The 71,855-nt window shown below is 43.7% G+C and overlaps 1 protein-coding gene and 2 non-coding genes across 3 annotated transcripts; all 3 read right to left on the bottom strand.

Moving 5' to 3' along the window:
* Positions 1-1,901: 1,901 nt before the first annotated feature.
* Positions 1,902-1,974, bottom strand: Trnak-uuu. The gene has a single exon. It is a non-coding gene; the product is annotated as a tRNA-Lys (tRNA).
* A 4,458-nt stretch (positions 1,975-6,432) lies between these two features.
* Positions 6,433-6,505, bottom strand: Trnaf-gaa. Its single transcript has one exon. It is a non-coding gene; the product is annotated as a tRNA-Phe (tRNA).
* A 10,503-nt stretch (positions 6,506-17,008) lies between these two features.
* On the bottom strand, positions 17,009-50,573 carry LOC114703395 (oxysterol binding protein). The gene is made up of 14 exons (XM_028884213.2): positions 50,115-50,573; positions 45,274-45,482; positions 42,650-42,900; positions 37,320-37,518; positions 36,975-37,077; positions 36,636-36,690; positions 36,317-36,448; positions 30,360-30,605; positions 30,000-30,120; positions 22,596-22,699; positions 21,620-21,715; positions 20,370-20,551; positions 19,286-19,506; positions 17,009-19,202 (listed from the first exon to the last, which is right to left on the bottom strand). The coding sequence occupies exons 1-14, from the start codon at positions 50,468-50,470 to the stop codon at positions 19,060-19,062; spliced, it is 2,418 nt and encodes an 805-aa protein (XP_028740046.1). The 5' UTR covers positions 50,471-50,573; the 3' UTR covers positions 17,009-19,059.
* Positions 50,574-71,855: the final 21,282 nt, after the last annotated feature.

Genomic DNA, 71,855 nt, shown 5'->3' with positions numbered 1-71,855 from the left:
ACAATGAGAAACTTAATTCCTAATTATTAATACCATCGCATTTAGTTCATACGGTTTCTCTACCCCTATTCGGGTCCCAAAGAGATAGGGAGTACCTGATGTGTAGGGCATGGCCTGAAGGTCCCATTCAACCCTCGCGTCTGCTGGAAGGTCCATGCGATCATAATTCTTAAACGGAGTAACCATTTGTCCTCCATCATCCAGATCTGCCCGAGGTCTGAAAGGTCAGGGTCGAAACAGACTTCAGTGTTTAGTCTGTCGCCTTTTGTCAAAGGGTGGTGCATGCAAAAACTATAGCCGAAAGCAAACAGCAGGAGGCAGTGTTCTGCACCAGTCTGGCTTGAAAATGACGGGAGCGGAGAGCGCAGAGTTCCGGTTGCCCCGAATGGACTGGTTTGCGCATTCCAAGGGTGTCCTGTGGAACAGGAGTCTGGGTACTTGCTACAGGCATTTGTTGTTTCTCTCCTTTGGATGCCTTCTCAGTCTCAAGATTCCGGTTCCGGCGATGATGACTTTGAATAACTTTTGTCGGATATGTGCTTTGACAACTTCATGCATACACGAACTGCGTTCTAATTACTGTAACCCCTACCCTGTCTAGTCTCCCCGGCAGCCCTACTATTAGGCTCTAGCCCACGTTCATGTCTTCTGGATTTGCTGTTTGTGTCTTGGCTGGGTTTCGGTTTTTGAGACCTACTGACCTTAACCAAGGCCATCTGTGTGACCATGGATGTGGAACAATCCTTCACAGCTTAGTGGGCGCCTTGGTGGGTACACAACTGAAGAAAATGAAGGCCCCTTCCCCAGAATCCGGATAATGGTGATTTTCCAAAAGCCGAATCTCCCCCTGCTGTCCATTCTTCTTTGGATGAGTGACCCCTGCGGTTCTTTCAATACCAACCAAGCCTCGCGGCTACGGGCCTATGACTTTAGGTATATTGTGTACATGTTTCTTACCCGTTTCAACATATGTTTTTTTATTTCATCATTGGATTCAAAGTTCTTCGTAATTATCACATACACCTGCTTGCCTTTAGACTCTGCTAAGCCTGTGAGTGCATTCTGGTCTCCTTTAATCATCAAGGGTTTATGAGATGGAAGCCAAGATAATTATTCCTTTACTTCTGAGAAGGCTGCTTTGAGTGAGGGAGAGGAGGTCGTCGTGAGGTCGGTGTGGACCCTACGTGAAGCATCCCTGTAAGGAGGGTGAAGACCCTGCCTCACACCCGCATTGCATCTCCGTCTTTGTCCTTCCTTGCTCATCAGGACATTCTAGGCTTTTCGAGGGCGACTGGCTTAACATTTACTCCCCATCCAGAAAGGAGGTCGGCTTCATGCGGTGGCCCGCCTGAGTCAAGGAGAACTCAATCCGTGTTCAGCAAGGGGTGTCTTCTCCTCCCAGGGAAAAATGCTTCACCTTTTTCAAAAATTCAGCCAATTTCTTAAAAATCTTGCAAGAATATGAATGAGAGTGTATGAATTTGTTGTGGATGTGAGCTGACTTTTTTTTTTTTTTTTTTTTTTTTTTTTGGTCCCAGCCCTTGAATGCCCCCTTTCTCCCACTAACAGACATCTCTACCTCGGTTTCAGCATCTCGCGGTAATCATGCGCACACTTCAGGGCAGGGGAAATTTGACCTGGTGTGAAGAGGGAAGCGGCTCTATGTCGGGTTTCAGTTCCGGGAAATGCATCTTTTCCCGAGAGAAAGGTAGGGCGGTGCAGGGAAACCCGAGTCAGCCGCTTTGGAGAAAGCAGTTGCTGGCGTTTCTCCCAAACCTTAGAACTCCTTCCCAAGGTGTCGTGAGGCTTCTGGTGTGCTCGCCAGTATTTTAATAAAATGGGATGATGTCCAATACCTTAAAAACCAGCAGCCCGAGTAACTTTTTGAAGTAAAAGAGTAGCGCCCGAACAGGGACTTGAACCCTGGACCCTCAGATTAAAAGTCTGATGCTCTACCGACTGAGCTATCCGGGCTCACGAGGAGTGAGTTCAGTTTAGTATATGAAGACTCTTACTTCTTTTTTCTGAACTGCACTATTCTATAAAAGATTACTAGATTCTTTCTTTGTGTTTAATACAATTTCCGAACAGCGATCACGTGAGATTGGAGGAAAGCAAAATGGATTATGAAGTGTAATGGTGCGGTTGCTTACCATCTGGATACAGAGTTCTTAAATCAAACAAGCCCCCTTTCACTTAGAGCCTTGTTCCCTTAACCGTGAACCCTGAGTTCTGCAAAAGTGTGTGGAGAGAGCAGAAGCCGACCGCTAACAATTGCCACACCACGTGTTTCTTCCCCTAAACCCAGAGCGAACAGGCTGAAAGTGGTTACTGCCGTCAGGCTGCCCTTTCTTCAACAACGCACGACTTTCATTTCCTCCCCATCCCGGGTGCCCGGATCAAAAAAGACAAGCAAGAAGCACAATAGCCGAAGAGAGCCGCCCTGGCATACCAGGAGTCAGAGTAAACCCTCCCAACCTGCCCTCATCCCAGGGCCGGCCTTGCGCACGCGCTGTTCCAAACACCGGCATGCTGCACCCACCCCATCTTCTCTGATACTACAGTATTTTATTTTTATAGCAGACCCTGCCACAACCTATCAGTCCTCTGGGCCTTTGCTGGTGGGTGATCTTCCCTCCCTTTGCACATCCCTTCCTGTTGGTTTCCTATCTCCAAGCACCTGGGAAGGAGGAAGAATAATCCCTGTTTTGCTGAGTTCTCAGATGACGTTCTTCTAAGAAAAAGAAAAAGCAAGGGAAAATAAGCAAGTGTATAAACACGTGCATTTCACAGAGACACCAGAGAGGTACATACTCAGGGAATGGGTGATTCTTCAGGAAGTGGCCCAAAGTTTCAGTTTATATACCACCTTCAACAAGAAAAAAATAATAATTTCGGATGAGTGATAAGATAAAGGAAAAGGACCTTGTGTCTCCAGAGCAACAAATTGTGAGAAAATAAATATATAGGAAATTAACAGCAGATAAAGAGTTACGGAAGTCTGCTGTGTAGATTCCTCTGTGCCATCTGCAAGCTGATAAGAACGTAAAACTGTCTTTAGTTGACCAACCTTTGTCCTTCGAGATAAAGAAGGGAGGAGGGAGATCTTTGTACACGTATGTCCTGTTTGCATGCGATTAGAGACAAGGTAGAGAGTTTTCCATTGTATTGGCTTCTTAATTTCCTATGACTCAAACTTTACACCCAAGTGGCATGTTTGGGCGTGGGATAGACTCCTCCCTCGCACACACTGGAGAATGGAGTGCCATCTTCTCTGGGGTGCCCCCTGAAACCAGCTGGCAAAGCATCATCCTGTAGAGTGGGTGGATAAAGGCATCTGAACTATGCCTTCCAAGTTGAGTAAAGTTATTCAGCTGTCTTCTCTACACTTCTTGCTTGGGTCACGAGTGCTTCTCACGGATGCCCTCCCTCTGCTTCTGGCTGAAACCTGAACAGGGCGAAAGCGCAATATTTCCTAGACATGTGTGATTCCCATTTTTATTAAAGATCTCAACCTTCCCCTTACCTGTGTACAAGAGATGCTGAAGCAAGCTGTCAGGTTGCTCCAGAGAACAGAACTGATGGATACAGTTAGAGACAGATTTGAAAATAGAAGTGGAGACAGACAGTTTAAGGACTCAGTTCAAACGGTTGTGAGAGTTGTAAGTTCAAAACCTGTAGGAGCTCAAACTTTCTCAGTCGCTGGGCCGTGGTGGTGCACGCCTTTAATCCCAGCACTCGGGAGGCAGAGACAGACGGATCTCTGTGAGTTCGAGGCCAGCCTGGTCTACAGAATGAGATCCAGGACATGCACAGAAGAACCCTGTCTTGGGGGGGGGGGGGAGACTTTCTCAGTCGCCCAGCTAGGAGCTACCTGGTGTTGACAGACCTGGGCTACCCTCAACCTTGGTCAGAGAAGCTTCTTTTTGCAGTGGACAGCAGTCAATGCATAGCTGGTCACACAGCTGAGAATAAGAGACTGTGACTCCTCAGCTAAACAGGACACCTACAGCAGCCCCACTACCAACACTCAGAGAACATTGCAAAAGAGGAGCCAGAAAGAATGTAAGAGTTGCAGGTTGAGGAGGCTCGCTGTGGAATGCTGTCTTTTGAACCTGGCCTGGCTATCAAATTCATGAATTCACTGCAGCTGTGGTTACCTACTCACGGCCTGCACCAAATCAAGCCAGCCCAAATCCCTTAATAGATAGGTGATGGTCTGCAGGACCTACACCATACTGAGGCCCTTGGCAGTAGATCGTTGCTGGAGGAGAGAGCATCAAACTTCACTGAGGATGTGACCACTGGGAAGTTTGCCATGCTCCAGCGCATGGCCCCCACACCCACGAACTAACCTACTGGCCATTGTGGGAAAGAAAAAGACAGGAAGGAAAGAAAGAAGTGGAAAGGTGGAAGAGGTGTGCTAGAGGGATATGGAGTTGGAGGTAGAAAGCGGAGCGGGGGGATAGATATGATTATATTTCATTGTATGCATATATGATATCCTCAAAAATTAAAAAAAATTAACCTGTAGGGCAGGCTGACAGACTAAATATCTCTGAGAACTTTGATGTGATGAAGAGTCTCAATTCCAAACAAACACAGCAGGGCAGCCAGCCAGAGAGTCAGGCAGGTATTCTATGTCCAAGGTTTTAGAATTCCTTTCTCATTAGAAATTCATCTTTGCTCTTAAGGGCTTCAAATGATTGCATGGAGCAAACCACATTATGGAGAAAAATTGGCCTTGCTCAAAGTCTGCTGATTTGAATATTACTTATAGCCTTTTTAAAAAAAGGTTACATTTATTTATCTATGTATGGGGGGGGGCGTGCACACTGGGAAGGTCAAAAGACTCTTTTCAAGAATCAGTTCTCTCCTTCCACCAAGTGGATCCTGGGGAATGAATTCAGATCATCAGGCTTGGCCATAACTACCTTTACCCACACAGCGCACAGACTCTATCTATCTATCTATCTATCTATCTATCTATCTATCTATCTATCTATATCTATATCTCTATCTCCACAATAACAAATAAACAAATAACCAAGCACTGTTGTCCAACTTGACACATAAAATTACTCACAGCTCATTGACATCCATCGTTCAAAGTTTGAACTGTCCAGTTTATTAGATGGCCATTTCGGTTTGTTCTGGTCATCATTGGAGTTTGAAGAGTCTCTGACCAAAACACATCTTTCCTCCCAGGAACCTAATGATTTGGTGGATGAAGCCCCGTATCATCTAGCCTCTTGGCGACTAACGGAAGGAGAAGCTCAAGAGTCGGCTTGCAGAAAGCTGCTGGGTTTACTGCTGTGGGAACTGCTGTTGTTCTCACCATGGTGCGTGTTCTCAGAATGTGAGACTTGGGTCTTTTCTGCCCGTGGTTCAGCCTGGCACCTGGCTTCATGGAAGGCTCTGTTTACTCCACTGAGCATTGCTCCATTGCGTTCTCTCGTGGCTGACTCATCACCCTAGAACGTTTCTGGGTTTGTTTGTTGTTTTGTATTAGAATCCAATCCAAAGCCTTCAGAATCTCCTGTTTTCACCACAGCTCAGAACTGTGGTCAGCTTCTGGAGGCCTAGACACATGTGGGGTATGTGGGGAGGGGGATGAAGCGGGGTATTTGGAGGTGTGAATCAGTCAGCTCAAAGATGCAGATATGCCTGTAAAAACTGTGAAGCAGTGAGGCTCAGTATAGTTCTCTCTCTTAAATTCAGTTGAGTGATTGGGGTCTGGGTACCTTTGCTGGGTGGGACTCATGGTAAATGAGCATTGAAGTCGGAGGGCAGGAGGCTGTGTAATAGTGGTTTTCAATGTAGCAAATGAAAATACAGTGCATTTAGTTACACCGGAATTCCACGGAAACAACGACATTTGCTTTATATGTTCCCTGCAAAATTTGGGACAATGATTATTCTAAAGGGTTATGTCTCTGAAATTCACATTTATTTAGGTGTGCTGTATTTGCCCTGATAACGCTAGTGTAGGCCGAAACCGGACAAGGGTTCCTTCATTCCCCCGCACTCCATTCACCGGCAGTCTGCGGATCCTAGTTATTGTCACCCCACATGGACAAACCCCGTGAGCCATACTCTTTCCAGAAGGGGTCAGGCAGGCAGAGACCTGGGCTTCAGAAGCCTCGGGCTGTAGGATCCAGCTCAGCCACACCCCACCCCAGCCTGAGCCGGAGCCGGAAATCTCAGCTGGCAGGCACAGTATAGGAAACCCGAAAGAAAGGTGAGGTCATCAAGAAGTGAGCTGTGCTCAGTAGAGTACCAGTCAAGGGACACTAACTCTTTACTATTCAAAAATGACGACAGGAACACATGGTGAGGAAGTAAGAGACACGGGATGACATCAGGGAGTAAAGTAACTACTATATTCCTGCTAACGTCAGTGGCAGTCCAGGTAGTGCTGTATAAAATCACTGCCGAAACCCGGGATTGAACCAGGGACCTTTAGATCTTCAGTCTAACGCTCTCCCAACTGAGCTATTTCGGCCACGCTGGTGAGCTCCTTTTAACCTGTATAATTATAATGAGGAAATATTGTTTCGTGGTACTATGTCAGATAAGTTTGGCTAAAGACTTTCACAAATGTTACAAAGGCGATGGATGACACAAGGACCTTGTTTACTACCTGGGATCGATTACGTCTCAAGCGATTTTTTTTTTTTTTCAATTGTCGTGCAATTTGCTTCTCTGCATTAAAAATACTTAATGATTTGTTGTTGTGGTTGTAGTTGTTTTGAGACAGGATTTCTCTATGGAGCCCTGGCTGTCCTGGAACTCACTTTTTGAACCAGGCTCACGTGAAACTCAGAGATCTGCCTGCTTAATGATTATTTTTTTTTTCAGTTAAATTCAAAAAATATTTTAAAGTAATGAGGATTGAACCTAGGCCTCATGCATGCTAGGCAATCCAATTCATGAATTTTTGAGATAGTAATTCATGATAGTTACAATTGCATGCTTTATTAATGCACAACATTGATTGTATGGGCACAACACAAATTAATTAGGGATCACCTATGCCCCAGATTTCATGATGTAAAACAGCATTGCAATGATTATATACACATATACTAATATTTGGAGGGAAGCAATTTTTTTCTTTATTAAGAAATTTTCAAAAAAAAAATAAAAATAAAAGAAATTTTCTACTCACTCCACATACCAACCACAGATCCTTCCTCCTCCCTCCTCCCACCCCCCAGCCCTCTCTCCCAAGCCACCCCGCATCCCCACATCCCCCATATCAAGGTCTCCCATGGGGAGTCAGCAGAGCCCGGCACAATGAGCCTAGGCAGGTCCAAGCCCCTGAGGGAAGCAAATTTTATAATCAAGATATGACCTTTATTTTATTTTAGTTTTGTTTTGTGAGCGTCAAAGTTACATTTTAAGTTTAAATTAATATGACTAAGAGATCCATGAAACAAAAATACCTCTGATCTGCAAGCCCCTTGTCCAAGAACAGATCGGTCCTAAAATGCTGGAGGCTATTTTTGTTGTTGTTGTTTTGGTTTTTTCGAGAGAGGCTCTTGCACTGTAGACCAGACTGGCCTCGAACTCACAGAGGTCCGCCTAGCCCTCCTGGCTCTGCCTCCACGGATTAAAGGCGTGCACCACCGCCACCTAGCCTGCTAGGCGATGTTTTTTATGGGAGATAACAAGCCACATGTTTTCACTCCCCTAAACAAGTTTGTTTGACCCATCGGCATTGACCCATTGGCACTGATGTGCTTGATCCCATGTGAGCGGGAGTTTCACAGGTAGAAAATACATCAGATGTACACTTGCCGCTGATTGGATGTAGGCTAGAGGTACATCAGGATATATGTTTGCCGCTGGAGGAAAAGGCAATGGATTATGGGTTTTCCTTCTTAAACCACTACAAACCGTGATTCTGGGCCATTTCCCAGGAACCTGGGTATGGACCTGGCCAGAGCCCACCCACCTGGCCAGTATTTAATTAAAGCTTGCTTCAAAGTTGGTTTTAAAGTGTAGTAACGATCTTATTCTCTGATGGCAAGATTAATAATTTCTCTTGTTGAGTTTTCATAGATGCCATCAATTTGAATGTCAGAAATATTTACAAAATGTCTGGAAAAGGATGACAGGGCCTAGAATGTGAACTACCCTGAATTTGATTCCCAGTAATCACACACACACACACACACACACACGCACACGCACACGCACACGCACACACAAAACATTTGCAAACTCTTCACATAATGTAGACTTTCCATGTTACTTCAGTAGGAGTTACAGAAACTTGACTTGGTTCTGGCCCCTTTCAAACTCTAAGAAGTCAGCTATGGATTAATGATATCCCTAATATGCTCTTTCTACCCCACCTGTCTCCCAGTTCACAGCCGTACATTTTTGCATGCATTTAATTTAAAAGTACCATAAGGCTAGTGAGAATAACCCAGTGTTTCAAACTAAGTTGATTTATAAGAAGGAGAAACATGGGCTTATTGTAACTTAAAATGAAAAGATAACCTTGGCTTAGGATTTACGTACTGTGGTGGTATTGTGTTCCCCAAAATATTGTGCACCTTAATAAACTTATCTGGGGTCAGAGAACAGAACAGCCACTAGATACAGAGGCTAGAAAATGGTGGCACACATGCCTTTAATCCTAGCATTCCAGAGGCAGGAATCGTCTGGATCTCTGAGTTCAAGACCACACTGGAAACAGCCGGGCATGGTGACACACGCCTTTAATCCCAGGAAGTGATGGCAGGAAGCAGAAAGGTATATAAGGCATGAAAACCAGGAACTAGGCTGGTTAAGCTTTTAGGCTTTTGAGCAACAGTTCAGCTGAGATTCATTCTGGATGAGGACGCAGAGGCTTCCAATCTGAGGAAACAGGGTCAACTGAGGAATTGGCAAGGTGATGTGGCTGTGGCTTGTTCTACTTCTCTGATCTTCCAGCATTCACCCCAATAACTGGCACCGGGTTTGATTTTATTAATAAGACCATTTAAGATTCCTGCTACAATGTACAAAGACAAAGTAGAGAGTGATTCCAGACTGCCTTTTTCAAGAGACTGAGAGAAGAACACATTTGTGGTATGAAGCTGCCATACCTCAACTAGATTTTGTCAAGGTTTTTGCAGACCCAGCAGTCTTGTTTAAACATCACCATTTTGCTTTTTCTAGGTAAAATAATGCCTACCTAACTACCCTCCAGACACCATCCCCAGCAAAGAAAACTACAAAATCAATTGGACCGTTAATATGATAGGATTTGCCTTTTATGGTTACATTAGTCTACACAGCACATCTGACTCTAAAATATGCGATTATCTATTAGTCATATTGGGTTTTGTGATGGTTAGCTTGATGGTTAGCTTGCTTCCATTGAAAGATGCCTACAGGGTTAGTAAGCACACTTCTGAGGAAGTCCATGAGGCTGTTTTCTAGAAGAGATGAGATCGTGGGGGCTTTGACTTAATCACTGGTGTAAGCAATTGAAAGATTCAATATTTAAATAAGTAATTAGGTGGTGGTAAATTATGAAAGTTGTGCCTAGTTGGAAGAAGTGGGTCACTTGGGGGCGGGAGAAGGGGGCATTTCTTAGCCCTGGTCCTTCCTGTTACTCCGATACAATTCCCGGTTACCTTGTTCCATCCTATTCCTTTGGCAGTGATGTTCTGCCTTGCACCTGGCCCAAAGTCAAGGAACCAGCTAACCATGGACTGAAGCCATGGACCAAAAGAAACCCTTCTTTACCTTACTATTTCTGGTATTAGCCACAGCAACAGGATGTCTGGCCAGCATACATAGGGTCCTTCGGCCACTCAGAGAAGAAGGTCAAGTTAAATATGCAAGGAGGGTGTGAGGTTCCCTGGGCTTGAAGCTAGAGACGCCAAGGTAAGGAGTGCAGCTAGCCCCTGGGACGAGAGTGGCTCCTGGGGGCAATCGAGGAGGAAACCGGTTCTTTCCCAACCCGACACCGAAGGCGGCCAGCAAGGGTAAGTCTGGAAGGAGACTTCCCTGAAGTGCCTCCAGACAAGAGCTCAACCATGTCTTCTAAACAAAGAATTCAGCCATGTGGTGTGGCTCCTCAGCTCCAGGTTTGAGCTCATACACAGGCCTGGCTTTATGCCACCAGTGGAGGGCCATTATCAGCTCTATAGACTTGGTGTATGCGTGACAAAAGATGACTTAAATCCTACCCTGGCCAAGTGCTTGTCTGGGATTCAGAGCAACTCAATTCCTTCACAGTCATATTTTAGATAGAATGGCACTAACTATATAGTATAATTATTACATATATAATATACTAGTCTAACCCCAGTTCCTCAGTTGAATCCAAATCTCTGCAGATATAGATATAGAAATAGGCATAGATATTGCTTGTTTGTTTTTTAGAATTGGCCAAATATTTAATCTGTGGTTTTGTTTCCCTCGGTCTCCCATTCTTAGTTCTCAGACTACACGGAAGGACCATATTTAAAATTATTTCTCAAAACAGGTCACCAGGGCACATGCCTATAATCCCAGCATTTGGAAGGTAGAGGAGGAAGAATCAGGAGTTCAAGGTTATTGTTGGCTATATAGTGAATTTGAAGGCAGTCTGGGCTATGTAGAAAATTGGAAGCTAGTCTGGGCCACAGTAGACCTTACCTCAAAAAAAATAATCTCTTTTGGTATTTCCACAGGTTACTCCAACAAAGCATACCCCAAAATGAATTGTTTCTCTTTCAAAGTCCTTCGTTCCTTCCTTTCTTCCTTCCTTCTTTTTTTAAATTTTATGTGCATTGGTGTTTTGCCTATATGTATGTTTGTGTGAGGGTGCCAGATCCCCTGGAACTGGAGTTACAGGCAGCCAAGAGCTGCCATGTGGGTGTTGGGAACCAAATCTGGGTCCCCTGAAGAGCAGCCAGTGCTCTTAACTGCTGAGCCATCTCCCAGCCCCTCCTCCTTCTTTTTTATTTTATTTTGGAGTTCCAGCTGGCCGGGAACTCACTATGTAGCCAAGGATGACCTTGAACTTCTGATCCTCTTTGTCTTCCTAGTGCTAAGATGAAGGGTGTGAGTTGTAATGTCCCAAATTATTTTAGTTATGTATACATGTTTATAGCTGTGTGTGGGTGTGTTCACGCTAGGGCTGGTCCTCTAGAGATCAGAGAGCATCAGATTCACTGAGCTGGAGTCTAGGCACTGAGCTAGGAATAGAATTTTGGTCCTCTGCAAGAGCAGTACAGACTCTTAACCACTGAGCCATTTATTTCTCCAGTCTTGAAATTTATATTATCACTTGCCTCAGTTAGTGTTTCTATTACTGTGATGAGGCATCATGACCAAAAGCAAGTTAGGAAGGAAAGGGTTTATTTGGCTTACACTTCAACATTGTAGTTGAATTTTTATGTGGCCGTGCTGTGTTATTCATTAAGTGGCGCTGTTACCATGTGAGAAAAGCCAAGAAGTAGACAAAACTCACTATAAAGGTTTATTAGAGGAAGGAGAGACAAAAGACATGTGCAAGGAGAGAGTGGGGGGGAGAAAGAAGGGATGAGTCTAGTGACCCACTTTTTATGGATTCCCCTGCACATGCACATATGGGCTTATGGAGCTATCTATGTCAAGCATGCCCACAGATTGCGTGATCACGATCACGCTGCGCCCAAATTACGTGATCACGCAGCACATGGATTACATAGGACATAAAGCCCCAGAATGACTAATCATTTTTTTGCCTTCATATGTGTGGTCATGTAGCTGGGGGAGTGGCCAGGAATTCCAACACTGCCATTGAAGGAAGTTGGACAGGAACTCAAACAGGGAAGGAACCTGGAGGCAGGAGTTGATGCAGAGGCCATGGAGGAGTGCTGTTTACTGGCTTGCTCCTCATGGCTTACTTAGCTCACTTTCTTATAGAGCCCAGGATCACCAGCCTAGGGATGGAACAACCCACCATGGGTTGGGTCTTCCCCATCAATCACTAATTAAGAAAAATGCCTTACAGCTGCATCTGATGGAGGCATTTTCTCAACTGAGGTTCCCTCCTTTAAGATGGCTCTAGTTTCTGTCAAGTTGACATAAAACTAGCCAGGACACCTGATTTCCCATCTAAGTTTCCCAGGTCAGAGAATTGCAAAACCTTCCCCGCTCTGTCTTCTAGTCATCATACCACATGCTGTGCATACCACTGGAAATTTCTCTGCTGCCCATCTCTCCTCTCCAGCCTCTTAACTGGTCTTACTTATAAATTGTTTTCTACCTGAAATTCAGTATCCTGCTTTTCACTAGTTAAAAACAAAAGCCAAGGCTTCTTCTAACAGCACATGAAGCATTTTGGGCAGGGAGGGCATACCCTTCTCCAGCATCCTTCTTAGTATTCTCTCTCTCTCTCTCTCTCTTAAGCTTGACAATTTTACTAGAGTTTAAGAGAAAAATAGTATAGGTTAGTTGAAAATACTAGCAGCTGCCACAAGGCTCCCAGCACTTGGGAGGCAGAGGCAAAATAATCTCTATGAGTTTGAGGCCATCTGGTCTATATAGAGAGCTCCAGGATAGTCAGAACTACACAGGGAGACCCTGTCTCAAAAACAAACAGCTGGGAGGTGGTGGAGCAAGCCTTTAATTCCAGCACTTGGAAGGCAGAGGCAGGCAGATCTCTAGGAGTTCAAAGCCAGCCTGGTCTGGTCTACAGAGTTGAGTTCCAGGATAGCTAGGGCTGTTATACAGAGAAACCTTGTCTCGGAAAAGAAAAGAAAAAAAAAAAAAAATAGACATGATCACAGTATAGAAATAGAGATAGCTTGTTAGGAAAGGAAAAAACACTCCCAGGAATGGAACTGGGCTAGTGAGCTGAGCAAAGAGCCCCCAAGGCTAGTGAATTCTTGATCTTAAACTAACAATGCATGTAGTCGATGCCAGCATGCTTGTTTGGACCTTGTTCTTCCTCTTGGTCTATGCAACACATTTACATAACCCTTTCCCTAATGCCTACTTAACTTGCAACTCACAGCTCAAGTTCTTCTAGTTCTAGATGCCTTCTTTGACATACCTCTATCCACTTTCTCCCAACTCCCTACAGGCTACAGTGCCTCACACCACTGGCCAAACTTGATTGCAATTGGCTGTTTACCTAATCTTTTTTTTGCTATTTGTGTCCCCAGTCGGTTAGATAACAGGCTGGGGGAAATGCACAGAGAATGAGGGTGAGTGAGTCAATGAATGAATGGATGGCTGAAAACATTCCTAACTATAACCTAAAATGAGCTTGTTTTTAGTAACCTCTAAAATCACCTGATGAAGTTCAGAGGCTATAACTTCTACAGGTTATTTATGAAAGAGTCTAGGGTTGGGGATTTAGCTCAGTGCTAGAGCGCTTGCCTAGCAAGCGCAAGGCCCTGGGTTCAATCTGCAGCTCTGAAAAAAAAAAGAGTCTGAGTAATTTATCATGGTGCTGAGATCCAACCCCAGGCCTTGCACATACTCAGTGGCACTCTAGAACTTCACATACAGCCCTTGAGCTCTTCAGGTTCTCCCCTTTAAAGACCCTTTATTTGGCCACTTGTGGGGGGCCCCAAAACAGCTTGACCACACAGCTGCCATGATATGCTTAGAGGCCCAGACACAGCTTCTGGCAGGCAACACCTGGACCCAGGAAAAGCCATTAGCTGACCCCACACAGGGAAACCTGCATCTAAGGGTAAATTCCTAACATTCTAAATACCCCTAGATAAATGACAGCCAATCAGGGTCCTGGACCATAGAAATCCCCTCACCCCAACCTCTGCTATGAGCAAAACCCCACTCTGCCTGGGCTCTGGGCTCTCTGCTCTCACCACTATATGGGACAGACAGAGAGATCAAGCTCTGGAGCTTGAAAGTAAAGGATTTGGTCTCCATGGTGGTCTTTTGGGGGTCCCCATGATCTGGGATTAACATATTCAGCTCCTTTCCTGAAGGAACAATAGACCAGAGCAGCAGCAGTTTGAAAGGGGAGTGGAGCTAGTTATCATAGGCACTCCAGAAACCATACAAGGCTCCAAATGCTTTCAGTGGGTAAGGACGAGTGTGGACAAAAGTTGTGTGCTTTACTATTTATTTGACTGGGTCTCACGAGACCCAAGCTGGCCTCAAACTCTGTTGTTAAGAATGAACCTGAGCTATCCTCCTACCTCCAGGATTCACAGGTGTGTACCACCACACCTGGAGGTTCTGAATTTGTTTCATAAATTTTGTTTTGTTCATCTTTAATGAGCAAAATCTGAAGATTTTTCTATGCCACTTTTTGAGGCTTTGTTTTACTGACTCGGTAGAGCAAATCCTTGAAGTGTATGGATTGAACAAGTTTGTGGGATCTATGTATGTATGTGTGAATGCAATGACTTTAATAAACAAGGGAGAAGTGCCTAGGTTATCATGTCAAGACTGTCCTCTCTGCTACAGGCTGTAGAAATGAGCCTCCTTCAAGATCTGGTTAATGTGGATGGACCTTGACCTTGGCACAGTCCTTGTGGGAGAACTCTGGGATATCGGAGTAAAGTTCAGCAGTGTTCTGGTGTAAGCTGCTCTCTGTTCCTTTCATTATCACTGCACAGCTTGGAGTCCTAATTCTTTGTGGGGTGGGGAACAGTGGTTGTCTTCCTCTTCAGTGTCATCTCTTCCCCCAGGATGGCTATGTCCTCTGCTGCTTTTTTTTTTTTTTTTTTTTGGTTTTTCGAGACAGGGTTTCTCTGTGTAGCTTTGCACCTTTCCTGGAACTCGCTTTGGAGACCAGGCTGGCCTTGAACTCACAGAGATCCACCTGCCTCTGCCTCCCGAGTGCTGGGATTAAAGGCGTGCGCCACCACTGCCCGGATTCTCTGCTGCTTTTTAACTGTGTAGGAAATGAAGGCTGGGAAGGCGAACATAATGATAAACACCAGTCATTCTTACTTGCCTAAAACAGCATGGTGAACTGAATTGTGAACTTAAAAAATGGTTACAATTGCAAATGTTATGTTCATTTAAAAAAATAATGTGGAATGTAACCACCATGTATCATATGTGTGTATGAGATTGAAGACAGCAATGTTCTAAAATAGAAAGTGGTGATGGTGTCATGGGCCTATGAGGATGCTGGACGAAAGTCTATCAAATTCTGCAAACAGGCAAATTGTATACTATGTGAACTATTTGTCAATATTTTATAAAATGTAAAACAAAAACAAAAAGCAGCATGGTGAATCACCTGTGATGAAAGCCTGTATTTCCCTAAATTTGTGGGACTTTAAAGGTCTGTGAATGCAATGGTTTGAAATTTTGCTGAGTCATAATGTTGAATCATGTTGGACTATGACCCTCAGGCTCCACATCCCAACTCATCATGTCACATTATTAGATCAAAGAGGGATCATTACATACTGTGGCTGTTTGATTGCCCCTAATGTAGTAATTAAATTATGTAAAGTTGCTCAAGATCTCGGCATAGGGCTGTTATGCCTCATACCTACTGCTGTGGTTTTCACCTTGCCAGAAAACAAAAGAACAAAACTTTACAGCAATTTAACATTCAATCTTGTAATAGTAATCAATCAAACTGAAGAGATAAGTGGTTTCTCCAAGAATCTGGTACAAAAACAATTGCTGACACACAGCGTTTTGTTGACATGAATCTGAAAAATCTGGAGTCCTGGAGGCTGAATTTCTGGGATGTTCCTTGGAGAGGAGTCTTGAAAGAAATGGCACCAGCCTTATGAGCCTGTGCAGACAGCCAGGCACTTCAGTGGCAGTAAGTGACACAGCCAGAAAAGGTCAGGAGACCACTTCCAAGCCAGTTACTCCCTAGGCAAAGGGTAGCTAATAGAGGTCAAAAAACCAGGTTAACCACACCCAGCTTTGAATTCCAACCCTGACTAACCAATCAGCCAGGTGTGCCTGAACAAATTTATTTTTCTAAGAGCCTAACAGTTTACTCTTAAAAGTTATATGACATAGAGAATGAGTTCCTCTGGGCCCTCTGTACTCTAGACTCAGGGCTCATGGGCAGGATCCTTTGCGGCATAATTTGACAGGACTACTTTCTAGGCCCATACCCTACTATGCCCATCCTCTTCCAGAGCCTGGACTTTGCAGAGCAAAAAGTAAATTGTTGTCATTGCTTGTAAAAGGTCTTTTTGCTTTCAAGGCAGGACCTATGTGTCTCCGGTTTGTCTGGAGCTTGTAATCTTCCTGCTTCCCCTGTGATGGCCTACACCACTACTCCTGGGCTTTTATTTATTTGAGATTTATTTGTTTGAGATAGGCTCAGGAAATTTGTCCCAGCCTCCTGTGTGCTGGAAGACAGGTGTTCCCCTTCATTTTGAAGGTCTTCCAAGTACAACTGCTTATGGTTCCAAAGGCTGGATTTGAACCCATACATCAAAGAGCTAAGAATTTTGAGACTTCAACTTTTACTAGTGTCCCCCCTCCCTCCCAGGGCTGGGTCTTAAATCCAGGCCAGGCAGAGATATGCTAAGTAAGCCCTCTAACCCCTAAGCTATATCCTCCATCCCTACATTTTTGAGGGAGCAGACCCAGAATCAGAAATACTAGTTATGTTTCTCTATGTTAAGACAGTGACAAATGTCAGATTACAAGGTGTTAAGGCTATTCTTCTGCTCATGAGTCTGGACTGATGTTGAAGAACTGAAATCAAGGAGCTTGAGAGATGGCTCAGCTGTTACGAGCACTTACTGTTCTTGCAAGAAGCCCTCAGTTTGGTTCCCAGACCCTACATGGTGGTTCACAATCTATCCACACATTCTTCTGGTCTCTGTGGCCAACAGGCATGCACACAGCACACATACATACACGTAGGCAAAACACTCATACACATACAATAAAATTCCCAAACAGAACAAATCACCAATGGCCAGGTCTCCCTCTGTTCACCACTATTTCCTGCCTAGTAGGGGTAGAAGCAAATCAGACAATATAGCTTTTTAAAAATTATTTAATTTAGTAGGTTTTGTTTTTTTTTTTTTTTTGAAAAAAAGCAATAAGGCAAAAAAACTGAAAATATATATAGTCTTGTTTTACTTTCATGTGACTTTATTCCATCTTCAGGACTTCTAGGCTTCTTCCGTTAGCAGGGATCTGGGAATCAAGCTAGAAATGTAGTGCAGATATATGGGGGAAGGGGCTAAAGCAACGAGGTTCCTTGGGAAATTTCCATACTATCCCAGTTTCCAGAGATGGTGCCCATTTTATGGGTGTCCCCGGAGTAACCCTTGTGCTGGGGAAAGCCTTCTTAGGAGGAAATTCCCCAGTGATCAATCTTTGATGTGTTTGATCTGGGGAAGGAGAGCCGGTGGGGGGTGGGAGGATGACTAAAAGTACTAATTTACCCAGTAAGATCCAATTTCCCTGGAGGGGTAGCTTCCTCTGGAATGGTATTTTTCCCCAAGGACCCACACTGGCTGAGGCTCAATAGTTAAGGAACAAAAACAAAAACACTAACAAAAAGTACATAAGGAAGGCACCTCAATTTATGACCCTCAACCAAGGGTGGGTTGCACAAGGGTTATGTTTCGGAACAGGAAACTAAAATTAATACAGAGAAAAATGAAAGAAGGAAGCCAGGGCCCAGCAGGAGCAGTTCCCACAGAGCATGAGGGCTCTTAGCTCACATCCTTGGAAGCAAACTTTTTTGGGATTTAGCCTGAGCTGGCTAGAACAGAAGGAAGCCAGAAACCACCCTCCTGACTTTCTACCCGTACTCCTGAAGAAGGAAACTGAGGTGGGGAAAAAGACTAGGACTTCCTTTCCAAGAGCCAGGTGATCAGAAAAGCAGAGCTGAGGCAGCAGTGAGTCACTGTGACAAACCCTCCTCCTTGTCCCTGTCCAGTAACTGCTACACGTGACCCTGCTTAGGGTTGCAATGCCCCTCAAAGATGGAAAGCAGAGGAGCATCAACCCATATTAACATGCGTCCGAGAGTCCCAGGGAAACAGGTGATATAAAAAAAAAAACACAAGATTCTTCATGGGAAAGAGGAAAACAAACAAAAAAAAAATTAGATTTTTCTCTACATATATATATATATATAATATACAGATGATTTAACACATTATTCCAGAGGTGGCTCCATTCCATGGGACTTTCAAGATGATGAAAACGTTTGTTGCAGAGAAACTTCTCTCAGATTCTGAAGTGTACAGAATGGGTCAGGCAATGTTTTGCTCCAGACTGTGGCACACACTCAAATTGGTACTGTGCCAGCAGAGAAGCCAGAAAGGCAATGAAGACGGGATGAGGAGGGACTGGGAAGGTACAAGTGGCTAGTAGTCTTCTTCCACCCTGCCTGTGTTCTCAGAGGTTCTCCACCTGAGGAAGACCATAAAACCCCTTTATAAAGATAGTGTGGCCCTCTTATCAACTGCCAAAGAGGCCTCTGGTTGCTGTCAAAGTAAACAGAAAACAGCAGAGGGGTGTTGTATGCAAGTGAAGAAAAAATCTCCAAGAATGTAACTCAATATTCCAGCCCTAGAGAACAATCTCTCCTGTAGATGCTCCAAAACCTTAGTTATCTACATACGACGCCTTGTTAAACCAACTCCACGCGTGAGCACATTTCCTAACATGAGACCTGTGCATGATGCCTCTGCTGGTTAAGTCTTATGTGTTTCTTTTTAAAGGAACTTTAAGATCAGTCCTTGCTCTGAACAGCACCAAAATGCTCATGAATCACAATCTTATGCAGGTCTTGGCTGAGCAGGACACTACAAGGGGAGGGTGAATGACATCATCTTATATGGGGGCAGAGGGAGAAGACCACGAACACTTACTTGCCTTTGCAGATGTAGAATAACACTAACTTTCAGCCACTAAACCGATCCCTTACAAACATGGGTATCTACTACGTCGATTTCAGCGTCAATCAGCTAAGGCAACCAGCCAATCACCACCACGGGTGTCTGCTTCTGGTGATTGATTTGGAAAAAGTGATTGGTTAAGACAGACAAATTTGAGGAAAGCACTTGGTAAAAGTCCCAACTGCCAGCCTTCTCGCACATCCTCTGCCGTCTTCTCCAATCGACCCTCTTCCTTTGAGTTACAACCACTTCAGAAAATGTCTGGGCAAGAGCCCCAGTCCTGCTTTTCCTTACATTCCCAATATTCACCCCTATAAACATGGGTTAGCTCCTTGGTGACAGGGTCCTTCTTCCGCTCAAACCACAGTGCCTTATAGGGGTCATATGGTGTGCCTAAAAGGGAAGCAATGAAAAGCAAGATTAGAGCTGACACCCGCCATGCACCGAGAAATGAGAACGGTGGACAGGTTTGTTACCATCTTCCGTGGCTTTCATAGCTTCTGCTTCTCTCTTTTTCCTGGAAAGTCTCTGTTTCTCCTCTAGGCGCTGCTTCTCAGCATTTGCTTCATCCCAGCGCCCATTTTCCATGAGTCTCTGGTCAGGCCGAAGCCGGCTGTCTGTGGGTGCAGTGCCACCTTCCCAGGCATTGAGAGTGAGGGCGAGCTCTGAGAAGTAGTACATGTTTTCTGCATTCTTCCTAGGAACAAACAAGACAAAGGAAAGGCAGCTCTACAGCCTCGATCCAAGCCAAGGAGCAACAGTTTGGAACACTGCCCTACATCGAAGTGTCCCACAAGTGGAAAAACTCTAAAGCCTTGTCAGGTAATCCCAAATAAGAGAGCCAAACTGTATCACTCCCCCTTCCCCAGTACCACTTCATCCAATAGCTATTGCAGCATCTCCATTCAGAATTATCTACACTTGTCAGGAAGAATGGAATCTTCAAAACTGCTTCCTTTAGATTTAGACCCCTTTCTGGGGTGACCTGGCTATTTCTGCAGACATAACATATAAGACGGTGACAGGAGACAAAGGGCCTGCACTTGTCTCAAAGTTCTGTGCGTCATCTCAGGGGTCTGTGGGGAAACTGTTAGCAGGTGGAAAGCACCTTCCTTTTTCCGGCTGCTTTTGAAAAGTTCTGCTTTGAATTGGAGTGAGTATGCAGGATATGGTGGTGAATGTCTGTAACCCAGCTTGGGAGGTACAAAGTAGAAGGATCAGACAGATCAAGACTTCAAAGAGAGCCTGAGCTGTACAGTGAGACCAGCCTGGACTACATGAGACCCTGTCTTAAAAACAGAACACTTATTACAAAGAGAGTCTCTTGAGTCATGATTCAGTGGGCTTCAGAAAGGAGAACTACAATATGTTTGGTGAGGTAGTGTCTTGGAACAAAGCATGCTTCAACTCCAATCACGTGTACAATCTCTGGTAACCTCCACACAGGTTTTCCTCTCCCTGGACAGTCCCACAGATAACCACTAAGAAAGCAGGCAGGACACCTTCATACTGCCCCAGAGGTAAGGGCAAAGCCCCAGGAGGCTTGCATGTGATACTCACGGTAAAGGATTCCTCTTCCACAGCATGACCCTACTTTCTTCTGCTTCATGGCCTCTCTGCCGAGCATCACCCCCATTTTCCCCAGAGGCTTGTTGAACTTTGAAACAATCCATTTTCTCATCCCATGTCCCTAGGAGGGCAAAGTGAACTTTTCCTGATGGGTCTGTCACTTCCCCTGTCACCTATAAGGATGGAGAGCACAGCCTTGGAGCAGAGCGACCACTGTGGGGTGGTCTAACTTAGAAAAAGTCCTAGGTTAAGTCCTGGCTAAATCCAGTTAAACATTATGGAGTTAGCCAAGTTTTTACTGATTTTTAAATACTACTTAAAACAAAGCCATGAATTGATAGCTTTATGAGCAAAGCTTCTTATTGAACAGGAATTTCTGATGCAAAAATGTAAGAAAGAAAAGTACCTGACTGACACTTAAAACTGCTCTAGAAATTACACAGATCCACAAACACATTTGAATTCCCAACTAGTCTTCATTTTTTTCCCCCCAATTTTCCAAACAGTTTCTTTGTGTAACCCTGGCTGTCCTGAAACTCACTCTGGAGACCAGGCTGCCTCCAAGTTAGAGATCCGCCTGCCTCTGCCTCCCAAGTGCTGGGATTAAAGGCGTGCGCCACCATCCTAGCTAGTCTTCATTCCCACATGAAAATCTGGACCTGTGGCCTGACCCCCGTGGTAGTAACAGACATCTCTCCTTTGAGTGTCACAGCATCTCTCCTTTGAGTGTCACAGTGGTTCTACTGTCTGCACCTTTCTCCTGTCCTCCATGATCCCACACTCTATGACGGTGCTGTGTGTGTGTGTGTGTGTGTGTGTGTGTGTGTGTGTGTGTGTGTGTGTGTAAGCCACATGTATACAGGTGCATTTGGAGATCCAAAGGTGTCAGATCCCCTGGAGCTGTTTGCAAGCATTTGTGAACGACTTGATATGGGTGCTGGGAATTGAACTCAGGTCCTCTAGAAAAACAGTAAGTGCTCTTAAGCACTAGCACCCCTCTCCAGCCCCTGAACTTGTCTTTCATTCCATCATCATTGTTCAGGAGAAGAAAGTGGTTCAGCAGTACATTTGGTCCCTTTCCTGGTTTTCTTCTTTACATCTGTTTTAACACCTACTTTTCCGACCTCCATATTTAGGATACACGTCTTTCTACCTACCTACCTCTCTATACATGCACACACACCAGCCCTTCTAAGGGATACACATTAAATGAGAAATATTTACATTTCAACCTCTCTTACCTTTCTTGCTATATCCCGAGAGAAGTAGCTATAAGGAACAAATTTAAGATTACACTTGTCTCCTGTCTTGTGATTTACGATGTCAATCTCACCAGACTATAAAGTGAAAAGAATCATGAGTTAGTTTTATGAAGACTCACATAAATTTTACATGTAAGTGCTCCCTTGTTTAAAGAACAAGCCCCAGCCAGACTTGGGCACTGTGTAACCCTTCTGTAATCATGGTATTTCAGGTTGGAATTAAGGTCAAACTTTTTTTTAATGTGCGTCACATGTTGGTGGCATAACCTGACCTTCAGTACACATGTAATAGTCTACCCTTCTGAACAAGCCCCTCACTAGGAGCCTTCTAGAATTCCTTTACTTAACACAATTTACCGTTTCAAAGTTCTACAGATCTTCCTATAGACTTCATTTGTTTTATTTTTCTCTACTTTCTATCTTTCAAAGATTCAGCTTAATTCTACATGTACCATGAAGCCCTTCTTTAGAAGACAGTATTACCTCTTTTCTGGCCATAGTTAAACCAGCATTACCCCAAAGTTAACACTTAACTAGATAGTCTCTTAGCATATCTCCTGTACTAGGCAATTTCATACTTTCCAACCTACACGTCCTATTTCTTCAATGACACAATAATCCTTGGAGGGCCTTTTCTGACCTAGGACACTGCTTGGCAATAAACATTTCAGAATAACAAAAGCATTAAGAGCTGGGGCTATGTGACTATGTCTTATATGCCTTTATATTGCCCAATAGAGTCTTAGTAGTCATTGATGGAACTTATAATTTGGTCATTCATAAATAATAATAATTTATAGATAGAATTTTATGGAGGTAGGACTACTGCCTGAGAGAAAATCCTTAAGAGATCCAGTAAAAACAGTCTGGGACCAGTTACTGGGTCCTAAATACAACAAAGATTACCTGAAGAGGTGCTCTGAAGTTCAGAGGCACTTTGGGTACTTTTGCTTACCTGATCTATCCACAACTTGCCCACAATAATGTTGTGTACCGTTGTGGTCACTTTTTTCCAAGTGTAATGGTGCCCAGTTGCATGGAAAATGCAATGGATGGTACCTAGAAGCAAAAGTGTATAGCCAAGTATCAGAAAAACAGCATCATGCACACTAGAAATAAAATTGATTTCCTTTTAACATTTCTTGCTTTAAAAAGAAAACAGCAAGTAGAAAAAAAAAGCATAACTTTCTTAACTGTTGTATTGGTTTACTTTTATTTACTTGATTTTAAGCACAGGAATAAAATATGATTAGGTGATATCAGATAACGACAACTGATACACCTTAGCTAGGGAGCTGTATTTTATAATACCAATTTCAAAATTTACAGAAACAAGACAAATGTGCCCCATCATGAAAAAACAAAAAACCCACTGCATTGTGAAAGGAACATGCATTGGCAGTCAAGATTAGTAATCAGCTGGGTGACCTTAGCAAACTACTTATTTATGGGTCTTAACACCAAGAGTAGAGAATACAGAGAGGAAAGCTTCAAACCTGGAACTGGGCTCAGTCCTGGCCTTTCACTCACTAGATGTGCAATCCTATGTTTCATAATAATTTGTCTGGGGTTGCTATGGTTACTGAAGAGACTCTTTTGACTGCTGTAACTTCTCAAGAGAAATTATCTTAGGTGGGTTTAATACTTTATGATGCTGGGGTAACTCAGAGGGTCACTGACAGTTAATGTTAATGAATGAAACCTCAATAAAACCTCTGGAGTCCAAAATTGAAGAACAAAATGTCCTGATTCCTTTGGGGGTGGTCATGGAAGTGCTATATGCAGAACCCTCCTTGCTTCTGCTTCAAAATCTCTTCATTCAACTAGCCTTGATTTGTACACTGAATGACAACACTGTATAAACACCACTTTCCTGAATTCCACAAGTCATTCCAGTAAGTTTTCAAAACTAATGAAGCTGGAGAGATGGTTCAGTGGTTAAGGGCACTTTTTGCCCTTACAGAGGACCCAGTTTGGTTCCCAAAAGCCACAGTGACTTACAACCATCCATAACTCTAATTCTAGAGGATCTGTCTGACATTTTCTCCTGATTTCTGAGGGCACCAGGCACACACGGCACACATACATAAAATAAGATAAAAAAAAAAATTTAGAATTTTTTTTTTTCAGTTTTCAAACCCGAAGGAACTTGGGTATCCCTTAAATTTATAGCTTGTTGATTCAAAGTATGGGAAACTTAGCACCCCAAAATTTGTGGCTTATATAAGAAGCAAGGAAAATCTTGTTGGGGACTGTGCCCTTAACATATAGAGTCTGTAAATACTGTGGGTAGTTAGTATCAGGATTGTATTTATAATGAATATTTTAACTTCCTTTGGCCAGTTTTATCATCTATAGACTTGGGAAACCACATCCTGGTCAGCAGTCAATATTTGCTTATTTGCTCATTAAGGTGCTTGTAACGTAACAGGTACTCAGTAGGTATAGCTCCCAAATGCATACAAAATTAAAATCCACAGTAGGAGCAGAGGTGTGTGTGTGTGTGTGTGTGTGTGTGTGTGTGTGTGTGTGTGTGTGTGTGTGTGTGTGTGTGTAGTTGAGAGCACTTGCTGTTCTTGCAAAAGACCTGAGTTCTATCTCCAGCACTCATGTCAGGTTCTAACAATTGCCTGTACCTCCAGCTCCAGGGGACCCAATGCCTTCTTCTGGTCCAGAGGCATCTGAACACTCTAGGCATACACAAACAAACACACACATACACAAAGTGAAAAGATAGTTTCTAGAGAAAAAATAATTCACATTAAATTATAAGGGAATTCATTTTGAAAATAAACAAAGCTGTAAGATTCATACTTTCAGATTTCAGGCTTATTACAAAACCATACTAACCAAAACATTGTAGTACTAGCATAAAGACAACAAGTTATGGGACAGATCAAAAAGCCCAGAAATAAGACCTTACATATATATACTCTCAAATGATTTCTGACAAGGGTGCCAAAATCACTAAATAGGAAAATAACAGTCTTTTATTTACATGCAAAATGAAGCTGAACCTTTTTTTTTGTTTTTTGTTTTGTTTTCCTTTTTTAAAAAATGTGCATTGGTGTTTTGCCTTTATGAGGGTGTTGGGTATCCTGGAACTAGAGTTACAGACAGCTATGAGATGCTATGTGGATGCTGAGAGTTGAACCCGGATCCTCTGGAAAAGCAGCCAGTGCTCTTAACTGTTGAGTCGTCTCTCCAGTCTCATTTTTTTAAATAAGGACCTTTTCCTAATAGTATACACAAACATTAATCCCAAATGTCACAACTCAAACTATATAAAACTCAAAAGAAGTCAGGCAGTGGCAGTACACACCTTTAATCCCAGCACTCCAGAGGCAGAGGCAGGTGAATCTCTGAGTTCAAGGCCAACTCGATCTACAGAATGAGTTCCAAGATTGCCAAGGCTACACAGAGAAACCCAGTCTTTTAGTGGTAGTGGGCGCTCAAAAGAATCAAAGGCAAAAGTTTCAAGACATTAGCAATGACTTTTTCTTGTTTGGTTTTTCGAGACAGGGTTTCTCTGTGTAGTCCTTGCTCTTTTAGAACTTTCTTTGTAGCTGGCCTGGTATTCAGATATCCTCCTGCCTCTGCCTCCCTAGTGCTGGTACTAAAGGCATGCGCCACCATCACCAGCAGTAATGACTTTTAGGAAATGACACCAAAAGCATAAACAACAATAAAAACAAAAAATGGACAAAATGGTCTTTTTGAAAATTAGAAAATTTGTACATCAAAGGGCAATACAATGGAGTAAAAAGGCAACTCACAGAACAGAAGAAAGCATCTGTAAATCCTATTTTTGTGTTTGTTTATTTTATTTATTTATTTTTTGATATAGGGCTTCTCGTGTAGACCTGGGACTCACTCTGTAGACCAGGTTGGCCTCAAACTCAGAAATCCAACTGCCTTTACCTCCCAAGTGCTGGGATTAAAGGCATGTAACACCACTGCCTGGCTTGTAAATCCTTTTTTTTTTTTTTTTGATAAGGGAAAGATGTCCAGACCACATATAAAACTCCTAAAACTCAAAAAAATTCAATTTAAAATATAGCAAAGGGGACGAGGTATGATGGTACATAATTTTAACCCCAGCAACTAAAAGACAGAGGGCAGGCAGGTCTCTGAGTTCAATTCCAATACATAGTGAGACTGTCTCAAAAAAACAAAGTAACAAAACTTGTCAAAAGGCCCAGGATGGTGGTGCACACCTTTGACTCTGCACTCCAGAAGCAGTGCATCTCAGTAAGGTCGAGGCCAGTCTGGCTGACATTTTGAGATCCAGATAGCCAGAGCTACAAAATCTCAAAACAACAAAAATCCTGAGAACAACTGGCAAAGGATTTACATAGACTGCTCTAAAGTAAACACACAAATCATTAAAAAAGCACACGAAAATATACTACACACCACTATTAAACCAAAAGCACATGAGATATATTTCACAACAATCAGTGTAGATACTATTGAGGAATGAATGAATGAATGAACAGCAAGGACATGGGATAACTACAGCCTTGGCACACTGTTTGGAAGGATATAAAATGGTAGAGTCACACTGTGGAAAACAGTGTGGAATTTCTCAAAACATTAAAAAGAGAATTACCATGTGATCTAGCAATTCCACTACTGGTATATACTCAAAAGAATAGGAAGCAAGGATGTGGTGATATTGCATTCCCGAATATATTGTGCACCCTAATAAACTTATCTGGGGTCAGAGAACAAAACAGCCACTAGAGAGACACAGAGGCCAGAAAATGGTGGCGCACACACACACCTTTAATCCTATCACTGGATGGATCTCTGAGTTCAAAGCTACACTGGAAACAGACAGGCATGGTGACACACACCTTTCTTTCTTCCTCTTTTTCTTCCTTCCTTCCTTCCTTCCTTCCTTCCTTCCTTCCTTCCTTCCTTCCTTCCTTCCTTCCTTCCTCCTTCCTCTCTCTCTCCTCCCTCTCTCTCTCTCTCTCTCTCTCTCTCTCTCTCTCTCTCTCTCTCTCTCTCTCTCTCTCTCTCCCCCCCCCCCAAGACAAGGTTTCTCTGTGTAACAGTCCTGGCTGACCTAGAGCTAGCTGTGTAGGCCAGGCTGGCCTTGAACTCACAGAGATCCACCTGCCTCTGCCTCCCGAGTGCTGGGATTAAATGCTGGGATTAAAGGCGTGCACCACTACGCCCAGCTTCTTCAACTGTCTTCTGATGTCCCATCAACACAGCAGAGATGGATGCTGGCAGCAGAATTTCTATTTGGTTACATGTTGGTAAAGGCTGAGGCCAAGAGGTGCCGAGAGGAGCTTCAGGAGGCAAAGAAGGCGGGCCGTTCCTGCCTGGCCACACATGCCTGAGAGAGCCCTTTCTGATGGCTCGGCCAGTGAAGTGTCACCACACACGCATGGGGACCTTGAATTAGATCCCTAGAGTCCATTTGAAAGGTTAGGTACAGCAGGGTAAGTCTGTAATCCCTGCTCTTGGGAGGCAGACAGGTGAATTCCTAGGGTTCACTGGCCAACCAGCCTAACCCACTTTCCTCCAGGCTAATGAGACCCGGTCTCAAAAAAACAAGAAACAAGGTTGACAGCTCATGAGGAATGACATCTGAGGTTGATATTCAACCTCCACACATGTACCTATACCCACCCACATGTGATATGTTCCAACTTCCCAGCTACTAGGAAAATAGAACTTCACCGCAAAATGGACATTGTATTACCCACATTTGATCAGTAAAATGAGAAGCTTGGTGTAATGTCCATGGACACACACCTTTAATTCCAGGAAGTGATGGCAGGAAGCAGAAAGGTACATAAGGCATGAGGAACAGGAACTATTTAAGCTTTTAAGCTTTGAGGCTTTTAGCAGCAATTCAGCTGAGATCCATTCGGGTGAGGACTCAGAGGCTTCCAGTTTAAGGAAACAAGGTCGGCTGAGAAGTTGGCCAGGTGAGGTTAGCTGTGGCTTGTTCTGTTTCTCTGATCTTTCAGAATTTCCCCCAATATCTGCCACTGGGTTTGTTTTTATTAATAAGACCTTTTTTTTTTTTTTTTTTTTTTGGTTTTTCGAGACAGGGTTTCTCTGTGTAGCTTTGCGCCTTTCCTGGAACTCACTTGGTAGCCCAGGCTGGCCTCGAACTCACAGAGATCCGCCTGCCTCTGCCTCCCGAGTGCTGGGATTAAAGGCGTGCGCCACCACCGCCCGGCTAATAAGACCTTTTAAGATTCGTGCTACTCGCCGGGCGGTGGTGGCGCACGCCTTTAATCCCAGCACTCGGGAGGCAGAGCCAGGCGGATCTCTGTGAGTTTGAGGCCAGCCTGGGCTACCAAGTGAGTTCCAGGAAAGGCGCAAAGCTACATAGAGAAACCCTGTCTCGAAAAACCAAAAAAAAAAAAAAAAAAAAAAAAAAAAAAAAGATTCGTGCTACTCAAGGACTCTAAGAGATATTTACACTCAACTTCACAGAAGAATATATATGCAATAGTTGAAACATAGAAGCAACCTGTAACCATCAACAAGTGGACAGATTAAAAGAAAACCCCAGTGTGTGTGCATTTACAATGTAATAGGAGTAGTCAGCTTAAAAAATAGAAACCCTAACATTGAACATAGAAGAAAAAGACCCTGAGATGAAATAAACCAGTCACAAGAAGACAATTACTTTTAAGTCACAGATCTGTCAAAATTATACAGACAAAAAGTAGAGCAGTGGTTTTCTGAGTCTGGAGGAAGGAGCAAATGAGCAGTTACTATTTACTGGGTGGACCATTTCAGCAGAACAAAATGAAGTATCTTGGAGTCAGATGGTTAATAGTGTTCATATGCCATTATGGATGTAGTAAACAGCATTGGACTATAAACTTGACATGTATGAAATACTTATATGTGTGTGTATAATATATATATATATATATACACACACACACACAATTTGAGGGGAAAAAGCATATAGGAGGCCAAGAGGCAGTAGAAAAATATATTCAAGATGTGGAGAAGACTATCAAAGGAAGAATTCTACATCCAATAAAACTATCAGAGTCATTCCCAGGTCAACAAAATTGAAATGGTCTTCTATAAAAAACTCTGAAAGGACACACTAGTCAATAACTTTAATCCACATTAAGAAACTAAAGAGATCAGTAAAGCCAGCTATGTATTAAAGATAGTATGTAACTTTCTTCTTATAAAATTTATAAAATATATGTATAAGTAAACAATATAAAGTTATGTGATGAGATTATAAACTATAAAAATACAATTTTCAGAGGCTGGAAAAATGGCTCTGTGGTTAAATGCTCTTCCAGAGGACCCAAGGTTGACTGCCAGCATGAATATCTGGTGGCACACAACTATCTGTAACACCAGCTCCAGGGGATCTGACACCTTTGGTTTCTGTAGGAACTGCACTGAACACACATATACACCCTCACATGCAAACACACATACACACACATACACAGGCACACACACACATTAAAAATAGTAAAAATAAATCTTAACAGGGTTTCTCTGTGTAATAGCCCTGGCTGTCCTAGAACTCACTTTGTACACTAAGCTGGCCTCAAACTTACAGAGATACACCTGCCTCTGCCTCTCTCGTGCTAGGATTAAAGGCATGTGCCACCATGCCCAACAAAAATAAATCTTAGAAGTTTCATACACACACACACACACACACACACACACACACACACACACTACCAAGTTCTGTTGTGCTTCCAACTCTATAGGTCAGGGTGCCTACTCCCAGACTTCATCTTTTGATCCTGACACAAAAATAGCTTGAAATCCAATAAAATAAAGTTTCATCTTACCCAGGATTCAGTCATTACATAAATGACACCTAATCCATCAAGCAGAGGAGAGAGGACCATAGGAGAGAGACTAGCCAAGAAACCTGATCTCATAATCCTAAATGTTCTATGTACAGATGCAACTAGAGTAATGGGGAAATACCATTAAAAGAATTTATGAGGGCTGGAGAGATGGCTCAGAGGTTAGGAGCACTGACTGCTCTTCCAGAGGTCCTGAGTTCAATTCCCAGCACCCACATGGTGGCTCACAACCATCTATAATGAGATCTGGTGCCCTCTTCTGGCCTGCAGTCATACATGCTGTATACAAAATAAATAAATAAATCTTAAAAAAAAAAAAAAAAAAAAGAATTTGTGAATGTTAGAATCCACAGTCTAAAGCAGTTTTTAGAGACAAAAAGTAAATACACCAGAGAGACAAAGAATTTTATGGCAGAATGGTATTTGATAGTTGGGAAGTTAAATGATTGAGGTTGGTGCCTGAAACAGTGGCCTCCTCCATCATGCCAGAACACCTTTCACTGGAACAAACATGGCGGCCTTACCGAGGGGCATAATGGAGAGGTATTTGCCTCGAAACTTGCTGGTGATTTTGATTTCCTGACGCAATGTCCAGCCATTTTTGGATTCAGCATGGTGCGCAGCAGCAGGGGGATGATGACTCACCTGGATGAAATCAGGTTTGAATTAAGAGAGAAGACTGGAGAAGAGAAAGATAGGCCTATTAATTGGTGATAAACACCCAAGAGTCTCCCTTGATATTTTTACATCTACAACAATGGTGAACAACAGGCCTAGTGTGTTGAACCCTAATGAAAAAGACGACAGACCGAGCTGACTGAGACTGGCTTCTCAAAAACTACCCAGTCATTAGAAAGGAAAAGTGTTAGGTCTGAGCTCTTTACCTGCTCACAGAGAGATCGATACCCATTCTCCTCCAGCCGGTCCAGTTCGAAGGTCTCCCCAAGGAGAGGGTTGAATGGCTTGCTGGTTCGGAAGACAGTAGTGGAATAGGAGGAAACAGTGAAGGCTGCGACATAGCAGAGCTGTTCTAGAGAGTTCTCACATTTTGCAGCTCTGTCTAATAGCTCATGGTATTCCAGATCTTCAGTAAGGCGCTGAAGCATGGACAAGGGCTCATTAAAGTTTACCTGTAAGGAAGAGAACAGATCTAAAGCTTTTCCAGACATTGGCAGGAGAGAGCTGGAGAAAGATGCTGAGATGCTGAGGAGATAAAGCAACAGGAAGAGAAAAGAAGTTGTAGCTCTCGGATTAGATTCAGATAACCCACTCTCCCTTGTTAGCATCTATGTCAGTTGAGTGACAGGAATCACTGCTTTCTGTCATTTCAGTAACTATAAGCTCTCTGAGACAGAAGTCATGCCTTTTCTCTGCAGCACTGCAGACCCAGCAACAGCCAGAAGTGACTGACCATAGGAGACCTCATCAGACAGGAAATGAGTGAATGAATTACTAAAGGAATAAAAAATTTCAGAAGTGTACCTAGAGAGGAGTTAGATAGTGAACATTTTGTGGGGAGAAACCAAGGGGTGATAAATTATAAGTACAGACTACTGAAACGATTGCATTGCCAAAGTCAGCTTCGGCCCTGGACTAGCTGCTTGCTGAGTCTTGGTCAGGAGCTGACTTCTGAGGCTGGACAGTATTGCCAGATATGGACTGCTGCTGCTGGGCCTGAGAGGAAGCAGGGCATGCTCTCACTTTTCAAATTATACAGCCAACTTATAGCACCCAATCACTAGACGATGCAGGTATGTGGAGAGGGATGCAGGGAGTGTGGAAGCATTTCTGCTAGGGGAAATGTGTACCCATCCATTATACAAATATTATCTGAGTGCTATGTGTGCCAGAGCCCATGCTTCCCGCTTGGTGGAGAAGTGAACAGCAGATACTGCTCACACTGCGCCTCCCTTCAGAAAATAAGTTAATTTCTAAGGTAACTTTGAAGTTTTAAGTAATTTTGATAATTTAAAATTTGTTCTAAGGCCAGGCATGGTGGCACATGCTTTACCTAGTACTCAGAGAGGCAGAAGCAGGTGGATCTCTCTGAGTCCCAAGCCAGCCTGTTCTACATAATCAGTTCCAGAACAGCCAGAGCTACATAATAGAGACCCGTGTATCAAAATAAACAAACAAACAAATAAATAAGTACAATTTGCTCTAGGGGCTGGGCTCAGTGGGTAGGAGCTCTTACTCTGCAAGCATGAGGACCTGAATTTGAATGCCTACTACCTGCATTTAAAAAAAAAAAAAAAAAAAAAGGCCGGTGGTGGCGCACGCCTTTAATCCCAGCACTTGGGAAGCAGAGCCAGGTGGATCTCTGTGAGTTCGAGGCCAGCCTGGGCTACCAAGTTAGCTCCAGGAAAGGCGCAAAGCTACGCAGAGAAACCCTGTCTCGAAAAAAAAAAAACCAAAAAAAAAAAAAAAAAAAAAAAAAAAAGCCAGGCATGGCTGCATGGGCTTGTAACCCCAGCACTGGGGGAGTGGGGAAGGGCACAAGTAGAGACTGGCACCTCCCAAGAGCTCAGTGGCCATTCAGCCTAGCTGAAACGGGGAGCTTCAAGACTTGTGAGAGATCATCTCAAGAGAATATATGACAGAGTGCCTCCCTGGCACCCCACACACAAAAACATAAATAATTTAAAGAGAGAGAGAGAAGGGGATAGAGAGGTGGCTCAGTGGTTAACAGCACTTGCTGCTCCTCCAGAGGACTTGAGTTCTATTAGCAGCATCCATTTCAGTTAGCTCACTCCTGCTCCAGGGAATCAGATGACCCTGTCCTCCAGCCACTTGAACTCACATGCACATATCCACACTCATATGTGTAATTAAAAATAAAATAAATCTTAGAAAGAGAATCAATTTTGCTCTAAAAGGAAGTTGGGTTCCCAAGGAAGCCTATAACATTTACTTAATAATAAAGCTACATGAGTGTGGATATTACAGGCATGAGTTCTAGTCCAGACAAAGGAAGAGGAACAATGTTCTTTCTCTTGAAGACTACTTAAGCACTGTTTCAGTGAACAAAGAACACTTTTATTTCTTATTCTACCTTTCTGTCTCTGATCCCCTCCTGTGATACTCTTGCCTCAGCCTCCAAAGAAGCCTACACTACAGAAAATCCTTGAAAGTGGTACAGTGACCAACTGGTAACAGTTAAGGACTAAATCCTTACTGCAGCAGAATTTCTTAGTGGCAACACTTCAGGCAGAATGAAGAAAAATTTTCACACATTCAGAGCAAAATCATGACAAACTGTGTCCTACTGGTGCTAACAGACATAGAACAGAACCTGAACCGGAGTCCGGACATCACTAGTCTGTCACCACTTTTCATTTACATATAACCCACCTTCTAATAAATGTTCCAAGAACCCTGGCTTCTCTGAAAGTGCCAAGCTTTGTATAATGGTCATTTTATCACTCAGAGGCCAAACACAAACACATGAGTTTGAGTATTTTAGGTGGAAGGAAGCAAGGACATCATTCAGTGCCAATGAGAGTTAGCAAACCACAAAAGAACCAGAGATTAGCAACACCAGGCAGCCATGAGTCCGGGGGACAAAGAGAAATAGGGACATCACTGCACCTCAGAGGCTCAGGTGATATGGCAGAAGCTTAACACCTTGAGGAGCTCAGGGAGGACTGTCTAGTGAAAACTAGAGTCACACAGCCACTACCAGAAGACTGCCTGAGAGAGAGCCTTGATCTCCTACTGGTGTCTTATACTGGCAGTGTCCAGGCAGATGACAGCAGGAACAGACGTTCCAAAATACCACAGCCAACACCAGCTTCCCTGTAATTAGAGTGCTGCCTGAAGAGATGGCGTGACTTGTCTGGAGGCAGGTACACAACTACACATTCCTAATGGCAATGTCAATAAGGAAAGAAGACACAGAGGTCATCTAACCCCAGAAGCTGTTTATAAGTAGGATCTACTTTCTGAGACAGTAACGGCCTGCCTTTCCATCCCACTTGTCTACTAATTCCTATAAGGTGCTCAATGCTTGAACAAGTGGGTCCTCCTCTATTTATGTTTCCCAAACATCAATTATTTGGAGGTTCCTCTAACATATGCTCATTAAAATCCTTTTCTCCTCTGTAGTTCAACCTTCATTTCATTTTAATTAATTAATTACTATCACTTTTTTTCTATTTTATTTATTTATTTATTTATTTATTGAGACTGAGTTTCTCTGTATAACAGCTCTGGTTGGCCTGGAACTTGCTTTGTAGACCAGGCTGGCCTCAAACTCAGAGATCTGCCTGCCTCTGCCTCCCGAGTGCTGGGATTAAAGACATGTGCCACCATTGCCCAGGTATTGCTACCACTATTACTATCCCATCATCATGAATATTATTACTTTGCGGTACTGGAGATGGAATGTAGGGCCTTAAATATCCTAGGCAAGCAATCTTATCAATGAGCTACATTCTCACTGGTGGGAATCATTCCTTTTAAAAACTAAACCTTATACATGTGTATAAAAACCTATTTGTTTTCTGAGGCTCAATTAATTAATTACTTCAGTATTTGCTGAATGTCCATGCCAGGCAGTAATGCTAAGCAGCAAGGACATACATAACAACACCACAGTTCCTATCTCTGAGAAACAGTCTATGAAGAGGTAGGTACCTATGTATCAAGAGACTGAGGAGGGTATTTTATTTCTGCTTCCAAGTACCAGGCTATGAACAGAACATGCAGCTCCCACACCCTAAGTCTTCATTTCTAGACTTTTCTCTATATAGCTATGGTCAGGTAAGTAAGTTTTGGCCACAGAGATTTAAGAGATTAATAGATTATGCGATTTCCAGGAAGTGCGCTTAAAAGTCACAGCCTGCTCTTACTTTTCCATCTTCTAGCTGACTGCAAAGTATCCCTCTGATGGCTCAAGGAGCCATTACAGATCTATGAATTAAGGCACCTAATCATATGTAGAGAGCCACAAAATAGAAAGAAACTTGGTCTTGATACTGCAGGTACCAGCTCTGAACAACCTACTTCTGGATTTCAAAATAAGAATGTATTAGGCCAACATTTGTTTAAGACAGGTGCCCTTTTTTTTTTTTTTTTTTTTTTTTTTTTTTCCTGTAAAGAGCTACACAGTAAATATTTAAGCCTTCAGGACCAGGTGGTCTCTGTCACATCATTCAACACTGCTGTTACAGCAAGACAGCAGCCACAAACAGAAATAAATGAATGAGAATCTCTGTCCCCACAAAGCTTTATTTGTGGACATTAACCTCATGAATTATTTAATTCCTTTAGATTTCTTCCCCAACCACTTAATAAGAAAAATAAAAACACATTCTTGGCTTATGGCTGTTTAGATGGCAGCCAGATTTGGCCCCAGGGCCTTAGTTTGCTGACCCCTGATTCAAATTAATGTGACTTGGGATTTCTTTATATAAACCGAACATCTGCCTAAGAGGCATACTGGCATTGCATATGGCAAACTGGAACTACTCAGTAAATACTTGTAGAATGAATAAGCAAGCAGAACACTGCCAGACACAAACAATGGAGCTTCTTGGAGCACAGGGGATCAATATCTCATCCTGATAGATAGGCTAGAGGTTTATTAAAGAGATACTACAACAAAATCCCTCAACAAAAGGGTTGTAGTCACAGTAAAGGGCCATGGGTTAGTGGGCAAATAAACACAGTTCAAGCATAAAAAGCAGTGTGTCTGTAAATGCCCTAAGGGAAGAAAAAAGATGCTTTAACACCTGAAGGCTATCCTGACACTAATCTTCAAGACAGAGATCTGCCCATCAGGAGAAAGCACACAACACACTAAGGAACTAGATTATAGTCAAGGCAGCAATGATCCACTAAAGGACAGTAAGCTGAGAACTCACATGACCTCACTTCCAGTTTTAAGATCCCTTTGACAAGAGCATGGACAGACAGGATAAGTGCAATTAGAGAAAGGGAGGTCAGCTCAAATCCCATCTCTTTGCTTATTTTTGAGACAAGGTCTCAAGTAGCTCAGGCTGTCCTCAAACTTGATCCACAGTCAAGGTTGAATCCGAACTCCTGATCATCCTACCTCTACATCCCAAGTGCTGGGATCATAGGTGTGCACTACCATGCCCAGCTCCAATATATCTTCACCATGGAGATGGTCCTTACCTACTAGGTTGAATAAACTACTTTGTGTTTCCTTTGTATATAGGACTTCCCATAGCACTAAAAGAGGAAAAATATCATCCACCTGTTTCCTTGACTATCTCGTTTAATCTATGTGTGTTTTGTTTTGGTGTGCATGTGTGTAAGAGTGAGACATGGTCTCACTCTTTAACCTACGTCGGCATGGAACTATGTAGCCTAGGCTAGTCTCAAACTGTCATTCCTCCCAGTGCTGGTATTAACAGGTATGAACTACCACACCCAGCTACTACATTCCTTTATTTTAATTTGGAAGGGGGTAGTTGTGTATGTATGTAGTGAGTGAATAAGTGCATGTACATAGGAAGGCAGGCACAGATGTCACCAGGCTTATGTTCTTGTGCTTACATGGTGGTACCTTTACTGACTAAGCCATCCCCTCAGTCCCACTATGTGCTTTTTGAAGATAGTATCAGTGCTGTGTTATCTGTGCATGCCTCACACCTTGCCTGCCTGCCACAGGAATTGCTCATAAATTCTACCAAACATAAGCAACTGACTCTAGATGATCTGGAAACATACCAGATCCATAGCCAGAACTACACAATCTGACTTAAAGGGATGGTTTATGACTAGCAAGGAAATAAAGACCATGCTTAAAGCTGCTCCAGTGTGGACAGTGTCCCTGCAGTGGAGAGGACACCAGTCTGGGTACTCGAGGACCTACCGGCATTGGGATCTTAGAGAGCTCTTTTCCAATGCAGTTCTTCATGATGCTCCACAAGTTGAGGCTGTAGTTTGGCTTATATGGTATTCTGGTTCTCTTTTCCTTCTTGGTCTCCTCCAGCTGATGCTTGTACTAGAAGCAAAAACAAAGCCATTCAATCAGCCACAAAGAACAAAAAATCTGCTATCTATACCCTTCCCTTCCCCCATGCTCAACAAACAACAACAGGAGTTTCTATTTCTCTTAGCACTTCACAGACAAATCCTTGGGAATCAAAACTAAAGTCCCTCGACTCTGACAACTTCCAAATAAGAGTTACCTGTTCATCAAGGCTGATGTCACTGCTGGCTCCACTGATATTGCTACCAGTACGTCTTCATGGATGAAAAACAGAAGAGAATTAGAACAAGGACCAGAATTAAAGTTTGGGCCTCATCAGTTCTTTATGAAACACAATCCAAATATACTGCACACACTTAGAATGGGTATGCTTTTGGGGTCTCTGGAGAATTCAATGTGTAAGTGCTAACAGTTTTCCATCTACTTATCACAAAGGGCCCACATCTTAGCAACTGTCACCAGCTCAGATTCTCATGGGAAGGATTCTCATGATATAAATACACATGTTCATTTTCTTCAACAGTCAAAGACAACCTACTTGTGGCCCAAATTTTCAGGCATGGTGATAATCTCTGGTGCATCAAAAAATTCATTCTCGTCATCTTCATCACTCATGTCCCCTTTGCCAGAACAGCACTGATCTACAAGGAGAAAAGCCTCATTTGTTTTCTGTGCTTACATTTACCAATGCCTAGCACAGTGGGTTCTTTTAAATACTGATCACAAACATGATAACAATGGTAGAAAGCAGTGGAAAAGCCAAAAGAAATCAACAGCTCCAAAAGCATCTTACACGAGCCACCAATTGTAGAGAATTTCTTCTGTCAACTGCGGAAACCACCTGGATCATACTGAACAGCTATGTAAGAGCTAAGTTTCTCACCTTTACCAGAACCAGCACTGCCCGGAGTGTTAGCCGGCAGCACCGTGGCTCCCCGGAAGGCTCTCTCCAGGTGATTGTGCTGCTTCGCCAGCTGCTCAAGAGTCTCTTCCAGTCGGATACGCTGGTCTCTTTCATACTGTAGTGACTTCTGCCACTTTTTACTATGAGTCTGGGCTAACATGAGGAAATCTCTGCAGGCCTGTCCAGAGAAAGTGTTGGTTATGTCACCTCAACTAGTCAGACTCCCCACAAAGTAACCTTATTCTGGGAACATGAGAACACATATGACAATTAAGTACTTCCTGCTATTTCATAGTATCAGGGACAGCCAGCTCTGTGCTGCAATCAAGGTCAGACTTGAGAAAGAGTGAACACCGTTGTCATAGTTCTCCTATTTTCCTGGTCACGAGAACCAAGCAAATACCAAGTGAGCAACAAACCCAGACAAGGCATTTGTGGCAGCAGCACAAAGGGCAGGCATGTGAACTGCACCGAGATCTACTGGCTGAAAGATCAAGTACATGACAACTGCTTTCAATAAACCAACCAAACTCACATAACCCAAAGCTGAGGACTGAGACACTGTGAACAGAATCCGCACTCACTCAGACTAGAGATGGGGTAACTTGGCTTTGCTTTTACTTTAGTCATTTAGGAACCAACTGATCTTAAAAATTAGAACACTACTTGGTGAATCAAGGATGGGATGTAGAGAAAAACAAACAACAACCCTCTGCCCCCCAATCTGATTATCTTAGTCCCTTTACTCATAGCTAGAATCAAATCCTAATTATGGTTACAACACAAATGGCCCTTCTAAGTATGGCCACCATCCACCTGAATCCTCCTCTCTGCTGCTGTTACCTCTGTACTGTACAACACAACCACACTGAACGCACCATTTTTTGAACACACAACTTTCTTCCAGCCCTGACTACTTAGGTATATGCTACTCACTCTGCCTACACTGCTCTTCCCTCTCCCATTTCTCTAAGAAAGGAGGGGACCTGTAAGAGAAATGGTACTTCTATGACACCCACACTCCAAAGCAACCAGTTGCTTCTTCTATCTCCTTACCAGTTTCAGCATACTTCTACCTAACACACGCACAGCAGTATCATGACTGAGTTTCTCTCTCTCCAGAAGGATCACAAGCAACTTTAAAACACATTTTACAGCTCACTCATATACAGGTCTCCAGCTCCTAACACAAAGCAGGAGCCTCATAAAGTTTGCTTAATAAATAAAGGAAGGAAGGAACCAATGTAAGCTTGAAAGTGTATTCTCTGTTACAGAGAAACTAAAGGGTTCTATTAGAATGTCTGCTTCCATGGTTTCAACAATTGCCTACAGGTCCACCAATGGCTACTACATCAGTGATTCCAAATTGGACTCTCTGAGTTTCAGACCAGAATATCCAAGTGCCTCTTCAATGGCTCAAAGTAACTTCAAAATCAGTGGGTCTCACGCTTGATTCACCACATTCTCTTGCTGCCTCTTGTTTCTTCCTTTGAATTTCTCCATCACAAAGCGGTTCCAAAAGCCTTCAAGCTGTCCAAGCCTATGGGGCGTCTCGCTTTCAGTTTTGCTTCCTTCTTCACATCCAAATAGCAAGTCTTAGTGACTCTCCTTTAATATTCTGGAGTCTGTAATCTCTTTCCATCCCTCCACGGCAGAAGCAGTGGAGCACACATCTGGAGTTGGGCTGGTTGGCCTAAATCACAGCTTTCCTGCCATCTAGTTAGTTACTGAACTCCTCTGCGCCTCACATTCATTGTTTGTAACAAATAACAGCAGAGACCACCTCTGAGTTGTCACTTCACATACAGCGCTTAGAACCACACTGGGCTCACAGTAAACATTTAGTAAGGCCCTAAGCCAGCTTGCTTGCCTCAAAACTGGCCTCCGCCTCTTCTAGTCAGCTGCCAGCTAGCCCACTCATCTGCATCTGCACTGCCCCTGACCTCCATTCAAGTCTCACCTCTAGCTACTTCCCTAACAGCCACCAGCAGTTCCCAGACTCTGAGAACAGGTCCACATATATCACATCACCACCCCAACCAATTCTTCTCCTTTATTCTCTTTTAATAATACTGATAACAAATTTAGCAAGAACCATTGGGCATGGCAGTGCTTGCCTTTAATCTCAGCACTAGGGAGGCAGAGGCAAACAGATTTCTGTGATTTTGAGGCCAGCCTGGTTTATATCATAAGTTCCAGGACAGTTAGAGCTATGCAGAGATCCTGTCTCAAAAATTAAAATAAAATAAAAAGTTATCAAGAGATAGTTGTACCGCCAAGCACTTTGCCGAGCATTTCAAATCTATTTCCTAAAGTCTTTCAACAAAACCATGAAAGATCTACTAGTATCAAAGCATTTACAGATATGAAATAGAGGTCATAGAATGGGTAGGTTTCCCTGGGTTATGCAGACAGTGCTGGAGTCCAAGTCCATATTGCCTTCTTTATAGGAAGATTTTCATTCTCTCTCAACATTTAGATGCCATATTAGCTTCTTTAGCCTTCCTAGTACATGCTGAACACCTCCAATGTGCTGCCTATGTCTATTCTGTCATGGCACATAGCTGCTCAGACAGGCTTTGAACTCTTGTTCCTCCTGCCTAAGCCTCCAGAGTGCTGAGATTAACAGGCATGTGTCACCATACCTGGCTTATTGTTAATATGCATACTGTGATTATCACCTGAAAGATAAGCAGATAACAACACAGGATAAAAAGTGCATGTCAGGCAACAACTAAATAACAGGGACACAGGCAGTGAACAAGAAAGCAAAAGGGGAGAGAACAGCTTACTTCTACCCAGCTGTTGGATGACTCAGTGTGTGTTGTGCAGAGGATCGAATCCAAGGCCTGGAGCATGCTAGGCAAATATTCTACCACAAAGCTACATTCCCCTCCTCCTGAAACTTGGGTTCTAACTTCTAGGAGATCATTCCCTGACATAATCTAGAACTTGAGGATAAATAATTCCCCAAAGAACAAAGATGAATAATTTGCAAGAGAGAAAAGGCTAAGGCAAGGCTTTGGTTTTATAAAGCAGGGGTGTCTTATTTAGGAAAAAAAAAAATTCATATTAGAATAAAAAAGAAGACTGTCAAATAGTTGAGTGCTCATCTGACATTGACAACAATTAGCCATCACTCTTAGGTGACTGTGATGTTTGGAGTAGTTTTTACTAAAGAGTATACACACGGGCCTTGACAATTAACCCAAAAATTTTCTTTTCAGGATTCCTTAAAGATGTCTCCACCCCTAGAAAGTGGGAAGTAATTTTAAGAAAAAGATGCCCACATTCCCCAGAAGTGGGGTGGGTAGTTTTTGGTCATTTAATGAGTTATGGATATTGTCATTGTTTACAATGGTTGGTTACAAGTTGTTGATTGTTAATGGTCAGGAAAAAAGCTGAACAAGGAGATTAGATTCAGAGGTTTTGTTTTTAAAAAAGAGAAAGAAAAAGAAAAAAGAATATAGACATGAAGTAGATCAAATCTACTCTGAGAAAAAAGATAAAGAAATAATAGGATAAATGGGTAGATCACTAAATCTACACTGAAAAGAAAAAGGAGAAGATATATAAATGACAAAAGGTAGATTATTGAAACTTTTATGAAAATATGAATATGGTAAGATAAAAAAGGCCAATTTTTGAATCTACTTTTAAAAAGGAACTACTTGTTTTAAATAGGATAAGTAGTGAAATTTTTTGTCTGAGTTTATCAGATGTTACTGGACTGGACATTGTTAATATATATAATGAAGTTTTTTGTCTGAATCTGTCAAATATTAATGGACTAGACATGTTAATGTAATTTTTGACTGTATATATTGTATATACTTATTAGATAGTTTTTCTTGTATTAGTTATAAACTTTTTTTTAAATTTTAGAGAAAAAGAGAGGAAATGTGGTAGTATTGTGTTCCCCAAAATATTGTGCACCCTAATAAACTTATCTGGGAAAACAGCTTGGAGGTTAAGAACACTCGCTACTCTTGTAAAGGACCTAGGTTCATTTCTCAGCACCCATACGGCAGCTTATGGCCACCAGTAACTCCATACCAGAGATCCGATGCCCTCTTCTGTCCTCCATAGGCACACAAGGGATGTAGACATACATACAGGGCAAACACCCATATACATAAAACAAAAAAAGTCTACAGATTTAGCATGGATGTCAATTTGTGTGATTACCCGGCTTCCTGGTCACTGGACACCTGCATTAGCACTGACCTGCAGAGTGCTCCTAGGAGGTGGCTAACCTTCCTGAAATTCCTAATAGGAAAAAATAGTTTATCTTCTTTCTGGCTGGGGTGAATCAGAGCCCTGAAGGTGTTCAACAATCAAAATAAAGGTTAACACAACTGCTCTCAAGTAACAAGAAACAAAATGAGAAAATGAAATTTCCCCTTCATCACAGGAAAAGGCCTTTGATATTCAGGCACCACAAGAACTAAACTAGCTCTTCTCATGATCATTCCCTAAACAAAGGAAATCTGGCACTTGTGAGGTAACTTTACCCATTTAATTAGATGGGGAGAGAAGCTCTGCAAAACCATTTCTCACAGAATACTTGTCTCACTTACAAAAAGTCCTTCTGTGTTTTTATGTACACAGGAGCTAAAACAACCTGTCAGGTGAGAATCAGTTAGCAGCAGAGGAAAACCAGCATTGTAAAACTGGGTATTCCTTTCACTCCTAGCAACACACCAGTAAGGCCAGCGATGCTTTGTATTTACTCACAGTCTTCTAATGCCCAAGTGGAGCAAGCATTCTGGAATCAAAGGCCAACACTGAACTAACTAGTATTACAAGTTCTCAGCAGTGCTCGAGCTGGGCCCTGCTCACCATTCCACATGCAGGATGCCTGACCATGAAGGAAGGGTCTGACTCCAAGGAAGAAGGAAGCGAAAGAACACAACAGTGCAAAGGATTCAAGAGACTCTTTCAGCTCTGACAGATTAGGTTTGAGAAAAAGAGTAAAGAGGCAAAACCAAAAACAAAAGATGTTCAGGCACTGGACTAACATAATAGCACCTCAGATACCCTGCCACTCAGTGAAAGAAGGCTGCACCACCGGGCTCCTTACTACCTCCCGGGCTGATATGATGTCCTTTTGACCACTTGAGCAGCGCACCTTCCACCTGGACAGCCAGTCCTGTTTCGTGCAACAGACAATGCAACCTAAAGCACCTGATCATCGAAGCAAGACCTAGTATAGTCAGTGCTTTACCAGCTAGTTCCAAGAGGCTAGGAAAGCATAACATTCCAGAAGGGAAGTGTCAAAAAGCCAGAGGTACACCATCTTTACTCACATTGATCATGGCATTGGATGTTATCCTAAAGAGCGTGGCTCGTTCGTTGACTTGTTTGATTTTCTCGTTGCTCTCAGCAGGCAGCTTCAGGGACTCCAGCTCACTAAGGGAGCGCTGCAGGGCAGTGCCATGCTTAGCTATCAAGTCATTGCACGTGCTCAGATCCTCCACTTTGCTGGAGAGTGTTCGGAGGGTGTTCTGAAGCTCAGTCTTGTCCGTTTGTGAGACAGACTCTTCATCTCCCGATTCATCTGTAGGGATGCCAAGGTTAACGTCTGCCTCCAGGATCAGGACTGAGAGTTAGAGCCCCACCTACTCGGCTCCAAGTAGACCATCATGCTTCACTATGTGCATTCTGAGCAACTGAGGGCTGGCCATTCCAGAGGATTCCTCTGCAGTGTGGCCCATGGCCTACACCATACAGACCTGAGGCACTTCATAAAGGTGCATAGTCTCAGGTCACACTCCTAGACACTCAGATTCAGATGATGAGAGGCAAGGCCTGGAAACCTGCATTTCTCTTTTAAAATTACATGTATTTATAATTACATTTACGGGGGCAAGGGTAGGATACATGTGTCATAGTACATATGTGGAGGTCACAACCCACAGGGGTCAGTTCTCTCTCTCTACTCAGGCTGGTTAGCAGGTGCCCTCACCGGCTAAGCCACCTCACTGGCCCAGAATCTGTGTTTCTAATTGTGACCAAAGCAGTCCTAATGTATGCTGAAGTTTAAGATCCACTGACAGAAAGGATACTATGGGAAACCAGATGGCTCCTAGAATTAGGAACATATAACTAAACCTTTCAACTCTTTTTTAAGGCAGCATCTCACACAGCTCAGGTTAGCTTTGAACTCCCTTATGTAGCCAATCTGACCTTGAACTCCTGATCCTCTGGCTCCAACTCCTGAAAGAGTGACCACTACACCTAGTTTATGCTGTTCTGGGAAATTAAAGGCTTCATACATAGTAGCTAAGCACTCTTACCAAGTGAACTACATCCCCAGCAACAAGCTTTTAAACATTAGCTTGAAGAGTCCAGTGTAACCCAAACTAATCATTACTGCAAACCCACCATTATCTTTAGGGAAGCATGCAGGCCGTCTGCAAAATGGGTTGAGAAGCACAGAGCAGCTTCTTGAGACAAAGTCTACATCACTAAAAGCTCTGTTCATTTTTCTTCTCCAAGGGAAAGCTGAACTTCATGATGAACTTATTTGACCCTAAAGCCACTGCAAAAGCAAAACAAGATAGCTCTCAAATCATAAGCCAAGAGGGACTCGGTACGGCCCCTCTCCACACCAGCTTCATACTTAACCGTTTGTCACTGCAAACTGCCTTTCCAGCAGGATCGTTCCTTTGTGGAGCTGACAGCAGCCTTCAGTTCAACAAAAGGAACAAGAAAAGACCTGTCCTTTCTGCTAGACCGAGGTAGGGGCCAAGGTCACAATGTAACCTGTCACCACAAAACTGATAAAGCACTGAAGTTTCCTCTCATGGCTTAACAGATAGTAGGCACAGTATGGGAAATGATAGAAAACAAGTTAGGCAACTGGCAAACAAAAGCCAGAGCTGGCCATCTCGGTTCTCTGCCACTAAGCAAGCTTAGTATGACTATCAGTATCTTGAGGGCAAATGCTATCATTTTCTTTAGAAAAAAAAAAAAGCTAATTAAAAAAAAAAAGAAGATTTTTACTACTTTAAACTGTGTTTGTGTGTGTGTGTGTGTGTGTGTGTGTGTGTGTGTGCGTGCGCGCGCGCCCTTAGCAGTCAGAGGCAGCGATGCTCCCGGAGCTGGAGTCACAAATGCTTGTGAGCTTCCTGATACAGGCACTGAGAACTCCTAACCACTGAGCCATCTCTCCAGGCCCGATAAGATTGTTTTTCAGGTCATCTATCAACTCTGTTACAACTTTAACAAATGAGAAGCTATCAGAAGCTGGCCTAAAATGCCAGCACTTAAGACGTGGAGACAGAGGGATCAGGAGTTCAAGGTCATCTTAAACTACAGATGGAGTGAATTTGGGGCCACGACACTGCTGGGGAGGGCGGGGGTGGGGGGTGGGGGAGACAGACATCCAGAGAAGAAAAATATACATAGGTCCAAACAATGAGTTGTAAGATTCCTACTACTGAGCTAGTAATAAAGCAATTATGTCTCAACTAACACTACAAACAAAAGCACAGGCCAGTTATAGTGGAGCATGTCCTTAGTCCTAGCACTCAGGAGGCTGGAGGATGGGGTAAGACCTTGAATTAAAATATAAATTAATTAATTAATTAAAAATTAAGCATAAGTGCTATGTCATATCTCTAGTACCAAGGTTTTTCAACTTCGGCTAGTTAATTCTTTGTTGGAGGGTTGGGGGGCTGTTCTGTACCTCATAGGAAATTGAGCAGTTTCTTTGGCTTTTAGTCTCTATGTGCCAGTCACACCCCAGCTTCCATTATTTTAACTAAAAATGTCTCCAGACATTACAAAACATCACGTGTATATGTAGGACTGAACTCAGTTTCCAATGAGAAGCTTGGGATATCTCGGGCATGGGACATAATCAAATACACTGAAGTCAAGGGTGAAAACTTGGGTTCCTTAGGCCCAGTGTTCCTTTGCTTCATACCTGACTCTGCCAGCATCTTCACAGCCTTGGCCTTGGCCAGTTCCAGGGCTGTCACCCAGCGCTGCCTCTCTACTTCCGAGCTGGCCTTCAAGTGGTAGGTCTGAGCACCACCATTGGAAATGATAAAGTTGCAAGAGTCCTCCACAGTGATGTTGGCTGTGGCGAGGTTGATGGTACCACGGCAGGTGTGTCTCATTTCTGCCTTGGACCTGCCATAGCAAGACAAAAAAGGCTAAACAGAAAGGCAATAGACATTTGTCCTGCTCTGCTTTTAATTTCTTTTCATAACTCTGAGCACTTTGAAAATTAAGTAGTATTAGGAATTAACAATCTTCTTACAGTTCTCTCAACCCTTGGAAATTAAAGCAGTGGGAAATTGCTTTCAAAGCTAATAAGCAATGTATGAATCAGATTTTATTGCCCCACTGTTCCTCTTACCATTAGCTTTAAAAATACAGTCTTTACTGAGCTAGAAATGCATGAAATATTAACTCATCAGTTAATTAAGTATAACTGAATGAGTTTTGACAAGTGGATACAATTGTGCAACCACTACTCCAATCCAAGTGAAGAACATTTCCCTCACCTAACAAAGTTCTCTCGTGCCCATCTGCAGTCAGAAACTGCTTTTTACTTAGCAAGTTATAAAACACTTTATAACCTTGTGCAACAAAAATTTTTGACACTCTCATTCTCTAAGAATAGCTCCATTTTTATACACTGCCCACCCCCTCACTGTAAATCAGCCCAAATGAGAACTGTCATGCCACACTTAGGACTATATTGCAGAAGTATATAAAAGGCAAACCTTAAGTGATTAGACTATTAAATATTATTGGTCATGGCTCAAACGATAAGAAATAAGAATAGCTACCTGTCTGAGACAACAAAGAATAACCACAAAAGAATCACCAGGCATTTTAATCTTTCTGGAAAATGTAGTTTCCTAAGTTCCAGACTTTTATTGGTGGGAACTCCTAAGCCATCCTATTAATAGCCAGGAAAGACTCAGCAGGTCTGCACTCAAGAGGACTGGGTGTAAAAATTTCCCCAATCTCTACTGACAGTTCTATTAATAGACTAACTTTTGAACTTTACAACATTACTTGGTGACAACAAGCCACAAAGCACTTGACATAAAATATCAGGATTCACATTAAAGATTAAACTCCCAGCACCACTGATCACACAGAGAAAAGTGTGCTCATTTCTTCTCCACTGCTATGCCCAGAGACCTTCACATTGAAACCGCAGTTTTCCCTGTCCAACTCGGAACATAAAGAGGTCAAAGTCCTTTACCACAGTACAAAGCAGTAGAGCCAAGCAGCCAAACACACCTGGTACATCCAGAATTCCTACATGCCAGAAGGGCACACACCCTTCCCCAGACACCAACATTTACTATGTTTGAGAAAGTCTGTTGACTACCCTTAGGAAGAAGACAGATCCACCGTTGTTCATTTCATCATGTGGAACTTTTCTTTCTCGAATGTGCTAATGAGCAATAAGGGATCATGGGGTGGGGGTGGGGGTCTCAAAGGACTGGCCATTTTCCATGTCCTGCACCTGCCACTGTAATGTGAATCCCTGCTTTTTCTATTCTTACCTCCCAGTCCCAAGCTTCAGTTACATTATGAATAATGCAGGCTGAATTACAGACCCACAGCTGAAAGCTAGCTTACCCTTACTACTTGGGCCTTCTATCACATTCCTCCTTACTGGTACTTTTCACTAACAGCCTCCCAAGATCTCTTCTGCCTCCACTGTCTTCATACACCAAAAAGAAGTTTCTCAGATAATATAAACTCTATAGCTGTTTAACAGACACTAAGGAACACTGAGAAGGAGGCAGGCTTGACCACAGCTCTTAGGCTCGGGCAAACATACCTATGGTTATAAATGGTTAGAACAGAGGCAGGAAAAGATTCCGAGTGTAGGAAAAGTTCTTCAGTCATTACAATATTACATGGTTATTTTCTGGCTAGAAAGTTCTTGCCTGAAAAGGTCAGGTGAAATAGTAATTTAATCTCCAGAAGCTAAAAGGAAAACTAATACTATAGCCTGGGGTGTTTTGGGGAGAGCTGGGATTCTGTACAAGAGAGCAAGTGATGGGGCATCTATGTAAAGAAGCAAAAGAAAGAAAAAAAGGAAAGCTTGCTCATGTCTGTTCTTCTCTGCATCAGAGGATGGAGTCTATGGAGGAAAAAGGTATTTCAGAAATGGCATACGTAAGAAAGTAGGTTTTGGACATGTGATAATCAGAAAAGGAATAACATAGTTAAGCAATTCTAGGAAAGAGATGGGGATCACAGGCACCCTACTAGGAAGAATAAACTGCCAATGCTGTAGGCAGGAGGTACTTCACTGAAATTCTGGGAGTGTGGGGTAATGTATAGACTGATAAACTGAATCCTGTGTATTGGCTGGTTTGTGTGAATGGGACCATGCTAGTTGGAAAGGAAAGGCTAATGGCATATTTTAGTATGTTTTAAAAGGAGTTTTCATGGAGTTAGCTGCTGTGAGAAAGAAGGTAAAAGTAGCAACAAATACGAGGAAGAGAGCAACAGGTAAATTACCAATGTCCAAGATCAACACTGATCAAGATTGATACTGAACAATCAAGTAGCCTGCAAAGCAGATCATGCAAGAACTTGGTTGGATTACAAAGACCATAGAATAGTCTTAATTTTTCTTAGATTCACTTTATGTGGGTTTTTTGTTTGTTTGTTTGGGGTTTTTAGAAACAGGGATTCTCTGCGTAGCTTTGGCTGTCCTGTAAGACTAGGCTGGCTGGAACTCACAAAGATCTGCCTGTCTCTGCCTCCTGAATGCTGGGATTAAAGGCATTCACCATCACCACCCGGCTTATTTTATGTCTTTTGACTGCATTTATGTATGGGCAGTAAGTGCTCTTAACTACTGAGCCATCTCTACAACCCAAGAGCATACGATATTAAAGTCTTTGGATAATGCACTTTTTTTTTTTCTTTTTGAAACAGGGTCTCACTATGTGGTTCTGGCTGTCCTGAAACTTGCCATGGAGACCAGCATGCATCAAACTCACAGAGATCCACCTGCCTCTGCCTTTTGCTGGAATTAAAGGTTGGTTATCATCATGCCCAGCCCTTAATAAACAATTTTTGAAAATGAGGAATCACTGTTATTAGTGATTTATAAACCAAGTCAGGATATAAACCAACTTAACATTAGAATAATAGTCAATTAAAACAAGATATGAGCTTGAATAGATGGGGAAAAAAAACTCTGGACCAACTAAAACTTTAGATGTATGTTACAATCCTAAACTGAGTGCTAGATGGACAGAAGAAAGGGGCTGTATTAAAACTAATTCAGAATACACAATGCAAATGCACCTACTCACAACTAATGTTGCTTAAGCATGGAGGATGAGCTATCTTAAGGCATCTTCTATGGTTGAGAAGGGACAAGCATGTTCTCACAACAACCTCCAATTATTATCTTCAAACTTTCCTGAAAATCCTCTAAGAGACAAGCCAATGCTGTCAATGAGAAAGTTATGTGTTCACTCTGAGCTCCTGGGTAGCAGAGTGACTACTGGTGAAACTGCAAAGAAATACAGGCTGAGCCCTCTCCTCACCAGTGTCGTGGCTTCCCAAACCGGGCGGCCTTTAAAGAGACTTCAATTAGAAATGGAACCACACTAAGCAAATTCCTCTTAAAGTATACTTCTGTACTTTGCATGAAACACATTATAACCGTGATCCATAAACTGTGTTTTAGGTAATTATCTCTGTATCTAATTGGTTCATGTGACACTAACCTAGGTTTTAGGTTATATTGGTATGAACAGTATTTCAAATCTGGATTTCTCCAAGACCTTGGGACAGCTGCCCATGCTAAGTATGCTTCCTTGTCAGGAACATGGGAACATGTCCTAACTCCCAGGGAGCGAGGAGATCTATGCACGTAAGGCATCCAGCCACAATGCCCAGCCATTGGGAATGCTTATGACCTATCCCCAAATCACCTCTCAACACCTCTGTCTAGTAATATAAGCCCCAAAGTGTGACATGTTATGACCACGTTATGAGTCATAGTAAGTATACATTAGCCATACCAAAATAAGCACTGGGAAACTTTAATAATCATTTCAAAAACATGCATTCTTCCTTTAATAAAACTTAATCTTAAGTAAAACTAAAAAGAGCACAGAACTGCTGGATAAGACAATCATTCCTGTGGGAGGAGGTGGGGCAAGAAAAAGTAAAAGCTATGTAGAGTACACATCTCCATTCTGGGCTGTCCAGACCTAGAAAGTAAGCGCACACTTGGAGAGGTCAGACATATGGAGGACAGAATCCCCAAGTCTCCCTGTCTGTGGTGTTCTGATGTCTGAACGTGTGGAGTGAGCAAGCAAGGGCAGGTACTATCAAGAGTATATCAGGAACCTTTAATTTTAGAGACTGGAGCACAAAAAGTTAGGAGTTAGAATTTCCACTGTAAGTTCCTGAGAGGCAGTGCCCGGGCTGGGTCTGTGCCCCTCCAGCCTCGCAACAGTGCCTTACTTGCAGAATTAGCGATTGCACCCACGTGGTAGCGGAAATACAATGGCAGAGCAGATGCTCTCCAAACAATTGCTGACAGGAAAGACCCAGGGATGGAGGCAGATGAGGCACCAGAGACGGGTGATGGCGGGGACAGGGGCGGTTCTGACTTTTGCAAGCTGTCAACCTGTACAGGTGACAGACAGGGACCTAGAGCGACCTTGGCTGCGAAGCCGGCCGGCAGAGAGTGACAGCGCGGGTCCGTGGGCTGCACTGGGGGAAACCAGGTGAGCGCGGCGCCCCGGAAGCAGTTACCTGTAGTAGCTCAGGAGCCCGTTGCTCAGCACGAACCATCGCCGCTGGTAGCCTTTGATGTAATTGGTCCATTTGAAGAGCCAGCCCTCTCTAGCAGAGCCCGAGCCCCCGGCGCCCGAACCGCCCGAGCCCGCAGCTGGCGGTGCAGAGCCCGGGCCGCCCGCCGCCACTCCCCCGGCCCCGGGGCCCGGGCCGCCCGCCGCCGCTGCCGTCGCGGACGCCACCCCGGAGCCGGGCCCCGCGTCCCCGCGTCCGCCGCCGCCTCCCACCGCGGGTGGACCCGCGCCGCCGCCGCCCGGAGCTGCGATGGCGGCCGGGCCCGGCCCCACTACTCCTCTCAGCTCGGTCGCCGCCATGAGCCGCCGCCGCCCGGAGAGACACGACCGGAACCGCCTACGAGCGCCGCCACCGCCGCCCGGAGCGCCCAACACGGCTAGCGCTTCAGCCGCCGCCGCGCAGCGTCCCCGCCCCGCCAGCCCCGCCGCGGGAAGGAGGGCTCGGCCGCCGGGAAGGAGGGCGGCGATTGGTGCCGCCAAATGTCACTTGCGGAAGACCCCGCGGACATTGGCATTTCTCTCGGGCCTGTCATACTACTCCGCCCAGTGAGAGGCTCGGGGCGCGGCGCGTCCTCCAGGCCTGCTTGCGATTGGCTCAAAGGGAAGCCAATCAGGCAGGTCTATAAAACCATTGGTGCTTTTCTGAAGTCCGAAGACGGGAGAATGCAGAGCGCCCGGCCGGTTTGGCTTCCGATTGGCTAGCATTTCCGTCAGTCATTTCAGTTTATGCTTCTGTCACTGCCACGTCACCCCCGCCCATCGCTCTGCCCTTCATCCTCTTCCGCCCTTAGGGATTGGTTGGTTAATATCAGCTGCTCAAGCCTTTCTACCAATTATTGAGCGCGTTGAGGCAAAAGGGGCAGAGCCCGGCCGTCACAGCCTCATTCTTATTTTTTATTGGCTGACATCTATGTCTTTCATACATCGATGGAGAGGCGGGGCTATGGTTGGAGATGATTGGTTCTGGAAATTGTCAGTGAAAGCTGGGGAAGGCAGAGACATCAAATAAATTCCTGGACGCACGAGTGGGCCGAGCCCTTCTGTTCGCAGCTTTAAGGAAGTGGTGGACTTCTGTTAGTGCTCTTTGATGTGGGCGTCTTGTGGAATTCCCTCCTTCTGAATTAAGATTTGCAGATGGTCTTGATAGAGAGAGATGGATGGTTCCTGGGTCCTCCTAGGGATTCCCTTCTCAGGCCCTGCTTCCTGAAGAGCGCAGAAGGAGCTTCCTCAGCTCCCTCCTGGACCCACGACGCCTTCCCTCGCCCACACCCCATTCCCTTTCTTGGTTTATCCTCTGTCTCTTCATTCTCGATTGTTACACACTTCTACTGATTCCGACCATCTATTTGCCGACATAGTCTCCGGGCAAAAACCTACCTGCCTTTATATTTCTTTTCCAGATCTAAAGGCCCTTGTTAGATTTAGGGTGGTAAAAAATACAAATAATTCTCATGTTTGTTGTTGGATTTTTGTTGTTTTGTTTTGTACTGAGTGTTGAATCATTGAGTTTTGAGTTTGTTTAATTTAATTACAGCTTGTGTTGGGGGGGGTGTCACAAATTCAGTAACTAGTGCAGCATTGAGCTATTGTAAACTATTATAAAAATAGCCAAAATCTGTACTTCAGGAACCTAATACCTGTTAAAACTTAGCGCTTTGAGCTGGCAGTAGTAATAAGATTTAACTTTTATTTATTCTAATTATGTGTGTGGATGTGTGTCTCTATGTGCTTGTGTGTTAGCACTTGTGTGCAGGTACTTGTAGATGCCAGAAGAGGACATACGAACCCCTGGAGCTGGGGGATTATGAAGTTGATGGGTAGCCAACCCATAGGAATAATGGGAACGGAACTTGAGTTCTAGAAGAACAGGAAGCACCTTGAACCATCTTTCTGTTAGGGTCTGAGAGAAGCCCCCAAGAAAGACCATCAGTCACGTATGCAATCAACAAGAGCATTTATTATTTCCAACATGTTGGGGTGGCAAATAGCGACCCGGAAGGGAGGTCACAAGCTTCTTTGAAGCAGAGTTGGGGGATTCCAGGGAGGAGGGATTAATCTGGTGCTGATTGGTGGAGGAAAGATTAGTCTGGGGGCTGATTGGTGGGACGCTCTAGTGGTTAGGGACCTTCTAGCTGCAGGGAGGGGAAGCTATCTTTAGCGAGAAGAAGGCTTGAGGAGGGGGCCGTTCCTGATGAGCCAGCAGAGGCTGTGGGTCGATTGCTGATTGGTTGCTCCTGAGTTGTGGTCTTCCTGAGAACCGCTTGCTCAGCTCCAGGCAGTGCCAGTAAACTCAAACTAAGGCCTGGTCCCTGGCAGGGCTATTAAAAACCTGTCATGGCTCTGGTCTGGCTCCCTGGCCCTCTCCCTCTCTAGCTCCAGGAATTGCTTTTAGATCCTGTAAAGACTATTTTCTGCATTGATGTTAAGAAAGTAATCTAAACTAGGCAGTGGTGGTGCACGTCTGTAATTCCAGCACTTGAGAGGCAGAGGCAGGAAGATTGTGAGTTCAAGGCCAGCATGGTCTACACAGTAAGTGTTGTACAGCCAAGGGCCACGTAGAGAGGCCCTGTCTCCAAAAGACAACAACAACAACAACAAAAGAAGAGCCACCATAACTCTGTCCTGCTGAGGACCAAACCCAGGACCTTGTGCTTGACAGGTGAGCACTCTACTGCTGAGCTAAACCCTCAACCAGTAACTCCCACCTGGTAATGGTGCCTTTAAACCAGCACTCAAGAAGCAGAGGCGGGCAGTCTGCAGCGTGAGTTCCAGGGTGGCCAGGGCTAAAAAGAGAAAAATCCTGTCTTCAAAAAACAAAAAAAAGAAAGTAACCAAGCTTGTTCTGTTTGGAAAGCCTAGCTTCTCACTTGGGTTAAGAACGTGTTCAGGTAACAGGAAAGAGGAGAGACCTTACAATAATGCAGTTGTAATAAAGTTCGTTTGAATTTTGACCAACTGCAAACAGATGTAAAAAATGGGAGCAGTGCTGCCTGCCACGTGTCCCTCCATCCAGTGTGCCCTCACCAAGGAGAAACACACTTTTAAAACCAGGAGATGTGGCTGTTCCCATTCCAACCCAGGAAGCTACTTTAACATCGCTCACCCAGGGACAACATTTTTATGAAGTCCCTGTGATCTTGCAGCACAAGGTATAAATGTCATCAGTGAATGAAATTTTCTTGCCAAAACATTTGAAACTGAATCAAATAAAGCCTATAGATCTGAACTCTTGTTTCTAGGGGCTACAGAAAGCCACTCAATGATAGATCCAAGGAGACAGCCAAATCAAGAATGTGGGGTCGGGAGAGATGGCTCAGTGGTTTTCTGCTCTATCTCAGGAATCACTTCTCTCAGCTCAAACCAACAATCACTGGTCATTCCAGCCCCAAAGACTCGATGCCTCTGGCTTCCTCTGGCACCTGCATTCAGGTGAACATAACCACACAAAGACACATGATTTTAAAATACTTATTTTTAAAGAATGAATGTAAAGACTGAAGATGTAGCTCAGTTGGAGGAGGACTTGCCTGGCATGCACAAGAACCTGAATTCCTCCCCTAGCACCACTCACACCAGGAGAGGGAGGCAGTAAATTTATTTAAGGCCAGCCTTGGGCTACATAATAGGATGATTCTGTTTGCTAACTAACAAACAATCTTAAAGACACAGTCAAATACCAGATTGGATTCTGATTCTGCAAAAATGACTTTTAGACTTTTTTTTTTTTTGTCAGCATAGTTGCAAAACTGTCTAGTTTTACCAGCCTGTCGATAGGCAGTCACATTAGTTCAGTGCTAATGTGGGAGATCTGAAAACAAATCTTTAAGTTTGGAAAGCTGGCCAGGCATGGTGGTGCACACCTTTATCCCAGCACTCAGGAGGCAGATGCAGGCAGATCTCTAAGTTTGAGACCAAACTAGTCCACAAAATGAGTTCAAGGACAGCCAAGGCTGTTACACAGAGAAACCCTGTCTCAGAAAAACCAACCAAACAAAAAGATTTGGAAAACTATGTGAAAATATATGGAAGTGAATGTTACACTCTCAGTAATTTCCTTCGAAATGATTCAGCACAAAAGTCAGAAAAAGGAAGACAGCCACTGAATGAATCACTGTGTAAATTTTCATCAGTGAGACAGGATATCTGAGAAACAACTTACAGTAGGAAGAATTTATTTTGCCTTAAGCTCTCAAAATTTCCTGTTCAGGGTCCCTTTGTTCCACTGATTCTGGGCCTGTGTGATGAAGACAGAACATGGGGAGCGTGGAGCACGGCAAAGTGTGTAGTGCAGCAAAGCACCTTACCTGCTGGCCAACAGCAGAGAGGGGCCAGGTCCCCAGTGGTCTACTTCCTCCAAGCCTTATCGAGACAGTAGGAATGATTACTGCTCTCTCTCTCCCTCTCTCTCTCTCTCTCTCTCTCTCTCTCTCTCTCTCTCTCTCTCTCTCTCTCTCTCTCTTCTCTCTCTCTCTCTCCTCTCTCTCTCTCTCTCTCTCTCTCTCTCTCTCTCTCTCTCTCTGTGTCTTTCTCTCTCTGGTTTGTTTTTGAGACAGTGTTTCTGTGTATAACAGTCCAGGCTATCCTAGAACTCACTTTGTAGACCAGGCTGGCCTCAGACTCACAGAGTTCTTCCTGCCTCTGACCCCCAAGTGCTGGGATTAAAGGGGGGAGCCACCACCGCCCTGCCTTACTGCACCTACAAAAGACTGAGGTTCAATATCCAGCACCCATAACTCCCAAGTGTCTTTAACTCCAGTTCTAGGGGATCTGATGCTTCTTTTGACCTCCTTGGGCTCCTGCACACATGTGGTATACATATATACTCTTAGGCACACACAGCTGTAGATAAATGTTTAAAAAATAGATTCCTCTATTGATTAGTTCAAAGCCCTTATAAATCAATCACCTCTCAATAACTGACCCCACTGCATGGGGGAACCAAGCCTTCAAGAAAGGAGCCATTTGGCAGGCACTGTATGTATGTAAATCATCACAGGCATGTGTACTCTAAAATCTGCACACATGCAGATGTACATACCTATGTGTTTACATAAAAGGCAAATATTGCAAAAATGGAGGAGGTCTTGCATGGTTGGTTGGTTGGTTGTTTTCTCACATATGAAGTTTATCACTGGACATTGTGCTACAATTTTTATTTTTGTTCAAAAAGGCCTTCAAATAGGTATGGGTGGTGGCACGTGGTTTTAATCCCAGCACTTGGCAGGTAGAGTCAGGACAATCTCTGAGTTCAAGGCCAATCTGATCTACTGAGCCAGTTCCAGGACAGCCAGGGTTTTGCAGAAAAACCATCTTAAAAAAAAAAAAGAAGAAGAAGAAAAGAAAAGAAAAAGAAAAAAGAAAAAGACTTTAAAAATACTAATTTGAATAATTATTATTGTTACTCCGCACTGCCTCCAGAATACAACTCAGAATTTTTAGTCTGGCAGATGAGGCCCTTCTGTGAATCATCTCCACACTCCACCCTCCTCTCCTGCTTTGGTCTCTATGCTCCATTAAATCGATCTGCACACTTTCTCAAGGTGATCTCTGCACTTCCTCTGCCTGGTGTCTTTGTAGAGGCTTTCTCTCCATTCAGTGGCCAATGGGGTTACCACATTTTTATAGAATGTCCCCTGATTTCCATACTGTAGCAATCTCCCCTCTTCAGACTCAGACTTTCTCTACAGTATTAATTATCTTAAGTGTTAGTCAAAACACCAAAGAAAAGCAACTTGAAGAAGAGGACATTAGTTTGGGATCATAGGGTTGTTGTTTTTTCTTTCTTTCTTTTCTTTTGGTTTTTTGAGACAGGGTTTCTCTGTGTAGTTTTGGTGCCTGTCCTGGATCTCACTCTGTAGACCAGGCTGGCCTCAAACTCACAGAGATCCGCCTGGTTCTGCCTCCCGAGTGCTGGGATTAAAGGTGTACACCACCACCGCCTGGCTTGGGATCATAGTTTTAGAACTCTCAGTCAGTCATAGCAGGAGAGGCAGAGACAGCTCAGCTAGTGGTCACAAAGGGAGGGAGAGAGCATGCCTGGAATGATGAGGGCTTTCTTTTTCTTTTCTTTTTTCTTTTTTTCTATGCAGTTGGTGGAATGCTGCTATTCATGTTCAAGGAGAGGTTGTCTTTATCCCTTAGTTAACCCTCCTCTGGCCTCCAAGGGAACTATTTGTGTGTGTGTGTGTGTGTGCGCGCACACACACACACACACTTAAAAATAAATTTAAAATATTTTTGAAAAGTTAACCATTGCATCTTGTCTTATAAAGATTTATGTTTCAGGGGGATGGAGAGATGGCTCAGTGGTTAAGAGCACTGACTGCTCTTCCAAAGGACCAGGTTCAATTCCCAGCACCCACATGGCAGCTCACAATTGTCTGTAACTACAGTTCCAGGGGGACCTGAAACCCACAGAAAAAGTCTAATGCACATAAAATAAAATTAATAAAAAAAGATTTATGTTTCAGAGGTATCTCCCCCACTACAGGGTACCTCCCTCTGAGGTACCATTCATACCTGCATTATCCTTGGTTTCCTCATAATAGTGGTCAGCCTACCATACTCACCTATTCAACAGTGTTGATTGTGCATGTGTTATCAACTTGAAGCATCAGCTATGTGTTGGGAACACCAGAGTAAACATACAAATAGACTAGCTCCGTGCAAAGCCTAAAGGATCTGAGGGTCAGATGGGTACACAATGTGGAGCACACAAATGAACATACATAGTATGTGTACAGAGAAAAGATTTACAATAATTATACACACAGGAAAAGCTATGGAGAGCAACTGGGATGTTAGGAAAGAGAGTGTAATTTGTTTCAAAGAGGAATAAACACTTTGTCAGCTATGACCTGGCAGTTGAGGATGAGTTAGGAAATAATGGAGACAGTCATTCATGTGAAAGGGTCTGAGAAGGAAGAAGACAGTGACCCAGGTAGAGATAGAACATGGTGCTCGGAGACCTGAAGGGCCTCTTGGATTTCTTTCTTAGTTCGTGGGGAGTCAATTAAAGCAAGTGACTTTTGTTTAAAAACTACCAGTGGCTGGACTGAAGATGTAGCAGTTGGAAAAGTGCTTACCCAGCATGCACCCCATAAACTGAGTATGGTGACATACGCCTGTAACCCTAGCATACAGCACTTGAGGTGGAGACAGGAGGTACAAGATAACCTGCCTGAAAAACAAAAACAAAACAAAACAGAACAAAAAAAAAAAAAAAAAAAAAAAAAAAAAAACAGCAAACAGAGAAACTGGTAATGTCACGGAATATTGTGGCAACAGATATAGGAAGATGTTGACAAATTCCAGAGCATTTTGGAGTTAGGGTTGGTACATCCTAGTGGCTCGTCAATGTGTGTGACTACAAACAAATGTTTGAAATTACTGTTCATTGTTCTCATAGAGTCCTGAAGTCAGCTGTGTGGTCAGTCACCAAACCATATGTGATCTTTGCAGTCCTTTTCTTTTTTCTTTTTTTTTTTTTTTTTTAGTTTTTCGAGACAGGGTTTCTCTGTGTAGCTTTGCGCCTTTCCTGGGACTCACTTGGTAGCCCAGGCTGGCCTCGAACTCACAGAGATCCGCCTGGCTCTGCCTCCCGAGTGCTGGGATTAAAGGCGTGCGCCACCACCGCCCGGCCACAGTCTTTTTCTTTATAGGTCTAGGACATGGAGCTAAAGCTAGAGCTCCGTGCTTTCAGTGAGTCTGTTTATCTTCAGTCTCTCTTTTAGAATGCATCTCACACACCAGCGGCCAGGGGGATCTTTCTAATCTAGTCTGTCCTCCGTCCAGAATTCTCCTTTTGGTTTTGTTTTTTGTTTGTTTGTGGTTTGAGGTTTTTTTGTTTGTTTTGAGACAAGATTTCACGATGCAAACCAGGTTGGCCTGGAACTCATAGAGATCACCCTGCCTTTGCCTCCTGAGTGCTGGGATTAAAGATGTGTGCCATCACACTTGACCTCCATCCAGGATTCTCTATGGCTTCCTTAATCTAGAGTTGAAATCTAACATCTCATCTACTAAGTTTTAACCTTCCTTTACTATCTCAATTTTCACTATTCAGTCTGTTTCAGTATACCTGCCAAATGCCAATGCTTTAGACATTTATATACTCATAAGTTTTTTTTAAAGTAAAGACTCCTTTTATATACTCCTCCTCTGTTTTTTCCCTCCGAGACAGTGTTTCTCTATGTAGATTTGGTGCCTGTCTTGGAACTCACTCTGTAGACCAGGCTGGCCTCGAACTCACATAGATCTGCTTGGCTCTGTCTCCCAAGTGCTGGGATTAAAAACTTGCACCACCACCGCCCAGCTTATTTATTAAATTATTTATTTATTTATTTATTTATTTATTTATTTATTTATTTATTTATTTATATTTTTTGAGACAGTCTTTCTATGTAGTCCTGACTGTCGTGGAACTCACTATGTACACTAGGCTAGCCTCAAATGCACAGAGATCCATTTGCTTTTGCCTTCTGAGTGCTGGGATTAAAGGTGTGTACCACTATGCCTGGATGAGAATGTGTATGTGTTTTATCAATCAGGAATAAAATGGATATGAAGAAAGATCCGTGTGTAGATTTTTTTCTTTCTTTTTATTTTTTAAGTTAACATACAAAGGAGTAGCATTTTCTTTTGTGTGCATGTGGGTACGTGTGTGGATGCGTGTACACCTGTGCACAGAGGCCAGCGGTCAACCTTGGGTCATGTTTCTCCAAATCACCTTGTTTTTAGTGACACAGGCTTCTCATCGGCCTGGAGCTTGCTGATCTGACCACCCTGGGTGGCCATTGAGCCTAGGGATCCACTTAGCTCTGCCTCCCCAGCACTGAGATCACAGATGTGCACTACCACATCCAGCTTTTTAAATAAGGGTTCTGGGTCTTAAATGAGTGTTTTGTTTTGATTTGTTTCCAAAGCAAAACCCTTTACCAATTATCACTCCAGTCCCCAATATAGAATTTTCACACAAATACTTTGTTCCTAATTACTCCCTCCTCGACTCTGCTGGTCCCTTCTCCCCTCCAAACAGTCCCCCATCTGCTCCCCTGTAATATGCATTCCATTACTTTCTAGTTTGTTTTTCTTCCTTCCGAGCACACAAGTTTTTATAGAAACATGTTTCCTACTTGTCAGGTTAAACTTTTTTAAAATTTTTTTTATTTTTGGTTTTTCAAAACAGGGTTTCTCTGTGAAACATTCTGGGCTGTCCTGGAACTCACTCACTCTGTAGACTAGGCTGGCCTCAAACTCACAGAGATCCATCTGCCTCTGCCTTGAGAGTGTTGGGATTAAAGGCGTGCGCCATCACCACCCGGCCACTAATGGTGCAGACGTTTGTAGTGGTGCAAGCCTCATTAATGTAATACAGTATGGGCATTGGGTGCCCCAATTTTACCCTCATTTCATTTGCATAGCCAATAAAACACATTGTTATTGCAAAAGGTAATTTTTTTTTAATTTTAGTTATTGATCAGTTGATGTGTGTGTGTGTGTGTGTGTGTGTGTGTGTGTGTGTGTGTTCAATCAAAGTACTCACCATATAGCTCACGCTGGCCTAGAACTTGCTCTGTAGACCAGGCTGGCTTTGAACTGATGGAGATGCACCTGCCTGGCATTACAGGCTTGTGCCATCATGCCCCAACAACTGATTATTTGTTGTTTTGAGGGACAGCAGGAATCTCTCTCTCTCTCTCTCTCTCTGAAGTCAGGGTTTCAGTGTGTAGTCATGACTGTCCTAGAACTCACTCTGTAGACCAGGTTGGTGTTGAACTCAGAGATCCAACTGCTTCTGCCTCCTGAGTGCTGGGATTAAAGGCGTGGGCCACTATTGCCCAGCCCAGGAGTCTCTTTGTAAAGATGAATGTGAAGTAATTTGTGTTTGTCTTAGACTGAAGTCCCCCGAGGCTTTACCGGGGAGCATTCCTTCTGGGAAATGAAAGCAGCAGGAAGGGTCTGAAGCAAAAGAATGCAGTGGCAGCAGAGACCCTCCAGCATAGCACGAGCTGGACCAGAGTCGGCTTACTGAGGTGTTCAAGCTTTAGAGTAGATGAAGTTCAGCCTTTTCCCTGAAGATTGCCCAGGGAGTGGGCAATCCTGAGAAACAGACACTCAGCTGTGAGCTGCCGGCCACCATCACTCACAGCTGAGGACAGTGCTTAGTCCTAAGGTGGGCATCTGGGGGCCGCTTCAGAGCATCCTATACTCCATAAACACATACCCTCTTAGGTCAAGACTTTTTCAGTTCACTTAACCTACAGGAAAGACCCTGGTAGAAGCTGCACTTGGTAACCCTGTTGTTACTTGCCAGAGGGACACTAATTCCTGCTCTCCCTAAGCGATTCTTAAAGCCTACCAGTTCCAGGTGCTGTTCTCAGAGTGGGAAAGAGCTCGGGGGATGAATTCTATTTCTGTGGTCACTGGGGATTGGTCTAATCTCCTTTGTTTGCTGTCTAACTTTTCCTGGAGCAAGGGCTGTCTCTGGCCTTCCTCAGAATGATGTAATTCATTGAAACTGAGGAGACAGAGTGAATGTGTCGGAACGGATCCTTTGGCAGAGTCTGGAGGGAAGTAATGGGCCTTCTGCTTTTGGATGCTACGCCTCAACAAGCACATTAGGTATGTTTTGTGTCTAGCCATGTGGAGCGTCATTGTGTGTTTTCAAATAAGGACAGTTTCACGTGCCTCTCTCAGGAGGCACTATTCAACTCCTTATTCATTCAGTCACAATGTCCCAGGGCCTTGATCACCTGGGCTTAAGTCCTGTTTTTGTGGTGGCACATGCTTGAAGTCCCATCACTTGGGAAGCAGAGGTAGGAGGATCAGAAGTTCAAGGCTGTTCTTGGTTATAGTGCACGTTTGAGGACAGCCTGGGCTGTGTGTGGCCTTGTTTCAAAAATGGCAAGAAAAGTAAACAAACACAAGGGCCAGTGAGACAGCGCTGCCTGGGAAGGGGCTTGCTGCCAAGCCTGATGACCTGAATTCCATGCCCAGAACCCACAGGGTGGAAGGAGAGAACAACTCCCTCAGGCAGTCCTCGGACCTGCAGGTCTGTGCCGTGGTGTGAACCCCCAATGGATAAATAACAGGCATCACGGTGTCATCAACACAGCAGAGTGACATATGACTTAGTTTTGATAGCATGATACATTTTCTTATGTTTTAAAAGTGTCACTGGTCTGGACTTATTCCTGTAAGCCCCAGAACTGCGACCATTTTCAAACTACATAGTCCCCATTGTTTCACATCGGAAAAGCATGCTTTGCACTGCAGAGAAAATTGGAGGCTTTGGGTGACAAATTCCACAAAATCTCTATCAATTAGAAAGTGCTTTTCCTGCCAGGCAGTGGTGGTGCATGCATTTAATCCCAGCACTTGGAAAGCAGAGGCAGGTGGATCTCTGTGAGTTTGAGGGTAGTCTGGTCTACAATTCGAGTTCCAGGACAGCCAGGGTAGTTACGCAGAGAAACTCTGTCTTGAAAACAACAAAGTGCCGGGCGTTGGTGGCGCACGCCTTTAATCCCAGCACTCGGGAGGCAGAGGCAGGCGGATCTCTGTGAGTTCGAGGCCAGCCTGGGCTACCAAGTGAGCTCCAGGAAAGGCGCAAAGCTACACAGAGAAACCCTGTCTCGAAAAACCAAAAAAAAACCAAAACAAAACAAAAAAAAAACAAAACAAAACAAAAAAGAAAGAAAAAGTGTTTTTCTTAATAATATTAAACGACAGCAAAAGTCCTTTGTAATAATTGGCTAGGCTTATTTGCAAGTAATAGAAGCTCAGTTTATACTGGATTAAACACAACACTTTCATATACAAAGAAAGGCACAGACAAGTAGCCAGCTTCCTCCATCTTGTATTGTTTCTTTTGATCAGGTTACTTTTTGCCTCACGGAGGCTGGCAGAGCTCCAGTTGTTTCTAACTGCGTCATAAGCAGCATGAAAAAAAGAAGGAAATAAAAAAGCAAGAGTCTCTCTTTCCTTAGAGTTGTTGTCCCAACATATAAACTCCCATCTAGATCCAGCACCATGTCTACCTGCTTACTGTCATGCTCTCAGGCATGATGGCCATGAACTGTAACCCTCTGGAACCAGAGCCAAGCCTCTCTCAAGGCTCAAGGGGCCGAGCAACATCTAAAAAGAATCCAGCACAGCTACCAAAAGTAGCGTACTACTTTGGCTTCCATTGAGTCAAATGAACGGGATCTTCTGAAGGCAAGTGACTGGATCTGGCACAATGGCTGCAAGTATTCGAATAGTCTTGTGCAAGCAAGAATCAAAGATGCACCGGGCGGTGGTGGAGCATGCCTTTAATCCCAGCACTCAGGAGGCAGAGGCAAGGGATCTCAGTGAGTTAGTTCAAGGCAGCCTGGTCTACAAAGTGAGTTCCAGGACAGACGGGACTGCTACACAGAGAAACCCTGTCTCGAAAAACCAAAGAGTCAAGGATGCAAACTGGGGATGAGAGGGGGGTAATAGAGGGTAGGAGACTGGTGATGAGAACATGAGGGAATGGATGGTCAAGCTGGGGGAGGGATGGAGTGGTAGAGCAATGAATGAGATATCTTGATAGAGGGAGACATTATGGGGTTAGGGAGAAACCTGGTGCTCGGAAATTCCCAGGAATCCACAAGGACGACACCAGATTAGACTCCTAGCAACAGTGGTCAGGGTGCCTGAACTGGCCTACCCTGGTCATCAAATTGGTGAATACGCTGTCATCATAGAGCCTTCATCCAGTAACTGATGGAAGCAGATGCAGAGATCCACAGCCAAGCACCAGGCTGAGCTCCGGGAGTCCAGATGAACAGAGGGAAGAGGGATTACATGAGCAAGGGGTGGGGTCAAGATCCTGATGAGGAAATCTACAGAGACAACTGAACCAAGCTCAAAGGAACTCACGAACTTTAGACTGGTAGCTATGGAACCTGCATGGGACCGGACTAGAGCCTTTGCATACAGGAGACAGTTGGGTAGTTGGGTCTGTTTGAGGGGCTGGTGGTGTGATCAGGATCTATTGCTGGTGCATGAGCAGGCTTTCTGGATCCCATTACCTATGGTCGAAACCCTTGCTCATTCCTGATAAAGTGGGGAGGGGCTTGGTCCTGCCTCAACTGAATGCACTAGGCTTAGTTGTCCCCCCATGGGAGAACTTACCCTACTGGAGGAGGGGATAAGGGATGGGATAGGGGGAGGTGGAGAGGAGCAGGAGAAGGGATGAGAAGGGTATCTGTGGCTGGTATGTAAAATGAATTAAAAAAAAAAAAAACAAAGATGCCATGAAAGGTGTCCTGGCTGGTCTGTGTGTCAACTTGACACAAGCTAGAGTCATCAGAGAAGAAGAAATCTCAGTGGAGGAAATGCCTCCATGAGATCCAGCTGTAAGGCATTTTCTCAATTAGTGATCAATGGGGGTCCCTGGGCTGGTGGTCCTGGGTTCTATTGAGCAAGCCATGAGGAGTAAGTCAGTAAGCAGCATCCCTCCATGGCCTCTACATCAGCACCGGCCTCCAGGATCCTACCTTATGTGAGTTCCTGTCCTGAATCCCTTCTATAGTAAACAATGCTGTGGAAGTATAAGCCAAATAAACCCTTTCTTCCCCAACCTGACTTTTGGTCATGGTGTTTTATTACAGCAATAGAAACCCTAGCTAAGACAAAAGGCTTTATCATCAACACTGAAAAAAGATATATTATGCTATATAAACTTATAGCAGCAGAAGAAAATGAGTGTTTTAAAAATGCAATTAAAGAAGAAACTATTGAAGAGAAAAGAGATAGAATAAGAGAGAAAACCAAGTTATTAAGAGTGAAAAGGAAAAAGAGAGGCAGGATTTTCGTGGCTGAAAAATTAGACTAGTAATTAAGGGAATGCTGTGAGGAGTTCAATACTAAATTGGTTTGTGTCTATGGGAAAAGTGGGTGAAGAGTGGAAAGTGAAGATAACATTCAGCAGGGAGCTGAAGAGGCAAAAGCTGGTGGAAGAGCAGATGTTCACAGGTTCTTCTGGGAGGAAGACGGATTAAACAAGGAAAAGTGAGAAGCCCAAGAAGAGAGGAAATGGGGGGGGGAGGTGGGAAAACACACACATGGGGTTGAAGACCTAAGTCACGGGCATCCAGGAGCAAAGGCAGACTGCACAGTGAAGGAAGGGAGAGGAGGCCTGCCTCCTGCAACACAGCAACGCACAGGTTAAACTAGAGCACCAACCCGAGAGGCTCCAGAAACAGGAGGCAAAACTAAGAGCATTTGGGGAAAGCAAGAGAAGACAGAGTCTGTGCAGCAGGAGCACAGACTAGAAGAGGCTGGAGCAAGAAACTTTCGGGCTGGGCCCTTCAAGATTAGAAAAAGAGGCAGATAAAAGTAAGCAAATGAGAGAAGGCATGGCGAGAGAAAAGAAGGTATGTTATGGATGTCTAATGTAGTGAGGAAAGGAAGAAACAGTCCAGGAGAAAATGGGACAGAACTCCAGAGGACAAAAAAAGCAAAGAAGTTAGCTGAGGAGGGTCAGGAGCTGGCACTTAAAAAGGGAGCAAGACAGGGCGGTGGTGGCGCACGCCTTTAATCCCAGCACTCGGGAGGCAGAGCCAGGCGGATCTCTGTGAGTTTGAGGCCAGCCTGGGTTACCAAGTGAGTTCCAGGAAAGGCGCAAAGCTACACAGAGAAACCCTGTCTTGAAAAACCAAAAAAAAAAAAAAAAAAAAAAAAAAGGGAGCAAGGACGGAATTCATGAATGAGGAGGCATGTACAAGGAGATTCAAAGTTCAAGAAAAGCATAAGGAACTGAGCTATATCTATTTTATTATTTGCCTTTACTTTAAAAAAGTTAATTGTTTCCTCCTTCTACTTATTCTCTCTGCCCTGCCCCTCCCCCAGCCCTACCTATCCTTCTACTGCCTAGCTACTGGCCATTCGGCTTTTTATTGGACCAATCAGGTACTCTAGGCAGGCAAAATGAAACAGATGCAACACATCTTTACATAGGTAAACAAATGCAACATAAAAAATGCAACACATCTTTACATAGTTAAACAATTGTTCTGCAACACAAATGCAATACATAACTGATTTAGAAAATGTATTGAGTGAGGTAACCCAGACCTGGAAAGACAAATGCTGCATGTTCTCTGTTATTGGAGGTTCCTAGATCTAAATCTTCAGATGTGACTACATAGCCTGTATTAACTACAGAAACTATGAAAGTAAGATGAGACCACTGCAGGGTAGGGGAGTTGAGAGGCAGTAAAGAGGGTAATAGCAGGGCACAAGTGATCTGATCAGGTAAATGGGAGAGCGAGAGCTCCTAAGGGGTGAGGAGAGAGGTGAATAGAGAAGAAGGTGGGAGGAAGGTAAAAGGGAATGGCAGGACACAGGTGAGCTGGTATGGGAAATGGGAAAAGGTGGCGGGCACTACTTAGAGAAGGGAAAAGGAAGGAAGATGGTTAACATAACAGTATGGTAATCTGACAAGTTCACAAGGATTATACTGCTATTTACCTTAAAAATACCTACAATACATGTAATTCTGTGTATAAATATTCATATATAGCTTTAAGAAACTTTTCTCATTTGAGCTGATGATGCTTCCTCCAAGAGCCAAAGACCACCTCACAAAAACCTCAGTACCAGACATGAGAAGCCTCCTTTTGAGCTGTTGACCAGGACTGTCCAAGAGACTCCAAAACACTACAAAGTATTGCTGTTGCCCTTGGTTGTCCCCTAGAGCTGGAAGGTAAGTCCCTATTTCCGAAGACACCATGCACTTCAGACACAGGGCCAGAGGCACCTGAACTGGGTTGACCTGAATGCCTCCTCCCAGAGGACTACTTTTGATGGTACCAGAAGGTTCCATGCAAGCTTCCAAAGGAGGGAGGCAGCCAACAGTCCTACCCAGCTATGATGTCTATGAGCCACATCAACAACAAGCACAGCATGACAACTTTATGGGCGCAGTAGTGGCACATCCCTTGGTGGTAATCAACAGCTCTCTAACTGGATTTAAAACCTGCTCAACAAAAGGGATGCCAGGCCTAGTACTGGAAACCTAGCTGACTATTCAGTGCTAGTGAAGTCGTGGTCTTTAGAGGAGAATCTACAACTACTAATTTACTAAGCCAGCACAGTCCCTAACAACAATCTATAAATATTTGTCCTTATATTCACAGATAAGTGTAGTCTTCACCCCTCATCAAGGAAACGTCTCTTTGCAACAGATGGAGACCCAGGAAGACATAACCAATCAAAGTATAGGGTTGTGGAGTTCAGTCCTAGTAGATACATTTACAAAACACTCACACACCTCAGGTCAGGGATCATTGCTGAAGATGGGGCAGAAAGAATGTAAAAGCCAGAGCATTCGGGAGTTTGCTGTGAGACTGTGTCTTATAGTAACATCAGAAGCTATACCTATAAAGTCTCACCAATGTGACTGCCCAAACATGAGCTGAATAAGAATGACACCAATGAACATGCCAGACTAGATGGGGAAAAAACCCATAAGGAGTCAACCCTGTGCAAAGAATTATAGGCTATTGAGGAAAGCTGGGAGTGGGAGAGGTGGTCCTCCCCAGGGAAAAGCACACCGATTGATTGTCAAGTGCTAACTGGTCAGCCCTGAAAGCACAAGTAGCATTTTATGGACTCAACAGGTTAAATATAGATGTATAAAAATACACATACGGATGCAATATGTATTTTTAGTGAGAAAAGGAGAGACCATGCATTTGAAGGAGAGTAGGAAGAGGTATGTATATAGGAAGGTTTGGAGGGAGGAAATGGACGGGAGAAATGTAATTAAATTGTATTCTCAAAAATAAACAACGAAAAATTATCCCCTTGGAACTCAGTGGTTAAAAAACGTTTGCAATTGTGGGTCAGGAGGACCCACATTCAGTTCTTAGCACCTACTTGGTCAGCTCACAGCTACCTATAACTCCAGATCTTTTGACCTCCATGGGCACTGGCACTCATGTAGACACACACACACACACACACACACACACACACACACACAGAGAGAGAGAGAGAGAGAGAGAGAGAGAGAGAGAGAGAGAGAGAGAGAGAGAGAGTAAATACTTTTAAAAAGTCATTTCCTGAATAATTTCACCTTTTTTGTTTGTTTGTTTACTTGTTTTGTTTTTTGTTTTGAGACAGGGTCTCATGTAGCCAAGGCTGGCTTTGAACTCCTGCCCTCTTGCCTCTACCTTTCAAGTGCTGAGATTATAGGGAAACATCTTCACAACTGACTAGTCACCTTGTCTTTTAAAGGCACGGATTCTGCATCTTGCAGAAGAGGGGAAACCGTGTGAGATTTTATTAGGGTACCTGTTATGTTGTGGGTGTGACTTCCCCTGTAAAATTCATGTTGAAGTTCAGTTGCCCATGTGAGACAATTAAGAGGCCATGGGACCTTTAAGAGGTAATTAGGTTACAGGGTCTCCACTCTCACACAGGATTAATAAGGCGCCATGAAAGTGGGTTAGTTATCAGGAGGGCTTGTGCAGTGGGTCAGTTGCTCTGTTCCTCAGTTCTGCACTCACTTCCTCCAGCCTTTCCATCACGCATGGAGCAGCAGGGGCCTCAGCCAGATGAGCAGATTCTGGAGCCATGCTCTTGAGCAAAGGACCAAAGTACATCTCTTTGTGTCAGAAGTTAACTACTTTAGCAATTTCGTTACAGCACTAGCTTAGGTCTTAGGTCTCTTTCTACTTCCGTGCCGTGGTGATTGATAAGGGTGGTGATTGATAAGGGTGGTGACTGATAAGGGTGGTGGTTGATAAGGGTGGATATCAGGTGTTTGTTTGTTTGTTTGTTTCTTCTTCTTTTTTTTTTTTTTAACTTTCATTTTGCTCTGAGAAATGCTGTCTTTCTGATGCAGTGAGGCTGGATCACTTTCCAGCTTTTGACGTCTATTCTGCTCTCTTCCTAGTGCATGTCCCTATGATCCCACTCCTGTTACTCCGGTGACATTGACCTTCAGGGGCTTCCTTTCTTGCTTTTAGATGTATTTATTTCATCTCATGTGTATGACTGCTTAACCTGCACGTATGTATGTGTACCACTTGCGTGCCTGGTGCCTGCAGAGGTCAGAGGAGGCCACTGGGTCCCCTGGCACTGGAGTTGTGGATGGTTGTAAGCTAGTATGTGGGTGCTGGGATCTAAACCCTGGGCCTCTTCAAGAGCAGTCAGTGTTCTTAACCACCCGGCCAGCCTTCTACTGAGCCATCTCTCCAGCCCCCTCTAGTGGCTTCTTATTTTATTTTATTTTATGTTATATTTATTTAAATACAGGGTCTCACTCTGTAGCTAGCCTTAAATTCAGACCGTGGTCCTCTTGATTCAGTCTCCCAGGTGCAGGGATTACAGGCTCACACCACCACTTCATGAAGCTCCCATGGGCTTCTTTTGTGTAGCTGTTCTCTTTTCATCCATATTTGCTTGAAAAGCACCCAGTTACAAAGCCCCACCCTATCCTGCCATGTGCAAACCGTCCTTCATTCAAAGCCATTACTCTGGCTGCTTCTTTCTAGTACTTACCAGCTACAAGTATCCCACTAGGACTGGGAGCTGTACCAGAACAATCAGGTCTGACTTCCATGATCAAATTGTTCCTGACTTGCTGAGAAAACAAGTGACAGTGTGTTTGGAAACCGGCCTCGGGAAACAGACTTCACATTTTGTTTCTGTTTAAAGGGGTTCTCGGAATATCTCCTTTAAGCTCCGTGTCATCATAGTACGGTCATTTCACAGCCAGATGCTTTTGGTTGCCTGCTACCTATCAGCCTCGTGCTGGGGTCTGGGGTGAACAAGACAGTTTCTGCATTTGTGCAGCTCAAATGTGAATGCAGTAAGTCACAGAAGGAACAAACCTGTGCATTTCACAAACATCCATAGAATGGAAGTCAGGAATGCCATTTGCTTCTCCTTTCCAGGATCCACATCTACAGCACTGCACCCATCCTTGTGATTCAAAACTTTATCACAAACCCAGTTCCCTTTTTGGACATTCCCAAGAGGCAACTGCTTAATCTGCCTGCTGAAAGTGAAGTCATTAAAACCCAATCAGGAAGGCTGCAGATGTTGCCTTCAAGCCATCAGCTTTCCAGCTGCTTCTCCACAAAGCTCAGATCTAGGATCAGGAGCTAGCTCCCAGCTAGGACACAAATCCCAGTTTTAGCCCTTATAGCCAGATGGTCTTGAATTCAGCGGTTCTCAACCTTCCTAATGCCGCAACCCTTTAATACAGTTCCTCATGAATAAAATTACTTCATAATTATAATTTTCTATTGTTATGAATGATAATGTAAATATCTGATATGCAGGATATCTGATGTTTGACTCCAAAGGGGTGTGCCCACAGATAGAGAACAGCCGGTTTAGATGGACCTTTTGGCAGTACAATTACAGTTATCTGAATTCTGTTTCAAAATGCTAGAGAATCAATGTAGAAAAGGTTTGTTTGGGGCCGTAGATATGGTTCATGGCACACATACACACAGGTAAAACAATCATATGTATACAAACCTTTTTTAAAAAGTATGTTCTTTCTATAATATAAAATAGCTACAGGAATGTAAAGTCATGTAGGCTTATTCTTGTTTATTCTTTATGGGAAATGGTGACAGATGAGAAATATTTGAAATAGTTAAATTTTTGCACCATGAGACACAGAATCGTAAACAGGGTGGCTTGTTCTGCACCGATGTAGAAAGATGGCCATGGTATATTAAAGGTAAATGCAAAATGTCTCTAATTTATATATTTGTGTGCATATTCATGGTGAAATCACTTCAAGGGCAATACACTAAACTCTTACCTTGTTTTTTTTCTGGAGAGTAAAATTTTAGATAATTTTTTCCAGAATGTTTTATTTATTTATTTTATTTCTAGACAGGCTCTCTGCATAGCCCTGGCTGTCCTGAAACTCACAATGTAGTCCAGGCTGACTTTGAACTCACAGAGATCCTTCTGCTTCTGCCTCCTGAGTGCTGGGATTAAAGGTGTGCACCACACGTGGCTCAAGATGTTTTTTTTTATTAGCATATATTCCACACACAAAAAAATTGGTTGCACTTTTTATATATGTGCATTATCTATTTGGATCACACTCACCCCTCTATTACTCTCTGCCTCCTTCCCTTGCCCACGAACCCCCTCTTCTTCCCAACTGGTCCCCCTTTTACTCTCATGTCTGTGTGTGTGACTCAGTCTCATTAGGGTCCTTATAGGAGTGTAGGTAGGGCTTGTTTACAGAAGCAGAGACACTTTACCAGTGGTGTGCCACTGGAATAAAAGTCTCTCCATCCCCCATCAACCATTAACTACACATAAAACCTCAGGGGGGTGGGGCCCCACGAGCTCCTCCTCCTTCCGTAACAGGATGTTGATCTGTCTAAGCTTGCACAGGTGATCACAGATGCTGTGAGTTCAAGATTGCCATAGTCCTATCATACCAGGAAGTCAGTACTCTACCTTATTCTATTTCCTCTGTCTTACAATCTTCCCCTCCTTCCAATAGTGCCCTGAGATTTTTAGGGAGTGATATAGATTCCCCTTTTATGGACATTCAACAGCCATTTACTTTCAGTACTTCGACTTGTTGAGAGTCTTTCAAGTCACCACTGACCACTGCTAAAAAGAAGTTTCTCTGACCAAAACTGACAGCAGCATTTATGGTCATATGCACATAGCTATTGGGAAGGCAACTTGATGGGACACATCACACCTATTAGCAAGACAACAGCAGTAGTTTCCTGACTTGGGCGTATGACCTCTCTAGGCTTTTGAGTGGGTTTACAGTATCAGATGTGAGTATTGTCCTGTGGTGCAAGCATCCATTTCAAGCAGAAAGTGGTTGGTCACCCCCAAAACACACCAGCAGTGGGCTCAGCTTGCCTAGCTGGTCTGTACCCTTGTAGCTAGCTAGGGTCTACAGCTGAACAAGACTACTGATGACAGTTCTCATCAGCTTGCATAGCATCTTCCAGCACTGTGAGATCTAGCTGACACACAGGAAACTTCCAGCTTGATTTCTTTATGTCCTGAGACCAAGCACCTTTAGAAACGGGGTCTTACTACCTAGTTCTGGTAGCAACCAACAGAGGTGGCAATTGACTGTTTTGAGGCCTCAGGGAACTTGCTCACCAACAGCCCAGGAGGTAGTCCAGCCTCAGCACTGGGATTTTCATTTAATGACTTCTGTCAGTTTTATTTTGATTGATCAAGTATCAGGTGTTTTCCTGTTGTTTTCCGCCTATTGTCACGTATCCTAGGCTGGCCAGGAATTCATTCTGCTGCTGAGGATGACACTGAACTCCTGGCCTTGCCTCACCTCTCCAGTGCTGGGAGTACCCCATTTTATGCAGTACTAAGGATCAAACCCAGGGATTTGTGTATGCTAGGTTAGCAGTATCGCCAGCATTTCTTGATCTTCAATCTGATACAATCTAAGCAATTTTAAGGATGTTATATTCACAATTGGGAAAAACACATCACACACACACACACACACACACACACACACACACACACACACTGCTCATCACTTAGTTCTCTTCTACACTTTGGAGAATGAGTTCAGCTAAATTGGGAGCTTGGAGAGTCACGTTGAATAATGAGCAAGCTCCTCTGAACAGCCTTCCGTGCAACATTTGCAAACTAAAAAGTAAGGCAGAGGCTGTCATGA

This window comes from Peromyscus leucopus, chromosome 1, assembly GCF_004664715.2.
Source record: "Peromyscus leucopus breed LL Stock chromosome 1, UCI_PerLeu_2.1, whole genome shotgun sequence".
Lineage (NCBI taxonomy): Eukaryota > Metazoa > Chordata > Mammalia > Rodentia > Cricetidae > Peromyscus > Peromyscus leucopus.
Note: the sequence above shows the minus strand (reverse complement) of the source record. Positions and strands in the feature narration are given on the sequence as shown.

What these genes read in the sequence shown, in the direction of transcription:
- LOC114703395 (XM_028884213.2), bottom strand. Translation starts at nt 50,470, where the DNA reads ATGGCGGCGACCGAGCTGAGAGGAGTAGTGGGGCCGGGCCCGGCCGCC. An exon ending in ATCGATCTCTCTGTGAGCAG is followed by an intron (nt 30,121 to 30,359) that starts GTAAAGAGCTCA and finishes GATTTCATCCAG; the next exon opens with GTGAGTCATCATCCCCCTGC. An exon ending in CCTCTCCATTATGCCCCTCG is followed by an intron (nt 22,700 to 29,999) that starts GTAAGGCCGCCA and finishes TTTTGCTTCTAG; the next exon opens with GTACCATCCATTGCATTTTC.